Source organism: Monodelphis domestica, chromosome 3, assembly GCF_027887165.1.
Source record: "Monodelphis domestica isolate mMonDom1 chromosome 3, mMonDom1.pri, whole genome shotgun sequence".
Classification (NCBI taxonomy): Eukaryota; Metazoa; Chordata; class Mammalia; order Didelphimorphia; family Didelphidae; genus Monodelphis; species Monodelphis domestica.
In genome coordinates, this window is record NC_077229.1 from 232,756,254 (window position 1) to 232,828,342 (window position 72,089).

Here is a 72,089-nt window from a genome sequence, read left to right on the forward strand (position 1 = left end):
GGCAATAAAAATAATGATCAGTAAAGGTACATGGAAAACCAAATCAAAAACTAATTGGAAATTAAACAATATGATACTCCAAAATCGTTTAGTTAGAGAAGAAATCATAGAAAAAATTAATAATTTTATCGAGGAAAATGACAATGGTGAGACATCCTTTCAAACCTTTTGGGATGCAGCCAAAGCGATAATCAGAGGTAAATTCATATCCCTGAGTGCATATATCAACAAACTAGGGAGAGCAGAGATCAATCAATTGGATATACAAATAAAAAAACTCTAAAGCGATAAAATTAAAAACCCCCAGCAGAAAACCAAACTAGAAATCCTAAAAATTAAGGGAGAAATTAATAAAATCGAAAGTGATAGAACTATTCATTTAATAAATAAAACAAGAAGCTGTTACTTTGAAAAAACAAACAAAATAGACAAAGTACTGGTCAATCTAATTTAAAAAAGGAAGGAAGAAAAGCAAATTAACAGCATCAAAAATGAAAAGGGGGACAGCACCTCCAATGAAGAGGAAATCAAGGCAATCATTAGAAATTACTTTGCCAAATTATATGGCAATAAATACACCAACTTAGGTGATATGGATGAATATATACAAAAATACAAATTGCCTAGACTGACAGAAGAGAAAATAGAATTCTTAAATAATCCCATATCAGAAAATGAAATCCAACAAGCCATCAAAGAACTTCCTAAGAAAAAATCCCCAGGGCCTGATGGATTCACCAGTGAATTCTATCAAACATTCAGAGAACAGTTAATCCCAATACTATACAAATTATTTGACATAATAAGCAAAGAGGGAGTTCTACCAAACTCCTTTTATGACACAAACATGGTACTGATTCCAAAACCAGGCAGGTCAAAAACAGAGAAAGAAAACTACAGACCAATCTCCCTAATGAATATAGATGCAAAAATCTTTAATAGGATACTAGCAAAAAGACTCCAGCAAGTGATCAGAAGAGTCATCCACCATGATCAAGTAGGATTTATACCAGGGATGCAGGGCTGGTTCAATATTAGGAAAGCCATCCACATAATTAACCACATCAACAAACAAACCAACAAGAATCACATGATTATGTCAATAGACGCAGAAAAAGCCTTTGATAAAATACAACACCATTCCTATTAAAAACACTAGAAAGCATAGGAATAGAAGGGTCGTTCCTAAAAATAATAAACAGTATATATCTAAAACCATCAGCTAATATCATCTGCAATGGGGATAAACTAGATGCATTCCCAATAAGATCAGGAGTGAAACAAGGATGCCCATTATCACCTCTACTATTTGACATTGTACTAGAAACACTAGCAGTAGCAATTAGAGAAGAAAAAGAAATTGAAGGCATCAAAATAGGCAAGGAGGAGACCAAGTTATCACTCTTTGCAGATGACATGATGGTCTACTTAAAGAATCCTAGAGATTCAACCAAAAAGCTAATTGAAATAATCAACAACTTTAGCAGGATACAAAATAAACCCACATAAGTCATCAGCTTTTCTATGTATCTCCAACACAACTCAGCAGCAAAAACTAGAAAGAGAAATCCCATTCAAAATCACCTTAGACAAAATAAAATACCTAGGAATCTATCTCCCGAGACAAACACAGGAACTATATGAACACAACTACAAAACACTCTCCACACAACTAAAACTAGACTTGAACAATTGGAAAAACATTAACTGCTCATGGATAGGACGAGCCAATATAATAAAAATGACCATCCTACCCAAACTTATTTATCTATTTAGTGCCATACCCATGGAACTCCCAAAATATTTCTTTACTGATTTAGAAAAAACCATAACAAAATTCATTTGGAATAACAAAAGATCAAGGATATCCAGGGAAATAATGAAAAAAAAAAGCACATATGATGGGGGCCTTGCAGTCCAAGACCTTAAACTATATTACAAAGCAGCAGTCATCAAAACAATTTGGTACTGGCTAAGAAACAGAAAGGAAGATCAGTGGAATAGACTGGGGGAAAGTGACCTCAGCAAGACAGTATACGATAAACACAAAGATCCCAGGTTTGGGGACAAAAATCCACTATTCGATAAAAACTGCTGGGAAAATTGGAAGACAGTATGGGAGAGATTAGGAATAGATCAACACCTCACACCCTACATCAAGATAAATTCAAAATGGGTGAATGACTTAAACATAAAGAAGGAAACCATAAGTAAATTGGGTAAACACAGAATAGTATAGATGTCAGACCTTTGGGAAGGGAAAGACTTTAAAACCAAGCAAGACATAGAAAGAATCACAAAATATAAAATAAATAATTTTGACTACATCAAATTAAAAAGCTTTTGTACAAACAAAACGAATGTAACTAAAATCAGAAGGGAAACAACAAATTGGGAAAAAATCTTCATAGAAACCTCTGACAAAGGTTTAATTACTCAAATTTATAAAGAGCTAAATCAATTGTACAAAAAATCAAGCCATTATCCAATTGATAAATGGGCAAGGGACATGGATAGGTAGTTCTCAGATAAAGAAATCAAAACTATTAATAAGCACATGAAGAAGTGTTCTAAATCTCTTATAATCAGAGAGATGCAAATCAAAACAACTCTGAGGTATCACCTCACACCAAGCAGACTGGCTAGCATGATAGCAAAGGAAAGTAGTGAATGCTGGAGGGGATGTGGGAAAGTAGGGACATTAATTCATTGCTGGTGGAGTTGTGAACTGATCCAACCATTCTGGAGGGCAATTTGGAACTATGCCCAAAGGGCGACAAAAGAATATCTACCCTTTGATCCAGCCATAGCACTGCTGGGTCTGTACCCCAAAGAGATAATGGACAAAAAGACTTGTACAAAAATATTCATAGCTGCGCTCTTTGTGGTGGCCAAAAACTGGAAAACGAGGGGATGCCCATCAATTGGGGAATGGCTGAGCAAATTGTGGTATATGTTGGTGATGGAATACTATTGTGCAAAAAGGAATAATAAAGTGGAGAAGTTCCATGGAGACTGGAACAACCTCCAGGAAGTGAAGCAGAGCGAGAGGAGCAGAACCAGGAGAACATTGTACACAGAGACTAATACACTGTGGTATAATCGAACGTAATGGACTTCTCCATTAGTAGCGGTGTAATGTCCCTGAACAATCTGCAGGGATCTAGGAGAAAAAACACTATTCATAAGCAAAGGATAAACTATGGGAATAGAAACACCGAGGAAAAGCAACTGCCTGACTACAGTGGTTGAGGCGACACGACAGAGGAGAGACTCTAAACGAACACTCTAATGCAAATATTAACAACATGGAAATGGGTTCGAATCAAGAACACATGTGACACCCAGTGGAATCACACATCGGCTATGGGGGTTGGGGGGAGGAAAAGAAAATGATCTTTGTCTTTAATGAATAATGCTTGGAAATGATCAAATAAAATATTATTTTTAAAAAAACAGAACCACAGTTACAATAATAAGTATAGAAAATATATTTGGAAATATTTACAATGTGGCTATGGAGAAATAGGAAGGAGAAACTGTTAAAATTTTACTATTGCCAATTCTCAGACCCTTGTTCTACCTGGGAATCTCCTAAACATTTTTCATTGATAGAATAGGTATATAGGTTAATAGCTATTGATGTTTTCTCAGTTACCTTTTTTCCAGAATTAACAAAGTCCAAGATATTTTTTCACATTGTTTCCACACCTTCCTCTCTTTCAGAAATCTGGCATATTTGACATACTCAATGTCCTCATAATTATAATGCCTCAATCATAAACCTCCTTACTATGTATTTTTGGTCCAATCTATCTGCTTTTCCCATCATTCTTCTTTTACATGCCCCTTCTCCCTCCTCTAGAAGGACATTTGGGCTTGCATGTTAGAGTCAAGTGTAATGTTTCCATTATTCTTGAAGAAAAAGACAGTTTGTTAAAATGACTCAAATTTTATGACTACACATAGTTTTCATGGGAGTGCAACTATCCCTGATATTTGGAATTGGAAAAGATTGTAATAAATGTCTGAGGCAGAATTTGAACTTGGGTCTTCCTGACTCCAAGTCCAAAATTCAGTACAATTCAGTTCAGTTCAATTGACAGTTGAGTTTTTGTTTTTCTGTTTAAATGATTGTTTACCTGCCAGTTTAGCTTAATGGAGACTGTGCTAAACTTGGAATCAAGGAGCCTTATTAGTTGTTTAACCACTATCATAGACTTCAATTTCCTCATGTATAAAATGAGAAAGTTAGACTCAGTGACCTTCCAGCTCTAAAACTATGATAGTATACACTTCCTTGGGATTCAATAGCCATCTCTAATGTGGGTAAAATATTGTCTTACTGATAATTGTGTGACAATCATACTGATATTGTCTTAAATCCTTTTGGACCTCTACCTCCCTTTGAGATACCTTAACAAAGACTGTCCTAAGAAAAGTCATGGCAGCATTAATAATATTTTCTATCCCTCCCCTTTAAGATATTAACTATTTTCTGCCTCCAAAGGGAAGGCATAAGTCTCCAGCGCTGCCCCCCCCCCAATTTCCTAGGTTTTTAAAAAATTTAAGTGCTCATCATCTCCCCAATAATAAAATAATCTGGTTGATTAGATTGTCCATTCATGGCTTGTTGTGATTGTATCAATCAAGCAATCAAGAAGCATTATTAAGTATATTGTGCATAGGAGATAGAATAGTATAAATGACAGAGTCGTAAATATAAGCCTTAAGGGAGATTACATTCAATAGGGAGACACAGCATGTTCCTCTAAATATATATGAAATAATTACCAGGTAATTTGGGGAGGAGGAACTAGAAACTAGGAGATTTGAAAAGGTCTCAAGTTCAAGGTAGCATTTAAATTGAACTTTGAAGGAAACTAGGATATTTCCTACTGCCAAGAGCTACTAATGATAACTCCTTGTTTGTATCTTCTTATCGATCTCTATTAAGACCAAATTTGCCTCATGGAATTACTTCCGGTACCTCTTCACTAAAACTCAAGTTTTGATTGGCTTGACCCTTCAACTAAAGTCTTCACTATCTGATATTTGTGGAATGATAGAGGGTCAGTCACAAGAGGAGAGATGATGTCTGGGATGGTAGCATATATGTTTGGTCAAGGGAAGGTCATCAGATCTAAAGGATGAATTTGAACTGCTGAAGTCCTGAGCTTTCATTATTACTTGCATACTTCTTACTGGATCTCAGAGGCCCTTTGCAAAAAAGCAATCCTGTGCCACTTCTGACACATCTCGAGCTACAGTTTCATAAATTATTGTCTGAAATGGTAATACACATTATCAGCAACTTAGCTCTGTGTGGAACTTGAACCACCATCACTATTCACACAAGACCTTTCCCAACCACCCTGTGGGCAAATCTCCTTGTAGACTCAAGCCCCGTTGGTGAGTTGGCAGGTGGTTTTCTGACCTGATTGCAAGGCTAACTAAACTAATTAATCACAACAGACTAATCAGAGTGACAAGGTTGAGGAGGTGACATTCTCCAAAATCTCCAATTTGTTGTTGTTGTTTTAATCCCTGTAGCAATTTATTTTCTATAGAGGGAAGTTTTCCCCAAGATGTTCCCAAAATGTAGTCAAGGTGAACCATGCTGTGAGCTTATTCAATATTTATGATTCTTTTTATTTGTATTACTAGGACTTTTTGGGGACTCCAAAAGGTCCATTAATCAAACAATGACAAAATGAGCCATTTGACAATTGGCACAGGGGCTGAATATTATCATTATTTTTTTTTCTGTTCAAGAATAAAGAACCAACTTAACTTCATCAACAGTTCCTGATTAATTGTTACAAAGTGTCATCCATAAATTTCCCTTCGATCTAATAATCCTTTCAGACGACTTAACAATATCCCCAGTGATTTGGGTTTTATTGAGGGCTGAGTTCCTGGAGACGCAGTGACACAAATAGCTCAAGTGAGCTGAGACACCTCCATGGACAGTCTTCACAGAGCTGACAGTTCTGAAATACAATTATCAGTGTGATCTGCTTAAGAATTCATCATCAGCTCCTGCCTTCTGAAGACTTAAAAAAAATACTGAGACATACAAAGAGAAAGAGGTGATAAGAAGGCATCATTTTCCTCCAGCCTCATAACTGTAAATTGAAGAAAATTATTTTCTTTGCCTGCAGCTCATTGGCATATAGGCAGCATTATATTATAATTTCATAAGCATAAATCCTTTGAATAAATTTCAGAAGAATAACTGAATTAGAAATGCAAGTAAAGTATCTAAAAAACTTAAACTGTGCTAGGCAGAGGGAGCTGACTGCAAGTAGCACTTGGCAGAAGGAAATCCATTCTCTTGCTACCCATTCCTTCCTATGTCTAGGTACCTAAAGGGCTCAAGAAATAATTTCTTTTGGGAAAAAGTGATTTTTAACCTCTGTTTTCATGACTAGGAGTGAATGAAAGAGCTCCTTCCTCCCCTCCCTACCATCGTGTTCCATGGAATTTAAGTTGTAATTCATCATAAATTAATCTTAGCGAAACAACAGGCTTGGGGCGTGTTATAATTATTGTTATTTGTTTATTTGTTATCATGTTAAGCATTATTTATTGTTATGTTAAGCATATTTGAGATCAAAAAGGTTGCTCCCAACAGTTTCCTAGCAACAAGTCAGTCAGTTCTTCATATACAAGTTGCCAAACATTCTAATTCATTAAGGGTTGAGGAAAGGAAGTGGCTTTGAGGTTAAGTTCTCCCAGTTGTTATCATTTCTTGAAGTGATTGTCTCAGAAAAAGAGCCTGGATGAGCACAAAGGTAATTGTTTGTCACTGACAGATTAGATCATTTTAAAGCTCAGGTCATTTGCCAGCAAAATCCTGCCATGGAATGAAAGTAGCAAATACCTTTACCCCAAACTCAGGAAGATTTCCTTTCCTAACCAAGGGTTACCACCCAGATACACGTTGCTTCTGTCTGGCCATTAAATTTTATGACAATCATGAAGATAAAGAAGTCATCCAAAGGTATGGAGATTAAGAGAACCTGAAGAGAAGACTTTTCCATAATCTAGGCTACCTTTCAGATATGACCTATTTGGGGGCTTTCCTCACTTTTACTTTTCTCTTTCTCCCCACAGAATAGTTCCAGTGTTGCTTTAACCTTCTCCCCAAGCTTTCTACAGAAAGATAAGATGGGTAATTTTGTGATAGTTCCCCAGCATTTGAACTTGGTTTAGTGCCCATTTTCTTTCAACTCTTATTCTGATGCTTCACTACGGTGCGGAGGCAACCTTGAAATTCTCAAACGTGGTGCCAATGGAGCTCTGACAGGTTCCACTAAGTTGGAAAGTCTTCAAGTGCAGCCCCATGTGTGGAAAGCCCTCATACCTTCACTGTCTGACAGTTGAAGTTTGGGAAATGAAGGCTTGCAGAGCAACCTTCAGAAAAGATGAGACACCCAGTGAACCCCCTCTGTGTGACTTCTCCCACTAACTTCCCTTATTAATGGAATTGTTACGACTATTGTTCTCTACCCAATACAAGAGAAATAATATAAGAGCAAATACTTACAGGGTTAACACACATATGTCCCACTTTAATCCCCCTAGATTATTACCCTAAAAAGATTACATTCACAGAATTAAAACCTAAAGATCATTACCCATTGTGCCCTCCTTTCTCTCTTAGCAGAGGTACATTCAGAGGCCCCACACCCATCTGTTGGCCAAACACACAAGCACAACATCAATCACTCCTCTGAAGCACAAGTTACTGACACACTTTACTGGTTCATTATGTTTACAATGACCAGGCAACATTGTCAAGGTGCCTTAATAAAACACAAGAAAAATATAACTTGGAAGTTGAGGAAAATTCCAATTTTGGTCTGCCTTGGATTGCCCTTTAACCCTGTACCTAGCTATGAAATGTTTTGTTACCCATCTCCTAAGTAATTGTGATTGATTGTGAAAGCTGACCAAAAGCAACAATGATTCTCCTAAGCTAGTCATCCCACAGGTCAAGGATACTAACCTCCAGATCACCCTGTCTATGTCATTCATCTCCATCATGAATATTTCTATTATAGCAACATGGTAAATGATCTCAGGATGTTGATTGATTTATTAATGTGTGACATATCCAATTATCTGTAGAAGATCATGTATGTTGAAAAATGATTATGTGCCAGGAAAGCATGTACTCACTGAAGCTATATAATAAACCCAAACTCTGTGCCAAGGCAGAACAGATGTCTGATGCCTAAGCACAGGTCTAAGTACTCAGTTGTCTCTCATCTCTTCATAATTTACCTGACTACTCCACCTAGACAGAAGGATCCTTGGCTTTGAGAGATTGCAGGCTTGGCTCTCAAAACCCATCTTCATTATCTGAGAACAAAAAATAACTGAGTTGAGCAAGGCATCATCAAACTAACCATAGGATGGTAAACTTTTTGGCCACAGCGGTTCTTAAAAACCACCCACTAGTCAATCAATCAATCAACAAGTTATTAAACATTTTATCAAACTTATTAAACATTTTATTATTTTACCTATGCATAAACAATTTATTAAACATTTACTGGGAATGAGGTAATTATTGTTCTAAAGCCTGGGGATATAAAGACAAAAATGAAATAGCCCCTGATCTCACTCATAGGATCAAAGGATCATAAGCAGAAAAGACATAAAAAACCATTAAGTTCAATCTCCTAATTGGATAAATGAGGAAACTTAGGCTCAGCAAAGTTAAATAATCTGTTCAATTTCTCACAGGCAGGATTTGAACACAAGTCTTGCGATTCTCAAGACATTCTGTCAGTTTCTAGAGCGAAGGTTCTTTGCCTCCCTGTGAAAGAAGGATACAGAATAACTATGTTGCAGATCCTCAAATATTGATGTTTAAAAAAAATCTCATTCACAACTTGTCAAAATGTATTTGCACTGATTGGCAAAATTTCTTTTCTGATATAAATGATAGGCAGCATCATTAATGAAAGGATAGAACATTTTGTCACAATTATATAACTGGGATTTATAGTGCTCTGAGCTTAGGGATCTAAACCTAAATATTTCACAGTATTTAATTTTTAGGTGCTCTCAAGCAAGGGCTATATGACAATACAACACCTAGTTGAAAGGTGAAAAAAAGTATCAGTGCTTGATTTGTCTATTTGATCCCACAAACATCTTCTCCCCACATTGGACTGACTGGCTCACACTATTGGTTTTTCACTGTTTAGATGTAGACATTCTTAAAAAGATAATTCTCAGAGGAGGGTGAAGAAGTTGGCTAGGCTTTTGGTATGGCTCAGGTCAGAGAGAAGTTTGGATAAAAACAGAAAGGAGGCTTAACAAATTTCTGAGTTCCACAAACTAGACGGGGCTGCCTCTAGGACGCCAGGCAACATCTTAATCCAAACTGTCTCCTTTTGTCTCCTTTAATGGCATGTATGAAGTCCATATGCAAAAACAAAACAAGGGGGGAAAACTGCTTTGTAGACTGGGCTGAATTAGCAGACTCTTCTAGCAGTCAAGCACAGAATTCAGGTTGTAAATCCACTGTTGATACAGGCTGTTGTGAACTGAGTGCATTTTTTCCAGCACTGGCAAGATACTCAACTGGCACCCATTTAGGGTGAGCTTTATGTAGGCATGGTATATACAGAGGGTTTGATTTGACTCTCAAATATGTACATATAAGTGAAATTAGCTTGGCAGTTGATGTATCATTTTATAAATTAGAACCAAATAGTTTTGAGTAACTTAACCTTTCCCCATTTTCACCTTGTTCTACTCGTATACCCTATTGTTTCCCCATTATTTCTCCCTGTTCCACATGCTAGCATGGTAAAAGCCAAGCAGTATCAACTTTATTAAACATATGAATGTTCCATAAAATTTGGTTTGCAAACATTCCATTTTAAGAGTTTTTTTGTAAAATAAAATAATTCTATCTTTTAGGGGGGAAAAAACAATAGCGTTTTCCTATAATGGACCATTAATTCTGGGTCTGAGAGTTTTATTGCTCTTCCAGTATTGTGAGGTTTCTTATTCAGCAGACCATAGTTTGGTTTGTCAGATTTTTGTTACCCTATTACAGCTCCAACCGCGTTTCATCAAAACCAGATTTACTCTTGCTCTAATGTGATGCATCTAGAGGATCCAATTTGCCAACCAAAGCTTCCAATTTGCTTAGAAAGTAACAAAAATAGAATAGAGAATCTGTAAAAACCTTTATATACATCTTTACCTAACTGCTTCCCAAGATAAAAGGAAAAACCAAGCGAGAAAAGGCTGAATCTTAACACAATGTATATAGACTTAAGGAAAACTTGCAACAGCCCTTAAAGAAGAAAGCATGTATCATATCAACCAGAAGCCTATTTTTCTTCCTTAGAGAACTCTATTTCATTACCTCTTTCAGTATATCTTTTAGCTGCCAATCTATGAAATCACAGGTCTGGCCCACCCTCCGCTTCACAAAAAAAAAAAAAAGTTCAGTCTATTTTAAGGGCTCTCAATCTAAGGTCCACAGATCCCAAAGGAGTTTGTGGGTAGATTTCTTTTCTTTTTCTTTTTTTTTAAACCCTTACCTTCCATGTTGGAATCAATGCTATATATTGGTTCCAAGGCAGAAGAGTAGTAAGGGCTAGGCAATGGGGATTATGTGACTTGCCCAGGGCCACACAGGTGGGAAGTGTCTGAGACCAAATTTGAACCTAGGTCTCTAGGCTGAGAGTAGATTTCAAGGATTCATGAATTTGGATAGAGAGGTGGAAAATTATATCTTTACTTTCACTACACTTGATTTCCTTTGGAATCCTATCATTTATTTTTCCCTTTTAAACATTATTTTATTTGGTCATTTTCAAACATTATTCATTGGGGAAAAAAAAGATCATTTTCTTTTCCTCCCCCCTCCCACCACCCCTCCCACCACCCCTCCCACAGCTGACACATGATTCCACTGGGTATGAATCCTATCATTTTTGTGAATCCATGGGCTTCACTAGCCTATAAATGGAATCCATTACACATAAAAAAAGATTATGAACCCCTTGTATATTTACATACATATATATATTTGTATATGTGTCCACTTGTGCTCCTACTTTTTAACTTATTTTATAAACATGATATATAGTTTCCTGGCACACCTTCTCCCCAACTTTTATTAATGCTTCCCCCTGGCCTGAAATTACTTTATTTATACTTTGTGCATACTTAGCTATATATATTTTGTCCCAGGAAACCCCATCTCCCATAGAATGTAAGTTCCTTGAAGAAAGGCAGGGGTTTTTTTTTTTGGTCTTTTGGGGGGTTTTTTTGTTCCAAAACCTATCAGACTGCCTTGCACATAGTAGGCTATTAACAACTGTTGTTTTTGTTTTTGTTTTTAAGTTGAATTAAATCTAGTTTAACTTAGTGGTTAGAATGCTCACCTTAGAAACAGCATGACTCTTCCTAAATTTAAATACAGCCTCAGGTATTTACTGTGTGACCCTGGGCAAGTCACTTAACCTTGTTTGCCTCGATTTCTTCATCTATAAAATGAGAAGGGAATGGGAAACCACTGTAGTATCTTTGCAAGAAAACCCAAAATGGGATCATGAAGAGTTGAACACAACTAAAATGACTGAACAACAACAAAAATCCAGTCTGAAGGCTATTACTCTGAATAACCTGTCAGTATCCTAAATTTTATTTTGTATTTTAGATTAATTAATGTTAATAAATGGACAAACATTATTAGGTACCACATGGTACCTGCACTGTGCTGAGCACTAGGAATACAAAGATAAAACTTGGGCCGTCCTTGTCCTCATAGAGCTTACTGGAGACATATAACACATTTATAGACAAGTAAATATACACTTTACACAAATCAAGTGATTTGGGATTCCACTGGCTATCCCCCAGGTCTGAAGTTCTCTATCTCCTATCTTCCCTGGCTTCCCACCTTCTGGGAGAAACCTTTTCCAATGCCCCGTAATGCTAGCACCTTGTTTCTCTGGTTATTTTTGGTTTATCTTTTATATATGTTGTCTATTCATAACTGTTTTCATACTGTTTCCATTTCCTTTGATTCTAAATTCCTTAAGAGGAAGAACTATTTTTCTTTTCTTTTACTTCTTTCTTTTTTTGCTGTATTTTTATTCTGTGTATCTCTAACACTTAGCACAGTTCTTGGCATATAGTAAGTAGGTAATATGATCTTGAAATTTAACATGGGGGACTAACACCTGGAAGAATCAAGAACAACTTCCTGGGAATTCCATGTGAACTGGAACAACAGAGGCAGAGTGAAAGGAACAGACAGGAGAACATTGTACACAGAGACTGATGGTACACTGTGGTACGATCGAATGTAATGGACTTCTCTACTAGCAGAAATGCAATGATCCAGGACAATTCTGAGGGACTTATTAGAAAGAACACTATCCACATCCAGAGAAAGAACTGTGGGAGCAGAAATACAGAAGAAAAACAACTGCTTGATCACATTGGTCGACGGGGATATGATTGGGGGTGTAAACTCTAAAGATCACCCTAGTGCAAATATCAATAATATGGAAATGGGTCTTGATCAATGACACATGTAAAAACCAGTGGAATTGCACATCAGCTATGGAAGGGTTAGGGTTAGGGAAGTAGAAGGAAATAGTTCAACCAGCCATTTCTGTACTGGTTCAATTTCAGTTCTGATTAATTCTATTTTATTTCAACAATGTTTTTCTTTGAAAGTTTTGGTCATGCCTAGAAAGTTCCTTTGGCTTGCCCATTTCCTTCTGATTTAGGCTTTTGCTCATGCTACCCAACTAATAATAGGAAGGTGATTGACACAGGTGTGGTCAATAGTTCAGCATCAGAAATTAATATGATTTTGTCAGTGGAAAAGACATTAAAGAAGAGGCATTCACATCTGCTTTGCCATTGCACCCTGAAGACCAAGAATTTCCCCATCTGAATTGCAGCTGACCCCTTCCATATGGGATAACTTTCTGCTACCTACATCCAAGAATTAAAGGATTTTTCCTCTTTCAACCCTGGTCTTGGGACTTTACCCCTTTGATAGCACCATTGAACAACTTGACGTCCCTCCTTCAATAGAGGAAGTCCAAAAAGCCATTCAACAAATGAGTGCAGGCAAGGCACCCAGTAAAGACAGGATCCCAACCGAGGTGTACAAGGCCTTAAATGGAAAGGCGCTCCAGGCATTCCACATAGTGCTGACCAGCATATGGGAAGAGGAAGACATGCCCCCAGAACTCAGAGATGCCTCCATCGTAGCCCTATACAAGAACAAAGGCCCACGAGCAGCCTGTGACAACTACAGAGGCATCTCACTACTCTCCACTGCCGGAAAGATCCTCGCCCGTGTTATACTCAACAGACTCCTGTCATCTGTTTCAGAGCAGAACCTGCCTGAATCACAATGTGGCTTCCAACCAGATCGCAGCACCATCGACATGGCCTTCAGGGTGAGGCAAATGCAGGAAAAATGACTTGAGCAGAACCTGAATCTCTACATTGTCTTCATAGACCTGACAAAGGTGTTTGACACAGTGAACAGGGACGCATTGTGGGTGATCCTCAGCAAGCTCGGTTGCCCAGCAAAATTCATCAAACTGATCTAGCTCTTCCATGTCGACATGACAGGGGAAGTCCTATCTGGTGGAGAGACTTCCAATCGCTTCAACATCTCCAATGGCGTGAAACAAGGCTGTGTCCTCGCTCCGGTACTATTCAACCTATTTTTCACCCAAGTATTACGACATGCTGTGATGGATCTAGACCTGGGCATCTACATCAAATACCGACTGGATGGCTCACTATTTGACCTTCGCCGCCTGACTGACAAAACAAAGACAACAGAGAGACTCATCCTGGAAGCTCTCTTTGCAGATGACTGTGCTCTCATGGCCCACCAAGAAAATCATCTCCAATCCATTGTGGACAGGTTCTCCACCGCGACAAAACTGTTTGGCCTGACTATCAGCCTCAGCAAAACAGAGGTCCTGTTCCAACCTGCACCAGGAAGGCCAACTAACTAGCAGTGCATTACAATCGACGGCATGCAGCTCTCTAACATCAACACTTTCAAGTACCTGGGCAGCACCATCGCCAAAGACGGGTCCCTAGACCATGAGATCAATGCCAGGATCCAAAAGGCCAGCCAGGCACTTGGGCAGCTGCGCTCCAAAGTCCTCCAACACAGCGGTGTAAGCACTGCGACGAAGCTCAAAGTGTACAATGCAGTGGTCCTCAGCTCGCTCCTGTACGGTTGTGAGACATGGACACTGTACCGGAAGCACATGAAACAGTGGGAGCAATTCCACCAACACTCCCTCCGGTCAATCATGAGGATCCGGTGGCAGGACCGAATCACCAACCAGGAAGTCTTCGACAGAGCCAACTCCACCAGCATCGAAGTCCTGGTCCTCAAAACCCAGCTACGATAGTCTGGACACGTCATCCGCATGGACCCACAGCGAATACCAAGACAGGTATTCTATGGTGAACTGTCAGCTGGACTCAGGAAACAAGGCCGACCAAAGAAAAGATTCAAGGATCAGCTAAAGTTCAACTTGAAGTGGGCTGGCATTACACCAAAGCAACTAGAACTCGCTGCCTCTGACAGAAGCAGCTGGCGAACCCACATTAACCATGCTGCTGTAAACCTCAAATTTCCTTAGACTTATAATTGTTGAAAATTTCACCATTGGGATATTTCATACTTGGAAAATTTCTTACTGATAGTCTATTGGAATGGGAACTCCATTGGCATGGGAGGTTCCTTCTCTTCCCTTCTTAAGATTACTTTAGGACAGAAACCCTTTGCTGAACAATGGAAAGGACTTTGACCTATGCTTGAGCATAGAACAGGAATTTCTTTGAGTCTTGATTGATTTTAGAATTGATACAATGGAGATACTCCACCCTATTCAGTCCTAATAGGATTGAGTAAGGGCTGCAGCCTAGATCAAAATTTAATTATTCCAATCTCTACCATACTCAAGTTAACAGGATTTAGAAAGGGCTGGAACAAAGGAGTAAAGATTTAATCATTTGAAAAATATGACCTTCAACAGACATGTGCAAAAGCCAGAAACCTCTGGGCGGTCCTGGGTTAAGCGAGAGCCTCCATTGACAGGGAAATTGATGAAGAGTGATTGGTAGATGTGAGGACTGAGGGGAGGCAACTTGGATGGTTTCCTTAAAGATAGGAGGGTCTGGAGACTGGGGGAGAGGATTGAGTTTTTTGGTCGGTGTGGTTCCTGGGCTCTGAGGAAGCTTGCTCTGAAGGAAGCTGAAGGTGGGGGCCTCTGAGACTGTTTCTCCATTTTGGACACGTGAGTGAAAGGGACTGATCTCTTTTCTTTGCCCCAGCTATCTAAGGGCTTGGGCCTTTTGGCCCAGCCTAAACAGAAGGGGTATTTAAGCCCTATTCCCTTCTCTCCCCTTTCTCTCTCTATATATATCTCTAATTCCTTTCTTGCTCCTATTGTAATTAAACTCCAAAAAAAGGCTGACGGCTGACTTGAGTTTTTCATTTAGGAATTACATAGCTGATTCCTTGGCAACCTTAAATTAATATATATCAGTCTTTTAAAGTGATTCCCTTGTAACACCACCTTTGAAGATGAGCGATGTCGACGTCTTGCCGCTGCGCGTGAACACCGACACCAGGCCACAACCGCACCTCCCGTAACAACTGGCGTCCCATGCCCCATGTGCCACAAACTGTGTGCCTCAGTCTTTGGACTTCAAAGCCACATGAGGGTACATCAATAGATGATAATGCACAAAGACAATCGTCATTCTCGGTCACCGAGAGACTACCACTATCAAGACATAACAATCTCTCCTTCCAGCCAGTCTAGATCTTTGTCAGAGTCATCTACTGGCCTTTACATCATTCTTCCTCCTTTCTCAAGGCCTTCCATACCTGACAGAGACCATCACCTCTGTTCTGTTCTCTTGTACTTTTAGGCTTGACCTTGTGATTGACCGGTCCCACTCTTCCTTATCCTTGAATCCCTTGATGCAGGCTTCATCAAACACTAAGCCTGGGCTACCCTTACTATGTAAATCCTCTTCAACCTCTCATATGTCAGAAAAAGTTTAATGTTTTCCATCTCCCATTAATTATTTTCCCTGTCCTCTTCAGTCTTTCCTCATCTACCAGATCCTTCCTTGTGACCTACAAATTTGGCATAGTGTCCCTGTTCCTTAAACAAATCATCATTTAACACTGCCATTCCATCAAATCAATTGTTTGTGCCCTTCCCTCAAATTATCTTCTATGACAAGTGAACGATGGAACAATATGTAACCTTGTTCAAAAAGTATCTAACTAATAATATCAAAGGAGTAGAAAAACCAGAGGGTTCAAAAAAACAGGAACAGGTAGGCATAACTGCTCACCAAAGATGCTTGACACTGTCATGGAAGAGCATAAAGTACTCTTTTTCTTTTATGCTTTGTTAGACCAATTTCCTTTCAAAAATCATGGTTCTTCATGAAAAGGTACTATAACATTCTGGGCCTTGATAATCAGCATATCTTTTGCCAACAAAAGTGTACAAAGGACCTCATCATCCTTTTTCCCTTTGGACTCTACAAAAATCTTTGGTGGACATACAACTCTATTTTCATTGCACAGAGCTATCTCACTGGCTATATGTATCAAGGATTCTTTCATGATCTGTCAAATGTGTGTAGCTCCTTATTGGAGGAAAGTCTTTAGAGATGTTTTGCTCTACATCAGGTGCTTTTTTGTAATCATAAATAATAAACACGGTGGGGATCCCTTCATCTTACAGTCAATTGTGTGACTATAAAGATATGTTGTGCTATAAACAATAGTTTGTGAAACAGACTGTTACTGTCTCATATTTTCATCAGATACCTTCCATAGATATGGAGAATATTTTCATTAAGATTTAAGAAAAATGAAAAAGTAGGCATACAAATGAGTTTGTATTTATCAAAGTTCCCCATATTTTCTTTTGGGGGTTACTTATATTCCATGGTGGTGTTTTTTCCCTCATTATTTTGGCATCTTCCCCTGCCTGCTCTATCTTGTAAAACAAACTGTCAGTGCCTTATAGATTTTATCATGTCCAGTATGCATTTCTTCAGAGTATATTTGATCTGGAATAGCTCCTCTTCTGACTTCAATCTAATTTCTATAATCTAATTGCCATTCTATTTCTTCATATAATACTTTAGAGATTGAGGCACTAAAGAGCAAATATTATCTTTTATCATTGATGATGACAATAAATGATTGTAAAAACTTTAATAAATTGGTGCCATTTTCTATTTATTGTCCTGACAATTTTGTCTACTTACATTTTGGGAATGATCTCATCATTTGTACTTCGTGTCCACTTTTACATGGACTTGTTTTTACTTCCATTGCTTTTTGATTGTTTAAGCCCTTTCTTTTCATCATCTTCCTCTTCATCATTTCACAAACATTATAGTTTGCAGCCTGAACTAATGGTACCCTTGGTTGCCAATTCTCTCTACTTGGCAAGGAAATAAAGTATTACTGGTTAAGGCAGTTTTTAGGCTCTTTTGTCCTCCTCACTGTGGCAACAACTTCATATTACTTAACCTTTTGCAGGAAATAGTAATAATTAAGGTAAATGTACTTGCTATTTACCAGTTTCCCCATTTGTAAAATGAGGATGCTAGCAACACTGATTTCAGGGTTCTTGTGAGGATCAAGTGAGATAATATGTATAAAGTGCTTTGCAAAACTTAGTCTTCTACAAATGCTAGCTATTAGTATTATTGCCATATTCCATTTCCCATTTTTCATCATCAACTCTTCATTTGAATAGACCAGCTAAAGCCTTTGCATTGTTTTACAATTTTCTCATTTTAGCCTTTGTTTTATTTTAACTTTAGCCTTTTTTACAACTGTTTGATGGTCTGGATACATAGAGAGCAACTTGCACTATTGCTCTCAAATAAGTAACTATTGTTTCCTACCAAAATGTATTCACTTTCTTTCTTTCTCCAATGATGCCTTACTTCTTTCTGGAAGAAAGTACTCAGGATATATAGGCATGACTTCTCAGTCATCATAAAACTATAGAAAAGCCATGGTGTCTTGGCTCTTCAATCTTTTAAAAATGAGGCTGTAATTATCAGTAATTATGAGATTGAACAACCTTGCTCCACTGCTGAACTGAACCTCTCTCATTTACCAGGTGCTTCTTTCAGTTGGCTTCCCTCAACATTTTTTTTAATAAGCCAGAGGACAGAGTTATTTCTACCTGCACTCAATCCAAACCCATGAAGTACTCCTAATTACTTTGAACAGATCTTAGTTTCAGCCATAACCCTTTCCAACTTGACCTTCCAACTTGGCTTCTCATGGCCACAGGAGTGGGACAAGAGACCCATCATGCCAACATATAAAACAATAGAAACTTTAGAGAAACTATCATACCACCATTCAAGCATAGATGAAATTATTATGATCCTGTTTTAATGTTCCAACAGCGAGACAAAGTTAAGACAAATGACGATAGCTCTAGATGAAGTGCATGACCTTGGAATCTTCAATGTGTATCCAAGCTCTAAGCACTCCACAGTGGCCATTGGAACAAATTGTTCTCATTTGCCCTTTCTACTGGGTAAGACATCCCTGGAGTAGACAACTCTCAACTCATTGACAGCTTTGAAGCCTATCAGTTACACTCAACCTGGTTTAGCCTGCTTGATGACCTAATTTATTAGGGTGTTGCTGTTGCACACACCATAGTTCTTGGAGCCACAAGTTGGACCTTGGTGGCAAGTGGACACCAAAAGAGGAAAGCAGCACTGAAAAGGGCCAAGCAAGCCCTCACATCAGAAGTACTAGTCTTCCCTGAGAACACCCCATATACTCCCTAATAATATAAATGCATCATGGAGGGATAGAAGGAACAGATGGACACAGAACTGTTCCCACTAAAAGATGTTTTCCATTTTTTTTTCTATCTAATCACTACACCTCTGCAGTAAGTTAAGGTGCATGGCTTATGGTCTTGGACCTCAGAAGAAATGTTTAAATCATAGATACATGTCTGGATTCAAATTTAATTCCTATTTTATGTCATAATCAATATTTTGTCAAGTTTAACTTTTTAGAGCCTACAAGCCCAGTTGTGTGTGTGTGTATATATATATATATATTTACTTCAGAACCCTATTGGCAAGGAGGGTCTGCTGTATGACATAGTACACAGAAAGCTATTCTCAAAGCCAGGAAGACCTGATTGTCTTCAAACTCAGAAAGGCCAAAGTTCAAGTTCTACTTCCAATCAATTCTTGTTATATGATTTTGGGTAAGTGGCATAACTTCTTGGTGCTCTAGACAACCCTCTAAAACTATAAATTGCAAAGAAGGTTATGACATGCACTAGTTGAGGGAATTTTCCCATCTGATAATACCCTATACCAATAAAACCACATGCCAAGTCTCTGTCCTCTATCTTATATCCTGCAGTTGCTCATGGGACACAGCTAGACTAACAATGGGTAGAGCATTGTAGATCTTAGCCTTTCTCTGCCTGCTACCTGTCTATGACCTAACATACCCTTTCCTCTTAACTGATATTGCCTCCTTTCTGATCAATCTCTTACATATAAGGATGTATCTCCTTATATGTGGCATCTTCTATTCAAGGTTACAAGGCTAGTTGAAGCAAAGATAATTTGTGGGAAATAGCAGGAGATAAAAGCTTGAAAGGTGTGCTGTAAATAAGTCTGAGATTCCAGGACAAAGACTTTGAACTTTCAATAAATGAAAACAGACAATGAAATAAATACTATTCTCTCTATTAGAATATAAACTTTCTTTGCTACAAGATTGGTGCCTCCTACTTCCAGATTCCCTCTCAAAATTAGCATCACAATTATTATTCCTAATTTGTATCATTACAATGAATAATTAATATTTGAGGGATTATAATGTACTTACACATAACACATTTGATCCTCACAAAAATCCTGTGAAGTAGTTAGTGTATTATTCTTATTCTCATTTTACAGATGAGGAAACTGGATTTCAGAGAAGTAAATTAACTCACCCAAGGTCACATTGTTGGTGAGCATTTTTAAAAACTCTTTAAAATGTTTTTTTAGGATTTTTTCCACTTAAAAAAGTCTATTTTCTCTCCCTCCTACCTGACTCTTGCTTGGAAGAATAAAAATAAAAACAAAATTCTTGTAACAAATACGCAGTCAAGCTAAACACATTCTTATATTGGTCATATAAAAATGTCATATTCCTTGAGGCCATCATATCGATAACATGTTTTCTCACTGATCCTTTGGAATCATGGTTGGTCATTGAACTGATCAGACTTTCAGAGTTGTTGGTCTTTACAATGCCTTACCAGCATTAGCGCACAGTTGGTGGAGCTGTGAACTTATCAAGGCATTCTAGAAAGCAATTTGGAACTATGCCTCAAAAGCTATTAAACTATGCCTACTCTTTGACCCAGCAATACCACTGCAAGATCTTTTTGTGTTGGCAAAGAATTGGAAACTAAAAAGGTGTCTATCAATTAAGGAATGGTTGGGAAAGTTACAGAACATGTTTGTAATGTAATACTATCATGCTAACATCAACAACAACAACATTAATATATCACTTACTATGTGTCAGGCACTGTGCTAAGTCCTTTATAATCAGTATCTCACTTAATTGTGCTATAAGAAATTATGAAGAGCTATATAAGTTGTATCACATGATTGTGATGGAATACTATTTACTGCACTGTAAGAAATGACAAATTAATTGGAAAAGGCTATGTGAAAAAGCCTAATTTTGGAAAGATCTATGTGAAATTATGAAGAGAAATAAGTAGAACCAAGAGAACATTATATACAGCAACAGGATTATTGTTTGATGAATTACTTGTTTATGTCCACCTCCAGAAAAATAATGGATGAACAGAATAGAAGTAAGACATAGTTTTATACATACATATATATTTTTGTCAAATGATGCCTTTTCTAGTAGGGGTAGGGAAGGGAGGGAGAGAGTTAACTCGGCAAGTTAATGTAATGAATAAATAACATTTTAAAAAAGAAATGATGAAGGGAATAATATCAGAAAAATCTCAGAAGATCTGTATGAACTGATGCAAAGTGAAGCAAGCAGAACCAGGAGAACAACTTTTATAAATAACAATACTATAAAGACAAACAACTTTGAAAGATGTTGGAACTCTAATCAACACAATGGAGCCAACCACAGTTCTGGAGAAGTCATTATGAAACATAACATCCAATTACAAATAGAAAATTTATGAACTCAGAATGTAGATTGGAGGGGGATGCTTTGGAATTTATTTTGGGGGTTTGGGGGTTTTACATGACTAACATAGGAATTTGTTTTGCTTATCTAAAATATTTGTAATGAGTTTTTCTTATTTTTTCAGTGGCTCAGAGAGAGGAAGAGAATTTGTAATTGAAAATAAAATAAAATTGAACTTTTTTAAATGCCTTGTCAGGCTTCTCTTATTATACATTAGAAACAATGGTCCACATAGACCAATACACCATTCCCAAGATAAGACAAAGCAAAATGAGTAAATATGAACATAAATAGGAATAATACAAACTCAAATATAATCAGTTATATGTCCAGATTTATGTAGAAGGGTCAAGAAGATTGTGGTTTTGATTGCTAACTGGAGGCAGTTGTAAAGTTCTGGCTTTCTACTTAGGAAGAGAAGAAATTACTCCCTTTGTGATTTTGTTCTAAGGACTACAGTGGAAAGATCTCAAAGTCAACTTTCCAAGGCTCCTAAAGAATACAGAGAACATGGAGCATGTACAATGTGAGAAGAGCCTTATCTCTGTCAACTTGATCAAGTCACTCATACTCAGCAGTTCCTTCAATCTATCAAGTAAAGTGAATGGACTAGCTAACTCCTCAAGACTCTTCCAGCTCTAACATTTTATTAATCTATATAGAAAAATTATAAACAGAGTCAATAGAATTTGTTTTCTTTTCAGAATGGCAAGAACCAAACAGTCCAGGACTGCTTTATGTATAGAAAGAGGACAACATAACAAAAAAGAATAAATAATTGAGATCAGACCAAAAGATGTTTAATCTAGCTTCAGCTCAACTGAGCAGCTTAATTCTGAGCAAATACATACACTGTAGCACCAGTCTTCTTTGGAAGCGATTTTGCATGATCCTGTGAAAGCTGTTGATTTTTCTCATTGGAGGTAGGCCAATTCAGCTCAGTTCACCAAGGTTCCCATTGCAAATTTAGTCTAGTGTTGTTTGCTAAAGCTACCTAAAGTGCAGCAGAGAAGCCTGCATATTTATTATTTTCCTAAATGAAACGATAAGCAGACAAGGGAGAAAATATATTTCTTTTCTTTTTTCCTTTTTCTTTCTTCCCTTTAAAAAAAAATCAGACCGATGTTGTGATTAACTTGCATTCTGCAGCCTAGTGGATGTGACAGTCAACCAAATTAATCCCATTATGCAAAATCCAGTTCACAAATGGTTTTGCATTTTTGCGAAATTATGTCAATTTTCCCATAAATTGGAGAGACTGTGTCAGTTTTCTGAACTACACATAGACACTACACAGTGCTGTATGTCTATATTCCTCTAATTCAGAAAGATACAGATTTTAACTCCATGGCACAAATTAGGATTCATAACTTTAATGCTGATGTTTCTGTTTACATGAGACTTGCATGAGAATTACCATTAGTTTTTGCATTCATTTTAAATCTTTCTTCAGCATCATACCCATCATAGGAGAGAAAGCATTAGGAGCTTGAAAGATGTTTAAATCAAAATCCTTAATTATTTTTAATATTAAAGACATGATTCATTTTTTCTTTTCTTAAATGCATTCTGAAATCCCTAGCTGGGTGCCTATAGTCTTCCCCTTCCTCTTCCCTTTCCCCTTCTCTCTCTCTCTCTCTCTCTCTCTCTCTCTCTCTCTCTCTCTCTCTCTCTCTCTCTCTCTCTCTCTCTCTTCTTAATCTCTCATTCTCTCTCTACAGGGTTTTAAATAGTTGAGATCAACAGAGAAGGGTTTTCACAACTGCCATCCCCTTGGCGAAGAGCAGCCATACTGTAGGAGGCCAAATCTGTTTGGCATTGACTGTGAGCTGTGAATTCCCTGTATCTGGACCAACTTGTCAAATTAAAACCTTTCCTGCTTTGAGTGGAAGAGCAGACGTGATGCGGAAGGTCCGTGCACTTTGGCCCTTTGTCACCAACACACTGAGCCTCTAACATCTGCTCGCTGGACTCCATATTTTCACCTTGTTCATTTAGAATGCAGCAAGTCCCCTTCATTCTGTGCTAAACATTGCTTTTTTTAAAGGTAGAAAGAAAAAGCTTCCTTGCTTTGAAGAGTGCAGGCTCTGAGGGCTAAATTACTTACTGAATTCAGAAAATCTATTTTTTAATGGTTATTCTTTCTTTGCGTAGCACTTTTTATTCCAGTAATGCTTTCTTGAACAGTGAATTGTTGACTTTTTTATGCTTTAGATTTATTAGACATGTGTCAAGTTGTCAACCTCCTACCGTTTGCATTTGTGTCCACCTTGCAAACAGCAGGGAAAAATACTTTTTTTTCCATGAACGTTCACTTCTTGGCAGTTCTGAAACAAATTTTTGAACAGTTGCTGTTCCTATTGATAGCAATAGTTTGATGTTTCAAAAAAAAGGGGGTTTTATTTTCCCCTAAATTTTTGACATGTTCTGTCATATCATATCATATCATACCCCAATGCATCAAAAACAAAAAAAGGGGGAGGGCACAAACCACCCTGTTCACATAGATCATGAGCCTTCGCTGAACACCCACCCATCTGTTCACCGTTTTCGTCCTTTTGTTCTGTCTTTAATTCTGGTATTCCTCAATAAAATGTATTCTTGGCTCTTCTAAGAAATTGCAATCCTCTCTTCTTCAAGGCTTCACAGTCTTTGGAAGAAATAACTTCAAGGAACTAGGATCCTACACACTTTCCCAATACTAAAGATTGGAATTTAGAAATATATGAAGCCAAAAGGGGGGGAAAGAGAGACAGACAAATGAGAAGAGAAAGAGACAGCGAGAGACAGAGACTGAGACCTAGCATTGGAGACAGAAAGGAGGGAGGGAGGAAGAAGGAGAGAGAGAGAGAGAGAGAGAGAGAGAGAGAGAGAGAGAGAGAGAGAGAGAGAGAGAGAGAGAGAGAGAGAGAGAGAGAGAGAGAGAGAGAGAGATTGGGGGAGAAAAATAGAGAAAAAGGATATGGAGAGAGACAGACACAGAAAGACAAAGAAAGAAAAGTGAAGGGAGGGAAGAAAATGTAGATGAAGAGAACACCAAATCTCCTCAGACTAAACAACACCTAAAATCATTGAATTTATGAGAAAAAAAAATAGCTCCAACAATGTACATCCTCTAGCAAAAATGTTGCTTTAGATTTTCTCAGGAGTATATGGGTGTCCAGGATTTTCTTGCATCCACTCCTGTGCCATGGCAGCTTGTCCTTTGTCACATTGTCTATGGGAGAGTTTCCAGAAATGGGAGGTGGACTAATTGGTTGGCATTAAAGTACTTCCTTTTCTATTCTGCCTAGCCCAGATGGTGCTTTTTATAATAAGAATCAGTGGGTTACTCTTTGACCATCCACCTCTACATGGCCCCAAGAAGAGTCATCTGGATTTCACTTCAAAGCCATTCATAGCAAAGAAGAAAAAAAATGTTGAGTCTATCAAACCAACTTAACTAGTCCACTGCCAGATTCCAATGGGTCAGCCTCCAAAGTAAGTGTCATTCAGTCAATCCTTCGTTCATTCATTCATTCTAGGCCTTTAGAAGAACAGATGGAATGAGACAGGACCTGATCTCATCAGTGCTTCAACTTGGACTTGTGTTAGCCAGAATATTAGAGAAAGGAAACAGCACATTTTGGATACAAATGGACTGAGCATGGAGGTGGACAGAGCTTGTAGGCAAAAAGAGTGTCTGTGGACCCCAGGGGAGGCTAGAGGGAAGTATGTTGCCAGCGCTCTTATGTGGTTCTACATTCATGTGCCCTACTTTTTCAGTGCCCAGATTTCAAATATTCCAGAGCAATAGGTGGTATCTTGTCTGTGTGTCAGGTCAACAAGCACCCTATTATAGGTCAAGCACCAAGCTCAATGATGAAGGCATGAAGACAAAAGGATAGTCTCTGCTCTCACAGAGCTAATGGGGAAGACTCTATACAATTAAGCTATATGGAGAATAAATTGGAGATAATCTCAGAGGAAAACATTAACACTGAGGGTCTAGGAAAGACTTTTTATAGAAGAAAGTGGTTAGGATTTGAAGGAAGACAGAAGGCAGAGATCATTCCAACTCTGGGGAACAAACGTGGAAAATGCAGTGTGAGAAAGTTAAAGAATCCAGAAGACCCTTGACGATGTATAAATTCATGTTCCTCATCATACAGGATGAGAGAGGCTTATCCATTGTGGTATAGTGGAAAGAAGTCTAGATTAGGTGGATGGGCTCATTGGATTAGGTGGTATTTGGCATCCTTTCCAAAACTGTCTTTGCTCTGCTACTGATTAATGAAATGACTATGCAGATTATTATATCTTTCTGTACCTCAGTTTATTAATCTATAAAAAGGGCTTCAACTATATGATTTCTAAAACTCCTTCCAAATTTAAAGTTATAAGACTGAATATTCACAGGTAGGTGAGAGAATATATTCTCCCTTGAAAAATATTGCTTTGCACATAAATACACTGAGATATCAATCGATGTAACATATGGTCACTTTTAGGCTCATGTCTAAGGAACAGTTTTATAAAATATAGCCACATTTGCAGTAATTCTGCCCTTGGAAGTAAAGTTATAAAATGTGTCATGCTCATTCCTCCTATTAGAGAATAAAATTCTATAACAATGGTTCGGGAACCCCTAGCTCTGGTCCAGGTAAAGTCTTTGCTAGAAATAAAGGGACACCGGGCAACCTAAGGATAAAATAGCCATGGGTATTTATGAGAAATAATGTTAAATCTGGCAAATCAACTCTTTAACAAAATTTTAAAAACAAAACAATTGGTGGAAATAAGGCAGAGATTAGATAAATACTGCCCAGATTTTGTATTTGTCTCCTCTCATCATTTCTGCTCCTAGAACAGGTACCCTGATTAAGACACACACACACACAAACACACACACACACACACACACACACACACACACACACACACACCTCTCCACTTATCCATGGACAGGTACTTCTACTGGTCTTAAAGAAGGGGATTACTGATGTCATGTCATGGCCACTGGTTCTCATGGTTGACCCATTATCGTGGGACAACAGCACCCTCTCCTTTTTTCTTGCCTTGTCCTTTTAAAGGACTGATTCAAAACTCCTGTAATCTAAGGGCTATTCTGCCATTAGTTTCTTTTCTTCTCAAACTCAGATTATCCAGGTCTTCTTGGTCAACCAATGTCTTGCCAAAAATTGTTACAAATCAATCAATTGAACAAGGATTTATTAAGTTTCCACCATAAACATAGTTTCCTTTTTCTGAACCTTGGCTACATTCCCCCATTTGTACAATAAAAGAATTGGGTCTCTTTTCTACATTTCCCATTTACCTTTACAATGACCATTGGAAGAGGCTAATGGAGAACAAGTAGATATGTTTATTTGTAGGACACTGGTACTCCTCAAAATGATGATTTCTTATAAGACTTGGACTACTTTAAAAATTTTTTTCCATGGTTTACAAATCCAAACAAAACAAGCATTTCTGTATCTAAAGAAAAAAGAAGATATTACAAAAATGAAATCATAGAAATCATAACTCCCCCATGTGTTTAACTTACTTTTCTTCATATCTAATTAGAGATTCTGTCCACGTGTCCCAACCCCTTCCTACTCTCCCTGCATTACATAGGATATCATCATAAAGGCCAACATGTTCATATAAATTAAGGTTTTCATGTTTTATCTCTGTTCACTTTCTGGAGGTAACATCCTCAATTTATTCTACTAGTATTATTTCTATGGCCTGTACAATGTTCTCCTGGTTCTACTCAGTTCGCTGTTCATTATCTTGTATATTTCCTTCCAGGTTTTTAAAAAATGTATTTCTTCATCATTTCTTATGGTGCAGTAGTATTCCAGGACTACTCTTTTTAAACTTGTGTTAAAACATATCTTTTTCTGGTTACCCTGAATACCCCACTCCTCCCTTTCATTCTGTATAATAAATAAGTTTATAAATAACCAGGATAAAGTGGCAATAGCAGGAAGTAAGATTGCAAAAGGAAATGTAGAAATCATGTATAAAACACCCCAATGATCCAAGAAGCACAATTTACAAATTGTATCATATATTAACCCAAAAATCACATCCTGGTAATATGTTTGGAATTAGGGGGAGATATCTACACTTTTCTATCAACATTTTTCACCTTATGGTACATAAATCTCAGGCAAGTTCCAGATATCCAAAGAACACCAAAAGATGCTGATAATTTTGAGATGATGTGGACATGCTAACTTTGAAGTTTCATTGACAACTTTGAGATGATTTGGAAATGGTAATGAATGAACTCCAAGATGGCACAGATAAGAGTGAGTCTGTTCCTTCCAAAAGTCTATAAAAATAAGATTTCAAACTCTGCCCCCGTTCCTTCAGCATTCCTCCATCTCCATGAGGTCCATGCGGCCGAGTGCTCCCAACTCTAATCAGTGGTTACATGAGTAGTATTCTCTGTCTCTCCCTCTCTCCATCCTTTTCTCCACACTACTTGCCTTCCTCCACCATCTCATCTTCCATCCTAATGCCTTCTGCCTTTGTACCCTTTTTGCTTCTTGTCTCTGCACTTTCTTTTACCTTTTGTCCAACATCTTCTGTGCCTTAGTACTGATTCCAAGACAGAAGTTAGAGGTAAGAGTCAGGCCATTGGGGTAAGTGATTTGACCAGGGTCACATAGCTGAGAAGTGTCTGAAGTCAAATTTGAATCCAGGATCTCCTATCTCTAGGCCTGACTCTCTACCCATTGGGCCACTTAAATGTCCATGGTACTTGCTTTTAAAATTAATATTATGGAAATAGGTCTTGATCAATGACACATGTAAAAACCAGTGGAATTGCTCATTGGCTATGGGGGGAGGAAAAGAATCTGAATTGTGTAACCATAGGAAAATATTCTAAATTAATTAAATAAAAATTTTCAAATAAAAAATAAAATTATTATTTGACTTTATATTTACTGAACCATAATAACAAGAAATGGAAAAGGCCTATTTAACAATCTGGCCATTTGTCTGGGTAGGGCAAATGAATGAATGAATGAATGAATGAATGAATGAATGAATGAAGCATTTGTTAACTATTTACTACATGCAAAGCACCATGAAGCTCTGATGATGAGAACAGAAAAGTAAGGCAGCCACTCCACTAAAGGAGTTTAGAACCATTTGGCAGTGCCAAGGACCTTGGCAAGAACTTTCAAGTCTGGGTTTTCAGTCATTGTGGCTATAGTACCTACAGAAACATTTGCCAGGCTACATCTCCCAGGAAGATGGCTGAAAACACTACCATTCCCAAGGCTCTTGGATTCAGAGTTCTAAGCTATATCCATCAGGGCCTGGGAAGAGATGGTCAAAGTGGTGGTGGTATCCCTGGATGATGATTGCAAGGGATGGGCTGGAAGTAGGACCAGTGGAATGGGGTGGGGTGGGAGGAAGTGAGGGAGGTTGTCACTACTTGGAGGGCTCTTGTGAAAAAATGGGCATTGGATTATACCTACTTGCAGTCTCTTTTATCCTGCCTATGGTTATCCCTTTGGGGGGCTTTGTACTTGCTGAGACATATGGACACTGCAACCCTGCATCTACCTTTTAATAGAAATGGTAATGCTGGAGAAGACAGTGAACATCATTATTTCCTTTCTGTGGAAAGCCAGAGATGTTCTAAAGACATCCCTCACCTTTATTGCAATCAGTCTTCTAACAGTAACCATGGGTCATTTGAAATCATACCAGTTTATTTTTCTTATTAAACCCCATTAACCTAAAATAATTATAGTAAGGTATACCTGAATTCTGTGTGTGTGCATGTGTAAAAAGAAAGAAAATAAAAGAGAGAGGGAGGAAATGAAAGGGTAAGGTGTAGGTGAAAGAAATAGGAAGGATGGAGAGACAAAGAGAGACTAATATCAACATAGAGAAGAAAGAAAGAAAGAAAGCACAAGGTGAGGGGGGGGAGAGAGAAAGAGAGAGAGAGACAGAGAGAGACAGAGAAAGACAGACAGAGACAGAGACAGAGAGAGAGAAAGACAGAGAGAGAGAGAGAGAGAAAGACAGAGAGAGAGAGAGACAGAGAGAGAGAGAGAGACAGAGAGAGACAGAGAGAGAGAGAGAGACAGAGACAGAGAGAGAGAGAGAGAGAGAGAGAGAGAGAGAGAGAGAGAGAGAGAGAGAGAGAGAGAGAGATTGGCTCCATGAGTTAATGAATGATACCTGTACCACTGCAACATTGCATTGAAGATTGATAATTAATTTGTTGTCCAACATTACCCATAAGTCTCCTTTAGTATTACTGCCTTCCTGGCTGTTACTGCCCATTGAATTCCAATGTTCAGTATTCATTTCCTCCAGTTATATTCTCTTTCAGTTTTCCACACTGAGTCTCATTTTATTTCTTGCCCATATTTCTGATCCCTTTGAATGATTTCTCTGTCCTCACTGATCTTCTCAACACCTCCCAATTTTGTATAATCTGTGAATTTAATTAACAAGCCTTTATCTTTTCTTCCAGATAATTAATGAAGATGTTAAATAAGGCCAGACTTAACACTGACCCCCTGGGGCACCATGCTAGACACCTCCCCCTAACTTGATATGTAGCTATTTATCATTATCCTTTGTTTACAGTTCTCTCACCAATTTTTAGTCAATATGACTGTGTTAATATAGAAATCAGAGTGAATTCATTTGGTGCCACTTATCATAGTGAGCTAAAATAAACATCCAAGGCATCTCAGCTCTGCCACTAACTGTAGGAGCTTGCACAACTCAATTCAGTTCAATCCTATTCAGTTCCACAAATCCAGATTCATCTAGTTCCTAACTGATGTCCATCAAGGCATTAGGTAGCAAGTACTCTCAGGGCAAATTATTGTCCCACTCTGAGCTTTGGTTTCTTCATCCCATAACTGAGGGATTCAGATTATTTGACCCTTAGATTTTTCCAGCTCTCTGCCAGTTGGCACCATCTCCTCTTTAGACAGTGTATCTTTTGAAGTCAATAGAACTTTTCCATATCTAACAGAATTGATGGAGAGTGTGAGCTGAATTATTCTATGTGCCTTGGACTTGATTTTTATCACTCCCTTGGAGATTCTATTCTATCCAAAAAGTAACCTAATTGTCTTATAGGAAGCACTTTCTTCAAACTCCTGCTGATTTTCCTCTTTAAAGTTCTATTTTCTCCTTGTGTTTATAGACTATTTTCCCTTAAGATTTGTTCTAAATGTATTGAGTATTAAATTTAGATTTACTAGGTGCCAATTAATGGAATCCTTTTATTTGCTGAAAATTAGATCCATTGCTATTTCCTAATATCATATAACCTTTTCAGTCCTGTGTGTGTCTTTATAATTATTGTATGTAGTTCAAGGAAGATGGAAGAGAATGAATTAATTTAAGAAGTTTGAATGAAGAATGTTGAAAAGGATTCGGTAAAAGTCTAGATTTCATAAAAGATAGAAAGAGGTATCAAATATACCTTAAGGTTATCATCTTGGGTGGAGGACGCTAGTGCAGCATAGTGATTGTGATGGGGAGTGAAAGAAAAGAGAATATTTAGGGAAAATGTGAGTTATTTTTGACAGTTGAAGACAATAAGGTCAGAAGAGGTCTCGAGTTATTCTAAGTAACTGGGGTTTCTGTTTTATAACTTCGATATTCTAAATTTGATCTATATTCATTTGGGAATGCCTTCTATTCTCTTCCTTCATGCCAAGTATGAGTCCTACTATTTGAAAGGGACACAAGTCATTCTCTTTTCTCTCCGATGCCCTTGATGTTTGTCTTCTGCACCCTCCTCCCCCTTGGGAATAGGCTTGGCTAGAAGATACTCCAGAATCTATCATGTGACTGTTGCAGCCTGTGGGGAGTGAAATAAAATTACCAAGTCACACATTTCCGACGAAAGAGTTGACCAGAGCAACAGTACAAGGTTGTAACCCTTTTGAGACTGCTCTGCTCTGGACAGTACCTTGTGAGAAAGATCATTTAGACAAACCATAGTAGAGAATTGCTAAGTGGCACAGTGGATAGAGTGCCAGACTATCAACTCATCTTCCCAAGTTCAAATATAGCCTCAGATACTTGCTAGCTGTGTGACTGAGCAAGTCATTAAATCCTGTTTGCCTCAGTTTCTTCATCTGTAAAATGAGCTAAAGTAGGAAATGGCAAACCATTTCAGTATCTTTGCAAAGAAAACCCTGGCATCACAAAGAGTGGGACATGACTGATCAAAACAACAGCCAAAGGAAAGAATATAGGAAAAGAAAGTAAAGGGTAAGAAATGCCATTGGGATCAGAGGGGAGAGAAACAATCAGGAAGCAGTAAGGCTTACTATGTGCACACTCATCTGAGCACTGAGAATAAGGAGAAAAAGCAAATAATCCCTGCCCTCAAGAAGCTCACAAATAACATCAATTTGACTTTCAAAAATAAGAATGTCAAGCTGAATTAAAAATGTTGTCTGTTCATAGGTTGAGAGCTAGAAGAAACCTTAAAAACCATCGAGTCCACTCCTCTCATTATATAAATTAAGTTCAGAGGCATTATATAATTGTCCAAAGTCACACATGTGATAAGTACTACAAGGAAGATCTCATCTTAGGTCCTCTAACTCTAATCTCAATGTTCTTTCCATTATGTAATTTTCTTCCCTGTGTAGGACATGAGCAATTCTTTCCCCTAGAAATGAGGAAGGAAGAATAAAGAATAGTCAGATTTGCCTGGAATATTGAATACCTAAATGGAAGTAGAATAAGCCTAGAAAGATAACTGGAGTCCGATTGTGGAGATCTTGAATGCCAGGATCAGGCATTTGTCTGTTTATCCATTTGTCTGTTAGACAGTGGGGAGCCACTGAAGGTTCTTGAGTAAGCTATAAATTCTCTCTAGGGGAATATAAATTCCTTGAGGGCAGGTAATGTTTCTGTTAGGTCTTTGTGACTCAAACTGTGCTTTGCACTTACAAGGTGTTTAATATTTATTCAATCAAATAGAGGAATGATGTGATTGATACCTCAGGAAGGGGTGTGAAGGAAATAGGAGAGAAGATAAACTGGAGGCAGAAAGACTAGTTGGGAAATAATTGCAGTAGTCTAGATGAGAATCTGAATTAAAGTTGCACAGGAATGGGGAGGAGGGACAGACTGTGGAGAGATTAGAGGTAAAATGATAGGATTCAATAACTACTTGAAAGTGGCCAATGATGGAAAGGAAAGAGAGGTTCATTCATAAGTTTTAAACCTAAAAGAAAATTTCGAAGATGGTGGTATTGATCAAGAGGCTGCCTATAACAGAACCTCCACATAAGCAAAATGTAATTCAGTTATCTTTTCCCCAACAAACAAGTTCTCAAAAACCTTAGGAGAAAAAAAAAACAGGAAAAAAAATAGAAAAAGGTGAGTTCAAATCTTAGCTCTGCAACTTTATTTTCTATATGACCTTAGACAAATCATTTTACCTTTGGAGGGGTCTCAGAGTCTCTATATGTAAAATTAGGGGATTGGATTATTTGGGAAGGAAGGAAGGAAGGAAGGAAGGAAGGAAGGAAGGAAGAAAGGAAGGAAGGAAGGAAGAAAGGAAGGAAGGAAGGAAGGAAGGAAGGAAGGAAGGAAGGAAGGAAGGAAGGAAGGAAGGAAGGAAGGAAGGAAGGAAGGAAGGAAGGAAGGAAGGAAGGAAGGAAAAAAATTGCAAATTCTGCCAAAATGACTAGGAGAGGCAACAGCAGTCATTTCCCTACGGGAACACCTGAATAAAGGAAGGTTCATTCTTAGAGCAAGAATCAAACTTACTTCATACAGATGGAACATAGAAGGAGAAAAAAAATACAAAATAGTCTGTTGAGATGAAGGAAGAAGGGTATTTTCATTTTAAAAATTGGATCACTTTAGTATTAATAAAGTGTAATGATTGTCATCCTCACTCAAATCCTACCCAAAAGTCTCTGAGGGAGGTTATTCTCCCTTTTTATGAAGGTTTTATTTAAGAGATTAAAATTAGTACCAAACAGGTAATGTTCATGGGTGTCCATAGCTTGTTCATAGAACCTAGTTTAAATTACTTGCAGCAATATTTGAAAAACAAGTCAGACATATCTCAGACTCAAGAGATATGCTTGAAACCAGGAAAAATTGATTTTTTTCATATTCCCTGCCAGATATTGCTCTGCTACACGGTTATATGCAGATAGAGGACACTTTGCTGCTTATCACACCAATGATAGATCCCATACTGTCTTTAAAGGAATAAATCATTAATTTAAATCGTGTGTTTTTCTGTTTATAGCCCAGATGTTATTTTTTTAACCAGTTCTCTGCCACTTGGAAGAAATAAAAGAATTCTTGGCTATATGGGCCAAAATAACTATAAATTCTCTCTCTCTCTTTTTTAAAGCAATGTTTCTGTTGATGGGCCAATGTAAAAAAACACACAGGACTAAAAGAGCCAAATGCAGAGAAATGCTTTCTTCCTTTTGCAGTAAGATGGTAGATTTAGGAGTTTATAAAGTAAGAAATAAGATTTCAGGAAGTGCTAAAGAATCTTCTGGAGGACAGGAGGAGGTGATATAGCACAGAAGAAAGAACACTGATCCCTAAAGCCAAAAAGACTGAGGGTCACACCTCACCCACCTCTGACCCTTATTATCTTATTCTCTTATTCTCTCCATGACTATATTAGTCACTTAATCTTTCCGAGCCACAGTTTATTTGCTTATCTATAAAAAGAAGTGATTAGAATGAATGAATGGCTTCTGGAATCCCTTCTAGTTTTACTCCCAAGATTCTATGACATTTTCATCTTTGTGTCCCAATCCCTGGCACATGCTAATTGCTTAATAACCTACTAATAGCTAGTAACCAATGAGTTACTAGATATTTTTTAGAGTTCTAAAAGCAAATCTTCCTTGAAACTAAAATACTATAATTCCTGGACTAGTGTCAGACAATTATGGCTATTCCTCTGAGTGATATACACTCATGCCAGTCCTTGACAGCTTCCTCTTTTTCTCCCCTTTTCCTTTTTATTTATATTTCTAAAGGTCTGTGATCAATGAAACAATAAAGACGGAAAGGGGTGGGAGAAAGAGAGAGAGAGATAGAATTTGGCCTATTTTCAGTCCAAAAGAGGAGAAATCAAAAGATCAAATGTGTGTTTGTTGCACACAGGCTGAGCAAAGGTAGCTGAGGAGGAGGTTTAGTGAATGGGGTGAGGTGATCTCCTTCTCCTAGCTGCTATGGTTTAGTAGAAAAGGGCAGCCTGTTCCCCTAGTTGTCATTAGACAGGTCAGAAAATGATGAAAACTCCAGCCTGGGGTGGGAGCTACACGAGGGAGGTTTACAAGGGTTTCCCCTCCACAGAGATGGGTACACTCGTTCTTCCAGGTCTCTGCCAGGGCATAGCAATCCTTCTGACCTCATCAGAGGCTGATTGTAATTGATCTCTGTCAGCTTCTTCTGGTGGCCTCGTTAGAGCTCACAGAGATCCTTTTGCTTTTAAGGCACATGCCATTCTCTTTTTGCTCCCCTTGGGTCCATAGATGGAGTCCTGTGGGTTGTTCTGGTGGCATCTTTCTGAAGGTGGTCTGGGGTCCTCCGGTTATCTCCTTTTGCTATTCTCTAGCACAATACGATGTTCATCTTGTCTTCACTCAGATAGAACCACAGCTTTCCTGTGATGGTTCATATCCTTTGGTGACCTCAGACACCTTTGAGTTGTGGAATGTGAAGTAGCTGCATCAGAGGTCATACTCTTAGAAACAAACAAGAGAGAGGAGTTTCTTCCTCTTAGAAAGAAGCAAGAGAGCAAGAAACAAGGACCATGGGGAAGAGGATGCTGCTGTCTTTGCTGCCACTGTCAAATTTCAACTCACCTGCTAGATCTTTTAATATATACCACCATATATTTTCAACAACCTTCAAGTGTTCCCTGTTGTCCACACAATCAATCCCAAACTTTTCAGCTTAGCATTCAAGGTCCTTCAAGATTTGTTCCCCCTATTCTTTACAGCCTCGTCTTCTGCTACTCTTCTACAGATACTCTCTACCTCAGTCAAGCTGAACATTTCCTAAATATAACCTGGCTTCCCTACCTCTCTGTCTCACCAGTGCTTTTTGTGGAATGAATGAAAATTTTAAAAATAAATCTTCACTGATATTTTTTGTTTTTACATCACCTACAACTCCCCTTGTAGCCTTTCTCCCTCCCCCTCCTTAGAGAACCATTCCCCATAACAAAGAATTTTTTGAAAAGAAAATAAGTTAAACAAAACCAATCAGTATATCTAAAAGGTTTGCAATGTTCCATGCCTAGAGAGATACCCACATCTGCAAATGAGGGAAATGGGATATTTTCCCATGTCTCTTCTTTGGGGCCAACCTTACTCATTATAATTTCGCAATATTCAATTTTGATTTACATGTGGTTGTTTTTTTTTTTATTTACATTGTTGTGGGCACTGTGTGTGCTATTTTCCTAGTTCTGCTTACTTTACTTTGTAGCAATTCATATAAATGTGAATGCATAATTGAATTTTTTTTAATTCTGACCCTTTAACCTAAAATTTGACCCAGTGATTCATATTTATCAATCAAAATCTTGTCTGCCCTCAAAGCCTAGATCATATACCACCTCCACGATACCTTCCTTCATCTTTCCAACTATATATGCTCTTTCTATTCTCTTACCATCACCTGCAAATGACTTAGGGTCTCTGTCATGGCACTTACCATATTTTGCCTTTTGGGATAGATGTTGTTGACTTCTAATTCTCCTACTAGGACAGCTGGTGGCATAGGGCAGTGATAATGAGCCTTTTAGAGACTAAGTGGCCAAACTGCAACCATCACACTGCATGTGAGCCACCCCACCTTACCCCAGACAGGGGAGGGAAGAAGAGTTCCCACTGGGCTGCTGGGCAGAGGGGCAGGTGACATGAGAAATGTCCTTAGGCATGGTGGAGAGGGGAAGGGGAGCTGCCCCTTCTGGCATGCTGTCATAGGTTCACCAACACAGGCATAGGGGATAGAGTACTAAGCCTAGATTCAGAAAGACTCATCTTTCTGCATTGAAATCTGGTCTCAAACGCATAATAATAAACGTATGACTCTGGGCAAGTCACTTAACCCTATTTACTTCAGTTCCAGATGACATACATTATAAAATCAACTGAAGAAGTAAATGGCAAACTACTCCAGTATTTTTGGCAAAAATAAAACCTAAATAAGGTCAAGAGTCAGGCATGACTGAAATGACTGAACAACAACAAAAGATCTTCCTACTAGATTATAAACTCTTTGGGGACAGAGGCTGTGTCTTCCTTATCTATGTATTCTTATAGAATCTAGCACGTTGAATTTTACATAACAGGCACTAAATAAACAAATTTTAACCTAGGGCTCAGTTTCCTCATCAGTAAAATCACATGAGGTCAGGAAGAAGAGATCCTTAAGGTCCCTTGTTGCTTTTAATCCTATATTCCTATGTGTGGAGAGTATAGATAAGTACAAGAAAGGATCTCTCCCTTCCAGGAATATATAATTGGGAAGATATAAAGGGCAGCAATTTTATGGCTGGCACAAAAGTAAAGCAAAAGTTGCCAGTCTCTTCGAGTTTTTCTAAGTGAAGTTCACAAGTTGATTTGAATGAATCACAGTTGACTTGTTGGGAGCTGAAAATTCAAAGGGATTTCTCTCACCCAAACTTTTAAAAGTAGTCTGTATTCAAGGAGTAGAAGACTCAAGTAGAATCAAGAAGAGCAAAATATCCACATAATCCCTAAAGGTTTCTCTAAAGGACTGGATGTCAGAGTCTGACTCACAAAATAACTAAAATAGCCCTTGGGCATATGAGCTTAAAGAATTGAGATTCTTCACCATCCGTGGAAGAGGATACTTAGCCACTGGTCAGCTGGCAGCAGCAGAGGACTCACAGAAAGCATCTCAATGGAAACATTAGACAACCACTCCACAGAAGACCTGCAGATAGCCATGAGAAGAGTCCATTAATGAACAAAACCAGTTTGTGGCTCCCATTCTGATGATTTCACCAAAGGAGTAGATGACATATATTCTACAGCATTATTAATAAGGAAGGGTTTTCAGCAAAAAGACAGTCTTGGGACTTGCCCTAAGGACAGATGTCCCCCTGTAAATGCTTTCTCCAGTGCACATTCCTGATCATGCTCTTTCCTCTCCCATCATTGGTATGGAAATCTATACACCTGTAAATTTCCTTTGGTGTATGAGGGTCAATTCCCTGGGCACATTCACCTCACTTTGCTGTTCATTAAATGCCATTTTTTAGGAAGCAGTGTATCCCCTGGCTAGTCCAAAAGTAAGAACCAGTTAGGGGTTGTGAGTTGAGATTCTGAGTAGATGCTGACCTAACGTAAACCTAAGATAACTTTCAAGAGGCCAAGAGAAGCCTGACCTATGTACTCAGATAACTATAGTATGTCTATATATAGTAGACAGCATATGAGTGACACCAATTATAAGTATGGTTTGAGATGATTTCTAGGCTATGGTTTGACATATATGAGTGGAGACTTTTGGCTAGTGATGCGGTGAAGGTTGCTAAGAATGTACTTGACTGAAGTTTTACTAATCTAACCAATAGATCTTTAAATAGAAAAGGAAGTGGTAAGGGAGAAAATGCCTACATATATTCACAAAGCTGGATAGATACCAGAGAGAGTAGCATCCGTGTAGGAAGAATAGCTTAAAAGATTCACAGCACACAAAATCCAAGAAAGGAGGTAGCAGTAAAACCCACAGTCTCATAGGAACATACACAAATGTACAAAGTGTGGGCAATGAATGAGGTGAACTAGAAATCCTAAAGTGAAAAAGGCAAATTTGACTAATAGATATGTATTACTGACACTTAGTGGGATGAAGCTCATGCCTGGAATGTGTCTCTAAAAGAATATGCCTAATTCAAAAAGAACAGGTTAGATAAAAAGGGTGGGGGAGGATAAAGAAGTATTGTGTATTAAGAAGATATATTCAAGGGAAGGAGATCCACGAACCAGAGCAGAGAAGCATGGTGGAAAGCATTTGAGCAAAGATCAATGGAGGGAAAAGCAGAAGCAATATTGTCATTGGAGATGACAGGCCATTGGGACAGAAAGAGGAAATAGATGAGGAGTTTGGGGGACAGATCACGAGTCTGGCGCAAAGGCGTGATATAGTAGTGATAGGGGACTTCAATTATTCAGGCATGTGCTGGAGCTCTCTCTCTCTGCCCAAAGCAGAGCTGCTAATCATTTCCTGGCTTGCTTTAATGATAATTTCATCCTTCAAAAGGTGGAGGAAGCAATGAGGGGAACCGCTATTCTGATCCCGTCTCTCACCAAAAAAAGGAGGTATTCGTTGCTGAGGCAGAAATGATGGGCACCTTGGGGGGAAGTGACTATTCCATCTTAAGGATTCATGATAGAGAAGGAGTAGCAAGGCAGGCATAGTGAGACATGTACCCTAGGTTTTAGGAGAACAGATTTCAAAGGGTTCAATGAAATGCTAGCTAAGTTCTTTCTCATAGACTAAATGAGACTTCCTCTACAGAGGAAGACAGTCCAGGAGATACAGAAAGACTTCAAGAAAGAAATTCTACAGAAATAAACATACACACACACACACACACACACACACACACACACACACACACACACACATTCTCTTGAGGGAGAAAAATCAAAATGACCTAAAAATACCAATGTGAATAGACAGGGAACTGATTTACTAGCCTAGATTTTTAAAAGACATGTGAAGAAAGGAAGGACAGAAAAAGGAGGATGAAGAGGAAAGCAAGCCTTGTCCTACAAGATTCGTATCAAGATTGAGTGCTAAAGCTCAGAACAAGCTAGGGCTGGCAAGGAAAGCTACAGATGACAAAAATGTTGTTAGGGTTTGGTTTGGTTTGGGTTGGGTTTTTTTTAAGCTATTTTGGAGGGGAAAGGAAGATCAAAGAAGGGAAGGGACCACTGTTTGGAGTGGATGGGACAGTGATGATGGATGACAGAGATGGGATAGCTGCTCAATTCTCATTTCGCCTCTGTTTTCTGTGCCAAGGAGAATGATCTATGGACTGGACAGAAGAGAACAAAAATGGCTAATAGGGAGTTGGAAATGCAAGGGGAATAGTGAGATAGTGAGAGAGCACCTCACTGACCTTGATGAATTCAAGTTATCAGACCTGAGTGAACTGTATATCCTATCAGAACTAAAAAACTGAGCCACTGGCAATGATCTCTGAAACATTGTGGAGAATGGGGGAGGTCCTTCAGGATTAAAGAAAAGCAAATTTCATGGTTCTTTTTATCCCACAACAGAAAGAAGTACACTAAAGGATGAATAGGTTTTTTACTTCAATTCAGCAAATTCTAGATTGTTTTATTAAAGGGCTTGTTAGTAAATACCTAGAAAAGGAAGTTTAGAGCCCAAAAGGGCATCATAGCTTTACTAAAAACAGATAAGAAACTCATTTTCCCTTTTCTTTCTTCCTTCCTTTCTTTCTTTCTTGCTTGCTTTCTTCCTCTCTTCCTTTCTTTCTTTAGAGGAGAGTAGTTCAATGTCAACTTGGAAGAAAGTCTCTAGGAGAGTGGCTGGGTGATCTGTGCTATAGAACTTTTATTACATATAATATATAATATTTTATTATATTTCTTTTGCTGTTGAGACATTTCAGTCATGTCTGACTTTTCATGACCCCATTTTGGGGGTTTTCTTGGCACAGATGTAGGAGTGGTTTGCTATTTCCTTCTCCAGTTCATTTTACAGATGAGGAATTGAGACAGACTTTCTGACTTCAGGCAACTCTATCCACTGGACCACTTAGCTGCTCTCTGCTTGGAACATAGTGGTTACTTAATAATTATATATAATTAAAGGAGATAGTTCCATGTTACTTTTCCTTGGTCAGACTACTTCTAGAATGCCATGGTCAGTTCTAAGTTCCATATTTAGGACAACATAGAAAAATTCTCTAAAGAAGGCAACCAAGATGCTGAAGGATCTCCAGAACAAGCCATATGTTCATTAGTCAAGGCAACTGTGACTATTTGGCCAGAGAAAAGAATTAGGATGGGGTGGGGGGGGGGGGGAAGGCTGAGTGTTAGAGAGAGAAGGGCAAGGAGGAAGAGAAAAGAATAAGCATTATGTACCATCTGCTATGTAAAGCTCTGTGCAAAATGTTATGCAAATACTATCTTATTTGATCTTCACAACAATCCTTCAAAGTAGATGCTGCTATTCTCATTTTACAGTTGAGGAAACTGAGGTTAAGTGACTTACCCAGCATCACAGAGCTAGTGTTGGGGTACAAATTTGAATTCAGATCTTCCAGTGTCCAGTCCCAGGGCTCTGTATGATGGGTCCTAGCTGCCCTAAACTAAACATAACAATTGTCTTTAAGCATTTGAAAAGTTTGCTTTAATTAGAGAAATTAGACCTGATCTGTTTGACCCAAGAAAGCAGACCTCTGAGCAATGGATCTAAATTGTAGAAAGGCACATTTAAGCCTGACTTAAGGAAGAACTTTCCAACTGTTCAAATTTCCCAAAGTGTTATGGGTTGCCTCAACTTAGAGATAAGCTTAGCAGCCCAGAACTTGAATGAGAAAAATAGAGAGCAAGGAAAGAAACTAATGGAAAGAGCAGTGGAAGGAGGGGTTCAGGGTTCTTATCCCAATTCTGTTCTACATGATTTGGGGGGCTGCAGACAATAAAGTGGTAGAGAAATATGTATTATCTTCTTAAACTTCATCATCATTATTACTTTGTGATTCATAAAATTATTTACTCCCAAGAAGCTTACAAGAAAGGAAATATGACTATTATGAAGCCCATATTACAGAGGAGAAAACTAAGGCTAAAATGGATATTTATATTCCATTGGTTTAATAATTATAATTGAAAGTTTTATAAGACTTCATAAGGATTACAATGCACTTTATGGGGACCTCATCTTGTTTGATTGTTACAATGACCTTGAGAGAAACATTACAGTCATTATCTTCAGTTTACAAAGGAGGAACCAGGCTAAAATTGGTGTTTGTATTCCATAGATTTAAATAATAGTAACTGAAAGTTATATAGGATTTTAAGGCTTATAATGAACCTTATAAGGACCTTGTATCATTTGATTAGTCACAGTAACCTTGAGAGAGATACTATGGTTATTACCTTCATTTTACAGATAAAGAAACTGAGACTTAAGTGACTCATCCACAGTCATACAGTCAGAAATCATCAAAAAAAGGGCTTCAGACCAGGATTTCTATAGGCATTCTGTCCCTTCTGCCTCATTGGCTTTTTTAGGTTGAATTATAAACATTATATAATGTTTGATCTTCTGAACCTCCCTTATTCTATAGACTGACCAACCCCCCTCCAAAAAAAAAACAACAAATATTGAAAAATAGCTTCTCTTAAAAATGGGTAAATGTTATATTTAGTGCTTCAGTGGGGGGGACATACAAAGGAAAATAGATTTTGAAAAGTAGACAAATGAGAAACTGATTTTTCCAGCCATAGGTTTGCAGCTGATTCAGCATTCTAGGAAATAGAAAGGCGTTACAGTCCTTTGGAGGGGCAAGTAGGTGGCACAGTGGATATAGTCAGGATGACTCATCTTCCTGAGTTCCAATCTGACATCAGACACTTACTAGCTGAGTGATCCTGGGCAAGTCACACAACCCCTTTTTGCCTCAATTTCCTCATCTGTAAAATAAACTGGAAAAGGAAATGGCAAACTGTCCCTGGATCTTTGCCAAGAAAATCCAAATGTGGTCATGAAGTCAGACAAAACTGGAAACAACTGAAGAACAAAAGGCCCTTTTGAAGCAAGGCTGCCCTGTGTCTGAAATAGATGGGCTTAGAGCCCTTGCTTTCTAAGCACTCTTGTGGAACACTTTCAACCTGGTTCTTGGGAGAGGAAAGGAAGGATGTGATGGGGATCATCATGGTGCTTTGGTCTTTGTGTAAAGAGATGAAGTAGGAAACCTCTCCAGATAGACTTCTTTCATGATCTTTCCTTATCCTTCCTCACATTCTGCCTCACACCATGTTATCCTTCCTTAGTCCTTTGCCACATTTACTTTTCATCTGCAGCCCTGCCTGCTTTCAGCTAGAACTTGAGATGCCCCTCTCAGGATAAGCTCATCCCTTCTAAATTCTCTACCACGCCAATGCCTCATGCCTTGACTGACACCATTTCCCTCAGTCTCCTCTCCCCTTGGAACAGAAGGCTGGAAGGTGGAACATCACACTCCTTCCAGTTCCTTCCTTTATAGAGGGCAGAAACTGAACTCATCTGCCTCCACTTTACTCCTGCTGCCCTGCCTAGTTTCAGCTGCACTAAAGGAGCTGCCCTTCTCAGATGCCCCTTGGTGTCCTCTCTCCACTGCATTTCCTTCCTCCTTTGGGGTATTGTTTCCCTTTAGATGATAAGCTCCTTGAGGGCAGGGACTGTCTTTCCTTTTATTAATGGCATCCCTGGCATATAGTAGGTACTTCAAAAATGTTTATTGGATTGGATTGGATCCCATTTCATCTTATACTTATTTGTGCAAACACATCTCACTTAAGGTAGAGAGAAGCTTAAGGAGAAACTAAGGTATTATGTATTAATCAAATTAACAACAAAATAAGCCCTTCTGTATGTTATGTGTATGATGATAATGATAGTCATGTTAACCACAGTCTTACTTAAGTGGTACAAAGTGGTTCCAAAAGCACTGATTTCGCCTTCCCATAGTCAATTTTGGCATCTTTCTTCCTTGAAATGCACCTCAGCATTTGTTTACCTCCTGGATTCAGAAGCATGAAGTCCCGAGACCACAAAACGTAAAAAACTGTGAGCTCTTTGAGGGCAGCTTTCTGTGTTCAATTCAACTGAACTAGCCTTTATTTTTTATAATTTGTGTGCCCAGAAATTTTTATTATTTTTATTATAGGAGCTGGAGACTTGAGCACACACAAAAAAAGAATTCAATCCCTGCCCTCGAGGTGTTTATATTCCACTGGACAAAAAAAAAAAAGAATTCAATCCCTGCCCTCGAGGTGTTTATATTCCACTGGACAAAACCAACAGATACATCAAAAAGGAAATTCAAAATATGCACAAAAGGGAAGTAGACTTGGAGTAGTCGCTAAAGCTCTCAACACCTCAGTTTCCTCTGCAATGTGGTAAGATGGAAAGAGAACTGGAGTCCCAAATCGTGAGTGAATCTCTAATCTGCCACTTACTACCCATAATTGTGAAATAGGGTGGGGGAGTGAGGAAAAATGGGTTTAGACAGCCTCTAAGGCCCCTTCTATCCAGCTCTAAATCCAGGATGCCAAATACCAAGCAGGGAACTAATAAGTGGAGAAGCCAAGACAGTTCTCATGGGGCAGATATCTCAAGCACTTTGTTCATATTAAGTTCCTAATAGATTTGTTGATTTGAACTTTTCATAATCAACTTTTTTTTTTACCATATTGTCTTTTTCTACCCCAAACCTTTCCTCTCCCCTTCTTCAGGTACAAAGTGGGCTGGAGACATCCTAATTTAATTCACCGCACTGCAGAAAGGTTCATAGGGCATTTTTATACCTTGAAGGTGAACCTATACAAAGCTTAGATTGTTATGCCCTCTGAAATTTCTTCTGTTTCACAATTCAAAGAGAGACTTCAGAGAAATATGGCCCTACATGAAAGAAGAGTCTTAGTAAATATTTCCCTCAAAATTTTCATTCGTAATGTATCGGTAGCTTTTCAGTTCATTATAGTGTTCTTAGTCAGTCTTCATAAAAATGCTATGCATCTTTATTAAAAATGGAAGTTCACATCATTTTATGTGCCCATAAAGATGGGTGGTGGGAGCTTTGATTAATTTCTCTACATACAGTGAACTTTACAGCAAATTGGACAGTGTAATTCAATTCCTATTTCTGTGGACTTTTTTTGTTGGTAGAAAATTGATATCATTCATATGTAATCATATTGCCTTTGCAAGAGATATTTAAGAAATAATATCCTGAGGTAATGATCGTATGGCTTAATTATTAATACCATACTTTCAGGCGAGACAGTGTGCATTCCTTTCCTCAAGCTTCACTCCTATCAAAAAATGTTTCTTCAGCCTAAACTATTCAGTGTGCCACCAATGTATATGAGAATGTGTATGTGTATGTGTATAAAGGAAGGAAGGAAAAGGAAAAAAACATTTCTTAAGTGCCTATGTACTGGGTATGGTGTTAAGTACATTATTATCTCATTATCTCCAACAAATATCTCGTTTGATCCTCGTAGTAAACTTGAGAGGTGAGTGCTTTTTTTATTCATCCCCATTTGGCAGTTGAGGAAATCAAGCCATCCAGGCCCAGGGTTCTATCCACAACCCACTCTTTGGAGAGGGAGTAAGGGTACATAAGAACTATCATCTTTGGCTCCCTCTTTTCTTGACAATTAAGGTTCCATTTAGGGTAACCATTGGTTTTAAGAAGTATAACAACCTGACTAAAAATCTACTCTAGAAGGAAACTTGGCAAGTAAGGTTTAACATTCAGAATGGCTTTAAAAAAGAAAAATTAAGTCCAAATGTCAACCCAATCAATTGAGTCATTTTCCAATTATACAAATACAAACCAAATAAGAAGTTTGCAAGCTTTGGATCCTTTTCTAGATTCATTGAACTAAATCAGCCTCATCAAATCCTCCATCCAAGTGGCAGAAATGCTTTGGCTTCTTCTTGAGTCTCTCTTGGACCTACTCCCAAATCATTCCTATGACAATCTACTTTTTAGAAATGTATCTTTTTACAAGAAACCAATGCTCCCAGGAATTTCCTCCCAGTGTTCCTGTGTCCCCTCGACTCTTCCACTTTTCTAAAGAGACAACTTCTGAAAGTCAAATCACAGAGCCTGAGTTCGAGTCATGGATCTTTCATTTTCAACCTATGTGAATTTGGGCAAATCACATTTCCTTTCTGGATTTCAGTTCTTTACCTGTAAAGTGAGGGGTTCTCCCAGAGGACCCCTCAGATTCCCTTCTAGAGACTCACTTTTAGCACTCTCTTCTCTGCTCTTCTCCTAGGATATACCTATCTTGTTTGCCATGGTTATCCAGTGAAAATAAGTGAGACTTGAGGACTGATGAGATGTATTTGGCAGTGGCTCAGGAAAGAAGTTCTTCCAGATGCACACCTTGTATGCTTGGCATCCCTGAAAGGAGATCTGCATTCTCAAGACCTACTACATTGCTTGTCTTGGGCCCAGAACAAGTGATGGAGCTGGACCCTCTCCCAGATGGGCAGAAGTTTATCCATCATTCTGGAAGAGGCTGATATCCATGTCACTTCCCTTCCTATCTCCCCCTCCCTGCTTCCCCCCAACACACACACTCATTGGCATAACTACTTTGGGAAGACACAGCTCCTGGAACTAATAGAAGAAGAAGGGGAGTGAGTGGAACCTACAATTCTATTGTGGGGGGGGGGGAATGGCAATTGAGAGCCAGAAAAGTAGTGTCACTCTAGGGAGATGTCAGTGACAATTATGGTTGGCTGCGAAGCTTATGTGTCTCAGCACCCACGAAGCCAAATTTTAGATGAATAGACCCCTTAGTATTGATGTTTTCAGCACATCTGGCTCCCTTGGTCTTTGGCTCACAGACAGTCAAGAATGTATTTCAGTAACTAGAAAAATTCATGAATAAAAGATAGCTTTTGGAGGGGGGGAAGGATAGATTGATGAAGTACATGATTGTGTGTCCAATATATTTATACTACTGTTTTATGGACTGTGGTCTTGGGACTTTATGCGTCTGATTCCAGGAGGTAGTCAAATGCCTGGGTCCAGCTCACGCAAGAAAGAAGCCTAAATTGATCTTGGGAAAGGGAGATGGAAGAGGTGATTTGGGGATCTCTTTCTAGTATATTGTCCATTTAAGGGAGTCTACAATTAACTTCCCCCAAGTGCTCTCTCTCTCTCTCTCTCTCTCTCTCTCTCTCTCTCTCTCTCTCTCTCTCTCTCTCTCTCTCTTTCTCTCTCATACACACACACACACACACACACACACACACACAAGCACACACAGAGTTCCATTGTTTTAGTTAGAACATAAAGTGCTGTTCAACCCAGACACTTACTAGCAGTGTGACCTTGAGCAAATCACAGCCTATTTGCCTCAGTTTCCTCATCTGTGAAATGGAGATCATAACAGCATCATAATAGCCCTTACCATCCAGAGTAGTTGTGAGGACCAAATGAGAAAATATTTGTAAAGGGCTTAGCAAAATGCCTGGCACATAGAAAGTGTCACATAAATATTGGCTATTATTATTGGCAGTTTTTTGGGCTGCTACACTGGCAGCTACATGTGAAACAAGTACTAGGCTAAACCAGATTCCAACTCAACAGAGGAAAAAGGCAAATATTCTCCACATAGGCCCATTGCTCAGATTAAACTAGTGTATCTGCTGGCTGCCAGGTCAGATTTGTTGGGTAGAGGAGAAATGGACACAGTGGGTAGGAATATCCCGCAAAAGACAGCAGCTTACAACATGCCTCCTCCCTTTCAACAACCCACCAACATATAAGCCTGCTTCATTTTCACTAAAGCTATCTTCAGTTTTGCCAACCATAAATTACTTAAAACCTTAATGCCTCAATATCAGAGCTGTTGAGTGACTTTCCCAAAGTCAAACAGCCAGTATTCAAAGTGGAATCTGAACTTGGGCATTCCTACGTCCATGTCTAGCACTCTACCATCCCACACTACCCTTTTCTCACCAAATATAAAAGACTTTGGGATTATCCATCCCCTCTGGAATTATCACATCCCGCTTCCCTCCCATCACTCGTAGAACATATCCCTGAAAGTTAGGTTGTGCTTCTCCGGAGAGAGATGTTCTTCTTTCAGACATTCCAATAGGCAGCCACATGAAACTCTAAAGGTAACAGAGTCATCAACTTATTCTTTAAGACTTCTCTGTTATTTTAAACATAGTAAATTAGTCCCTTTTCTCCCCTACCTTAGCCCTCCTCCTTCCAGAATTAGCCTCAATGACAAGAAAACCTTGGTTTCATGGCCACAAGCCACCTCTAGGCTATGTGAAGAAGAGATGAAAAATATTTCCTGCTGTTACTTTCTGATCTGATCTGAAAAAAGAAAACAGAGCAAAAGTCCTGGGCTTTGGAAGGAACTGTGGAATAAGCCCTCATCCTGGCTTTATTTTTTGTCTTTGAGGAATCAGGCTTAAAGGAAAAACTCTTTTTTTCTGATTCCCTGTGGTGATGTGGCTTCTAAGAGTGTGTGTGTGTGTGTGTGTGTGTGTGTGTGTGTGTGTGTGCACGTGCATGTATGTATTTACAACATGGATTTTCTGTAATACTTCCACCATATACAAAGATGCGGCTGCCATCAGTAGGATACTTTGATTTGTTTTTTCAATGATGGGGGAAAGTTTGTACTGGTCCACCCATAATCAGGGCTCTCTTGCCTAGCAACCTTAGAACAAATAACCATAATAGTTACACCTGGAGATTACCTGGAATGTAATCTGTGGTCAGAGAACACAGGGAAGATAAAAACACAATGATGCCAGAATATAGGCATACCAAGCAAGGAGCACCAGAAAGCCAAATGTGTGGCTTTTGTGTTTCATCCAAAATTTTTTCTTTCTCTTCAGTTTATGAGGCTTAATGTAGATCTGACTCACTGACAGTCAATCAGGAATTTTTTTGTTCCCTTCCCTATAAGACAAGACTAGAAACAAAGGGTTTCTTTCATTATTTGTTTCTATTTTGATAGTGAATATGATTTGGGTATTAAGGTCACAGAATCATAGCTCCAGAGATAAAAGGTATCTTAGAGGTCATCTAGTCCAAACTCTTCATCTTATAGATGAGGAAAATGAGATCCATGGAGGTTTATTGACTAAAGTCACACAGATAATACTCATTAAAGCTGGGATTTGGATCCAGACCCTTCAATTCTGGAATTGGCCTTCATTCCATTGTACCACATCATTTTGGATTTTGCCAAAATGTATTTTTTCTTAATTACTGCCTTATGTCAGTTTGGTCCATGTTTCCATGAATTTATCTAGCAGTGGCAAGAAATTAAATTCTGGACCCCCAAACAAAACTTTCTGAAAGCAATCGCTTATCTTTTATTAATTAAAATATAAATAACTTTCCATTAAAAACTCCTCCTCCCCTTCATTTCTGGACCTCCTCCCACCAAAACATACATACCAGAGTAGCGTAGGAAGTATTTATGGCCATGTCTAGAGCCCTTTGTTTAACTGAAAATCTTTCCCATGATTCCTTTATATCAGCATCCAAAAACATTTCTTTTTTATTGCTTTTTGTTTTTGCATCATAGTCATTTGCCCTGCAACTTCTGCCTCTGCTGAACCCTTCCTTTAAGAAAGGAAAACATTTAATAACAGCCAACCAACTCAACAATTATGTCTGACAGCATGGACTATCATTATCACCCATTATTTCTGGAGGAAGGGAGGCAGCATAGGTCATCTTTTTAGAGCTAGGTAGCATCTCAAAAGCCATCTAGTCCAAAATGCTCATTTTATAGATTAGGAAACTGAGGTTTAGGGAAGTTAAGTGACTTGTTCAAGGTCAAACAGGGAGTATCAGAAGCAGGAATTGAAAACATGTCCTTTAATTTGGCAGGCCATGAGTCATCTTGCCATTATATTTTCTTATCAATTTTCTAGAACTAATAGTGTTATTTTTACATTATTATAGTCAATGTACATATCTCATTCTACTTACTTCAGTTTGCATCGTTTCATACAAGTCTTCTCAGGTTTCTCTGAATTCCTCATATTTGTCCCTTCTTATAATGCAATAATATTCCATAATAGTCAAAAGACCAAGATGTGTTCATCCATTCTGCAACTGATGGGTACCCATTCAAAAGGCATTTCTTTAGGATCTTTCTTTCCAAGGTTCCTTATAAAACCATTTGACAAACTAGAATTTTATACATATGTAACAAAAAATTGAGGAGATTTGGTGTTAGTTCTTGGCCTACAAGAGCTCCCAAAATGATATAACAGTGGGAAATATTCACAAAAACTAAAAAAGCAATGAGCAAACATTTTAAAACAAGTAGATAAATAATATATTAATAATTTTACCTTAAATTTCACAAAAGTTGCTATTTTTCAAAGTTCTCTCATGTGTTTTCAGAGTATAGGTTGCACTTATTCCCAGACTTGACATACACAAAACCTGAGAAAGTTTTGTAAGAGAATGAAGTGATGAAGAGAAAAATAGCAATAATCATTTTTAAATGTATCATTTCAGTTGAAAGAAACAAAAATTGAGATAGTAAAAAAAATACAGCAATTTTACTTAAGTATTTTAGTGTGTACCTTTTTTTCCCCCTTTCAGAAATATCTCATCTAAGAACTCTAGTCTATAATCAGTACATTATCAGCACATGGTGGGTACTTATTACCTGTTATATTGATTTATCATCCCATTTAGTCCACATGTCAATCCTGTTAACCAAACAGGAAAGGTATTATCATTCCTATTCTCCAAATAAGGAAACTCCCAATTTCCTAGTTTACTCGAGGCCATAGAGATTGTTAAGAGCAAAGAGACATCTAACTCTACAACCATGGCAATATGTGCATACTTTGAGTTGGAGAGATGTGGCATTGCATTTTATCCCAGAGTCATTTTGAAGAACATGACCATCGGCATTCCAACTTATGGAAAGCTACCTAATGGTGATGAGAGTCCTGTGTTATGAGCACACATGTCTAAAAAACTGAACCTCCCTCAAAACCAATACATCCATTAAAAAAAATATATATATATATATATATCTCACTTTTTTATGAGCATCGCTGCAATAGATGAGACAACTCAGGCTTTCTTACCAAATAGAAGACATTTTCTCACTCTTCTTTTCAAAACAAAACACGCAGCCCCTCCATGACAACAAAATCAAGAGGAAGTTAGATATGTCTGACTGCTCAAGTCCAAGGAAATGACTTAGGAATGGAGGGAAAATGGAGAGGAATCCTTCCTGTGCTCAAAGCATCCTTTCTTGGAAACAGCAGGTCACCTCACTTAACCAGAAGAGGAAATAAAAGTGTTGGAAAGGTCTTTGGGATTCCTGTTGTTTCCAAGGCTGTTTTGAAAGTCCAGTTGTAAATTGGCTATAAACACTTGCCAAATGCAAGGGGAGTGGTTTCTACTTTGGTTTTTGTGTTTATTGTTTCTACACTGGAAACAGAATTGAATTCATAACAGCAGCAAAACAAAGACAGCTCTGAGTTATATTGTAATTCACCATGGGAGATTTATGAATATTATTTTCCTGTAAAATCCAGCATTTTTCTCTTTACTACTTGCAACCTGTAAGTGGCATAAAGCTGTATACCTGGTAGGATTTCCTATCTCTATGAGTCAAATACTGGTGTTGGAAGAGCATTATGTGCACATGCGGTTATACAGTATGCATAAATTGTGCCTTTATGTTTAACTTGTCTAATCAGCTCACCATATCAAAACTTAATAAGTAGCTGCTTCTCATTTAAAGGTCTAGTAAAACTGCAATTACTATGGCTGTAAGATGCCTTTGTTTCGAAAAGTGCATTAAATAGTTTTATAGATATGGTTAGGGGCACTTGTGTAGTTGTTTTTATGAAAGTGAATGAGTTCATTAATAATGGGCGTCAGAGACAGAAATACAAGTTGAGAAAACCACTTGGGTCTTTGAATCCTAGACCTGGACATAATTTCTCTTAAATCTGGACACCAGCTTCCTTCTGACCAGGATAGGGGTGGCCGCAATCCAAACGCTTCTCTAGTCCAGAATAATATACAAAGCATATCTTTGGAGGAAATGTTTTTGCCCTCGCAAGGAAAGGGAAAATCACGGCTAGAAAGGCAGGTGGAGTGTTTTGTTGGAAAATAAATAAATAAGGGAGAGGAAGCTTTTATGGCCCCAGAAAGTAATGAGCAGAGCGTCATACTGTGCATGCTTGGGGACTGGCATTTCTCTTCAAACCCGATCAATGAAAACAAGGTCACCAAGAGGGATGCTCTGAAGTGAGGTGGTGTCTCCATTTCTCCTAAATGACTTTAGAAAGTGGTTTGAGGTCCCAATTAAGATTCAACCTCCTCTCACACCCTCTGTTTGAGGCTCATGGATGGTGGTCCTATTTCAAACATTTAGACCAAAGACAAAGGAAATAGCTTGCTCGGAATACAGATAAAGAAGAAGCACATTTCCAAAGAACTGATATTAACCTTCCCTCTATCTATGGAGGCACTGTTGGCCAAACCTGTACATTTTTTTCAAAAATGTATTTTCTGGAGAAAAAAAAAAGAGAAATCTCAAATTTACTGTAAATGCAGACCAGGGAGGAAATAGCAGATGGGCAATGTTTAAGTTACAAACCTAAGGGAAGCTTTTTCATACAAAACTCTTAAACTGCAGCTCTTAAAATAAAGAAAGATTTTCTGTTTTCCATAGTGACTCACTAAACCTTTATTTAGACAGTTGGTAAAAACACCACATCACATATTTCACATGTTTTGTTTTGTTTTTTTTTCACTGCTGCAGTTTAAAATGGTATCTGGGTTTTTTTCCCCCCTTCTAGAGGGAAGCAAGAATATACAGTAAGGCATTTTGCCTTTCTTTATTTTTTTTTAAATGAAACCTAAATGTATTTTGGAATGGTTAATATTCCCTTTCAGACCCACAGCATAGCACCCTCTGGTGCACATATTAAGGAGAAGGATTAGAACTATTATGGGGGTTTTGTTCATTTGCTGTTCAACATTTCCCAGAGATGAATTTTAATGCCCATTCAAAAATACAACAAAAACATAATGATCTGAAATCCATCATCTTACCATTCAAGCACTTTTTTGTGTGTAGTTCTTGCTAGGTTTCTAGTAAGTTTTATTACAGCAAAGGAAAACATTTTTCCTGTGTGAGCCAGTATTATTCATGTGTGACAGCACATGTAATGTGAGAAAGATTCCATGAGATCCCATACATATCAAGTACCAGGAGCGATGATGGCTAGCCATCTTGTCCTAGGAGGTCTGGGGAAAAGAAATCTCCCTATAGCAAGATATCCTTTAAATGGCAGAAAAACTGGCAGATCTTTCAATACAGGAGGAGAAGAGCACAGAAGACATGAGCCTGACCTCATAGGAGTACAAATGTCAGACCCAGAAAGAACCCAAAGTCTAGGAAACAGCTTCTGTTGCTGTAACTTGGTAGGTATCATGATGTTCCTTCTATGATCTCTGCAAAAAAAAAATGCATTTTTCTCCTAAAATAGATGTAGCAGGCTAATAATGGAAGCTTTCTGGGACACCTCAAGGTGTTAGAGTTGCCTTGGCCTTGGAGAACATCTAAACTATCTCCCTCATATTCAGATGAGGAAACTGAGTTCTTAATAAACCTACTGGATTGTCTAAGAGTTCTTCATGCAACAAATATCTATTATGTGCCAATTACTTGTAAAGCACATTTGGTGCTTGCCAAAGAAGACTTGATAATCAGTTTCCTCTTGCTAAAGAGCTGCCATTCTATCCAGTTTGGAAATAAAATGGGACCAGGATTTCAGGAGCATTTTTCTATTCTGGACAGAACAAACTTGAAAATAAATTTTTACTTAGGGTTTGGTGAGGATGGTTGGAACAATAAAAGCAAAGGAATTCACATGTACCCCTCATCAAAGGAAGAATGAAAACCAAGAAAAAAAATGACTAGGGTGCAGGTTAGCAAAAGCAAACGATTTACTATGTTCCAGGGAGCAGCTAGGTGGCATGGTGGAGAGAGCATCTAACCTAGAGGCAGGAGGACTTGTGTTCAAATCCAGTCTCAGACACTTACTAGCTATGTGACCCTGGGCAAGTCACTTAACCTGATTAGGCTCAGTTTCCTCATCTATAAAATGAGCTGGAGAAGGAAATGGTAAGCCATTCCAGTATCTTTGCCAAGAAAACTCCCAATTGGGTCAGGAAGAGTCAGATACAATTGAAACATCCAAACAACAACAATAAATGCTCCAACCACAGTACTAAGAAAACCCTTTACAAATATCTCATTTGATCCTCAAAACAACTCTGGGAAGTACGTGCTATTATTATCTCCAGTTTACAGTTGAGAAAACATAAGGAGGCAGAGGTTAAGTGATTTATCAAGGGTCACACAGCTAGTAAGTATTTGAGGCCAGATTTGAATTCTGAGATTCATGACTCCAGTCCCACCGCTCAATCCACTGTACCATAGGCTGCCACAACATCAGTAACATCTCATCATCCCCAAGGGATGAAATAAGCAAAAACTTCCCGAAAGATCAGCAAAGGAAGTCCATGGTGTGAATTAGGTCTTCTACAGGGTGGACCTTGTCCATATGACTCAGCATTCAGTTATATAGGAAAAACTATGGGAAAGTCTCCTCAGAATTGGGAAAACAAGATTACTACCAGCAGCAGCAGCAACACAAATTTCTATCAGGCTCTTTGTCACCTTCAGTTCAATATGGCGGTTTGAGTTGCTAAGCGCTTCAATGATATGGGCTGGGACTTCTTTTTATTTTTTTTTTAGTGTTTTTTAAAGGAGAGGTGGAACATCATTTCTTCTCCATTTCACTTTTGGGAGAGCCCCTCAGTATATAACATGTAAACTACTTTCTTTGCAGGGAGCCAAGGGAAGACTTTTCCTCTCTAAGTCATACTACATATTTGGTCTTATTACTACTATGTGTTCAAAACCCAGGAATAAAATGAAACAATCTATTACACCAGCACCATTTTTAGCCCCTTCTTTTTCAAAATACAATTGAGACTCCCTCCCTGAATTCGGCACAAAATGCCCACAAACAATAGATTCTGAGATACTCTTGTGCACAGCAATTGCCTGAGTGCCTTTCTGAAAATGAAAGGTTTTCAAGAGAAAAGAGAAGAATAGAAAGAAGAATGAACTAATAATAATAGCTAATATTTTCATAGTGCTTTAAGGTCTGCAAAGTGAATTACATACATTATTGCATTTGATTCTCACAACAACTCTATGAAGTCAGTGCCATTTTTGTTGTTTTTGAATCATGTCAGTTGAGGCAGACTTTTTGTGACCCCATTTGGGGTTTTCTTGGCAAAGATCTGGGAGTGGTTTGTTATTTCCTTCTCCAGATATTTTTACAGATAAGGAAACTAAGGTAATCGGGGTTAAATGAGATTTATCCTGGTCACACAGCTAACAAGTGTCAGAGACCAGATTTGAACCCTGGGAGATGAGTGTTCCTTATTCCAAACCCTGTGCTATCCACTGTACCACCTAGCCACCCTAGGTGCTATTATTATCCTCACTTTTACAGATGAAGAAACAAAAATCGAGGGAGGGCAATGATTTGCCCACAGCCTCATAACTAGTTAATACATGAGGCAAGATTTGAATTCAAGTCTTTCATCTAAATCCAGTACTATATTCATGCACCACCTGAGGTCAGTTCAGTTCAATTCAACAAGAATTCATAGATAATGAGCCAGATTTCTTGTATCCAGGGATATAAAGACAAAGAAACAAAACAAGTCCTGGCCTCAAGAACTTCTACAAGCTACTAGATCAATAAGACAATGTCACAAAGTGGCAATTTCAGATTCTTAAAGATTAAATATTTCCACAAATAAATAAACTTTAGCCCAATGGCAGGATATTAAATCTGGGAATTCAGATGTAGAGAAGGAAAGAAAAGTGAGGTAAGCAACGTTGGGACATGTCATATTGTCCCTTGGTTGAAAGGCAAAGAATTTCACTGATAGAATATACTCTGGTCTCAGCAACACATGGAAAGCATATGGACTAATGGGCAGCCACATGACTTAGTGAATAGAGAGCCAAGGCTGGGGACAAGAAATCCTGGGTTCAAGAGTAGCCTCAGAGACTTCCTGGCTGTGTGACTCTGGGCAAGTCACTTAACCCTAATTGCCTAGCCCTTACCACACTTCTGCTTTGGACCAATACTTAGTGTTCATTCTAAGACAGAAGATAAGGGCTAAAAAATTATAATAATGAGTGCCATGTTGTACTTGGAATTAGGAAGACCTGAATTCAAATACCATACTGAAACATGTTAGTTGAGTAAATGCTTAACATCTGTGAGCCTTAGTTTCCTCATCTGTAAAATGAGTGTATAATGCTTATAGTAGTTGGCTCTCAGGTTTGTTGTGAATGAATGAATGAATGAATGAATGAATGAATGAATGAATGAATGAAAACCCATACATTCAGTGACTACTGTGTCAGATAATGTGATTTATTTATTAAGCACTGGAAATATAAATGGGGAAATGTATATAAAACTAAATATGTAAAGATAATAAATGATTGTGTCCAAGAGAAGGCTCCAGGCAATGTTCCTTTGACCCAAACTCAGTACAAGTATAGATTTGTGGAAGGCGCATCCAGTTGTTCCCAGCTAGAGAAATAACTTTGCCCAGGATAAAAAGACAAATTCAAGGGAGGAGACAGAGGATCCAGAAATTGGAGCAGGGCAGGGGGGTCCAAGGAATATCTTAGAATAATACAAGTTTATTTACCCATTAGCAGGCAACTCTTACCTCTTCGCCCAACATTTTTTCTCTCCTTTTTCGGTTCATTCATTTAAAAGTGTTTAGCTATCGATGTTATCGATTTTTCCCAGGGCTGTCATCCCTTTGCTTTAATGAGATACCTACTTCAGCATACTTCCCCCCAATCCCCCCCACTTATTTTTTTTTCCTCTATGATGAGAACTGTAGGAGGTTATTCATGGCCGTTATCATCTCAGCTCTAATGGATCAGAAACTGGCTGGGTTAGGTCTATGCTCAGCTCTGAAGTGTTTGTAGGGCCAGAGACTCTAGAACCAGATCCTCAGGGCTGTGGTCCCTTCCAGGCTGCCATCTCCCTCTGTGACTCACAAGCAGACACCCCAATCTCTTCAACTAGAACTGTCACTGAGAAGCTTGAAAGGGGCTTTCTCTGGTCGGGTGCCTGGTTCAGGATACTCTGGGGCAATCCACTTTGTGGGAGAATGTATACACCAGGCATCCAGAGAATGAGAAGAGTTCATGCTTCCCTGAAAAAGGAGTAAGCCATTTTTTTTCTTCTTTTTTTTTCAATTACATGAAGAAACAATTTTTGACAATCGTTTCAGGACATTTTGTGATTAGATTCTCTTCTTCCCCGTCTGTCCCCCCTCCCCGAGGCAGTGAATAATCTGATATAGGTTATACCAGTGCTTTCATGCAATACATATTTCCATATTCCCCCATGCCATGACAGAAGACACATATCACACATACGATAAGGAAAAAAACTCATGAAAGAAATAAAGTGAAAGATCCAGCCATCTTATTTTAATAAATAGGTAGTTGGGTTTTTTGTTTTTGTTTTTAACTATCAGCATCAACCTTTGTGTTTTAGTAGGGGGAGAAATTGAAGTCAGTTAAATCTTCAATGAGGGTTTCATTAAAGGACTTTGAACAATTAAATCTTTTCAAGATGTCACTTCTTATTTTTGTATGGAGAGAAAACTGGTTTTGTTGTATATACTGTAGGGCTGTCAAATGGGAAAGTTGGTCATTTTCCTTATTCCGCTATTTTCTTTTGTTTGTTTTTTAAACCCTTACCTTCCACCATAGAATCAATGTTTTGTATTGGTTCCAAGACAGAAGAGTGGTAAGGGCTAGGCAATAGGGGTTAAGTGACTTGTCCAGGGTCACACAGCTAGGAAGTGTCTGAAGCCAGATTTGAACCCAGGTTCTCATCTCTAGGACTGGCTCTCAGACCACTGAGCCACCCAGCTGACCCCCACTATTTTCAATAAATCTATAAATTTATATATATATATATATATATATATATATGTTCATATATATATATATATAAATCTATAAATAGCCATTAGAGAACAACACCCTGAGTCTGTGCCTTTGCCTATGTTGTAGCACTAATCTGCACCACTCTAAAATAAATAGGAACTTGTCCCTTTCTTTAAGGGTGGTGGAAACGAATTCCAAGTAGTTTCTAAAGTACAGGGTCGGGGGTCAGGAATTAAAGTGCTTTAGTTTTGTTCTCTTAGCGTGTGATACTTGAATTCAATGAGCCTCAGTACCATGCCTCTTCCTCCACCTCTCCTAGCAGTCTTTGCCTCACAGCAGGCCATTCAGGAACATCTAGATTCTTATGTGGTCAAGCTGGAAGAATACTCATTCTAGGATCAAAGGATGGGGGTTCAAGTGATGTCTCTGATGTCTCCTATCTGTTTGACCTCGGAGGTCATCTTAACCTTCCTTGGCCTCAACTTTTTTCAACTATAAAATGAGGAAGCTGGACTAGATGGCCTGTGGGGTTCCTTCTAGGTTTATAGCTATGGACCATTGAATGGGAGAGAGTGGAAAGAGTGCTGGACCTGGAGTTAGAAAGACCTGAGTTGAAATCCAGCCTCAGCCACCTTCTAGCTGGGTGGTTCTAGGCAAATCACTTAACCTCTGATTGCCTGACAAAAGAATCCACTGGAGAATGTAAACATTAAAATTAATCACAAATAATTTAAAATATATTTTAAAAGATTGATTAATGATCACTAGAAATAAAAGAATAAAAAGATAACAAAATAAAACCACGTGCCCAAGGCTAATCAGCCTGTTCAAAACCCCCACTTACCACCACAGTCATGACCCAGGAAAGCAAAAAGAGGCCAAGACCAGGAACCTCACTCAATATATCCCCCGTCTACAGGAAGTAGGTAATAACAGGAAGTCAGTGGGCTCCTGGGAAATTCAGTGTTTAGGGTAACCAATTTCCAATTACACAAGAAGGAAATGGCAAGCCACTCCAGTATCCTTGCCAAGAAAACCCTACAATGGGTCATGAAGAGTCAGACCCAACTGAACAGGAGCACGAATAGAAGGTAACAGAAGCCAGTCCCAAGGCTTTGGGACAGAAGATATGGTTGGCATCCTGGGATTCCTCGCTTTTTTTTTTCATTCTCTCATTTTTCTCTCTTCTTCTTCCCTTCCAAAAAAAGTATTCACGAATTATGCCTTCATTTTTAGACTTTATTTTTCTCATATATTGGCAAAGTACATGGCTATCATTCAGTTAGCTCAAAAAGTAAAAAAGAATGAGAATAGCATGATGTCTCAGGGATGGATAATTCAGGAGTGGTGTCTGCCCAGGGGTGATTAAAGGGAGCACCCCAAACCTTTGCCTACCTCCAAAAATTGTGGCCCTCCCACCATCATCGGTGGTCATTCAATTCAATAAAAAGTGTATTCATCACCTACTGTGTGCCCAAGTACTATATCAAGACTAGGAATGCAAAGAAAAAATGCCTTCAAAATGTCCCTGCCTGCCTTTAAGAAGTTTGCATTCTATTGGCCAAAAGTATGCATGAATAATTCCATAAAAATAATTAAAAATAATTCAATAAAATGCATTTAATAAAAAATAGCAGCAGTGAGAATGGGGGCAGGGGAGAAGGCACAGGTCTAACTGGAAGGCTAGTTTAACAGCAGACAGGCCAATGGGTGAATGGGGCAGAGATACTGAGGGACGGCGCTTGCCTAGGTGGGTCAGGATAGCCACAATAGCCAAGGAGATTCTCCTCAATCCCTGTCCGCTTAATAAACATGTCATACTGTAGCTTGACTGGGCTAGGAGCTATTGGTTTTCCATTGTTCTCCGGAATCGGCAGGAAAGTTCTTCATGTGCTGTGTCAGAGAGATCCTCTTTATTTCCTCTCTCCCCCACGAGCAAGAGGGGTGAAAGCGATGCTATTAGGAGAGGCTCTGTGGAAGGGGGACCCGGGCCTTTCTGCCCCACACAGCGCTGCAGAGAGGCTGCTCTGTGCTGAGGAAAGAGCTTTTGTCACTCACTGGAAGCCTGTCACCCTACGCTGTGACTCTGCGGCGGCCCGCATGACAGGTCAGGCCTAATGAGAAGAATGACAGTGTGGATGCTGCAGGGAGAGAGGCGCGCAGAAGCAGCTTTTGTTTCCTTTAGGGAAATCCTTTCATGCTAAGGGTTTCTGCACTTTCATGCAGCTGTTACACAAAACTGAAGGTAGGGAGATTAGAGCTCCAAATGCCAGAGCTCGGCGAGGATCTTCGGCATCTTCCAGCAGGCCCAGAAGGTACGAAGCTGAGAGCCGCGTGGGTGCCAGGGGAGGCTAAACGGCCAGGGTCGGCGTACCCCGCACCTTTCCACAGGCCTGGGTCTTGGCCAGCCTCCCCTGACTGGTGCTCCCGGAGGGCAGAGGGGCAGCGTTGGCTGAATGGAGGATGGCGCCCACCTCTACCTCCTCTGCGGATTCGGAGAGGCCCCTGAAACCAGTCCTGGCAGTGGCCAGAATATTGGGGGCATTTCTACAAAGACAGCTTCATCCTGGCCCATCCTGGTCACCCCTCTCAGGGGGACGTGGGTCATTCCCCGCTCCAGACTATTTCAGAGCACAGAGTCTATCTTTATTTGTTTTACATCTGCTCACTTTCTTTCAAAAGAATGCCCAGGGCACAAATGTCTAGTTATACACTGGCATGATAATAATGTTGACTAATCTGATTCAGGGTCATTTTATTTAGTTCGATGAGGTGGGGAAAAGGATTACTCTTTCTGAAGGGGGTTGGCTGTAAAAATTTGATGTGGGGGGAGGATCGAACCTACAAAGGAAAGGAGGAAGGAAAAAAATGGATTCCTTTTCCTTGCTGCAGAAATACCTACTTATCATTTATTCCTCTAGCAATTCTCCTCACTACCACCACTACCATCACCAAGTGGCATTCATCTTCTCCCTACCTCCGTAATCTGTCCATCGACTTTTTAGAAAATTAAAACACATGCATTATGGCGGACCGATGACACACGTGCCGGAGGGAACTGCTCCCCTCCCCCTCTTCAGGCACACCTGAGAACACTTCTCCCATCACCCTCCCCTCTTCCCAGCAGCCCAATGGGAGCACTTCCTCCCTCCCCAGACATGGGTAAGGGGGAAGCTCCCATGTGGTGTGAGGATCCAGTTTGGACACTCAGTCTCTAAAAAGTTCACCATCACTGGGCTAGGCAAAGGGTGTTAAGAGACTTTCCCAAGGTCATACAGCTAAGAGGTGATCACATTTGAACCCAGGACCTCCCATTTCTAGGTCTGACTTTCAATCCTCTGAGTCACCCGGCAACCTAGTCTTTCTCTCAAAACTCTCTAAAGACTTCCTAGTTGCCAAATGCAAGGTCTTTCCTCTTACAGTTTTGCTGCATTTGACAACGTCCATTGCTTTCTCTAGCTTGAAATTTTCAAGTCACATCAAATCAACAAGTATTTATTAAATACCTATTATTTGCCAAGAAAATCCCAAATGGTGTCACAAAAAGTAAAAAACGAATGAAACAACTGAATAGCAGCAATGAAAATTATGTGCCAGGCATTGTACTTAGGGGGAAAAATCATTCCTGTCCATAAGGAGCTCCCATCCTAATGGGAGAGATAACATGCAAACAATTATGTACATGTAAGATCTATGCGTTGTAAGTGGAGGATAACCTCAGAGGGAAGGCACAAGAATGAAGGGGGGACTAAAAGGTCTGTAGCTAAAGGCCAGAATGGAGCTAAGACCTGGGGGAAAAGTAGAGATGAAGAGGAAGAGAGGTCTATGCATGGGGGACCACCATGGGAAGGCACAGAGATGACGTGTCATGTACAAGGAATATCAAGAAGGCAAATATTACTAGATTGTTCATTGCAGGTGAGACAAGAGGGAAAAGCTACACTCAGGAGGCATCTGTAATAACAGTTAGAGAGATGGCTTCAGTCAGGCAGGTCTGAGTTCACATCCTGCCTCTGACATGTACTAGCTATGTGACCCTGGATAAGTCACTTGAACTCTCAGCAGCCCCAGGCAAGACTTCTTTAAGACTACAAATTACAAAGCAGGTGCCAGTTCACAGAGGGAGGGGGAGGACCTGATTGGGAGCTTCCAATACTGATGAAATCATGAATCTAGTATAAATATATATATATATATATGTATATATATATATATATAGTTGTACATCTGTGAATATATATCCTAAGCATCATAATTTAATATATAATTAACACAGGCAGTTTTTAAAAATTAAAAACGCTTATTGTCTATCTTAGTAGGGGCTAGGCAATGGGGTTTAAGTGACTTGTCCAGGGTCTCATGGCTAGGAAGTGTCTGAGGATAGATTTGAACCTACGTCTTCTTGACTCCAGATCTAGTGCTCTATCCACTGTGCTGCCTAGCTACCCCTATAAGTAATCATTTCAGCTACATAGCACAGTATATGTATGAGTACCAAATAGATGATATTCACATTAAAATTGTAGAACAAAGACAAATAAACAACAGCAAACATGATAATATTTTATTAGATATTATAATATATTCACTCATAATATGTATGCACAATAATAGGCATAATATATAATTTCTACTCTCTATATAATAATATTTTCTATATTATGCATAATATATTAAAATATAATATTAGTTTGTTAGGCAAAGAAACATATGCAATATATACAGCATATAACAGACTTGCATATAATACCCAAATACATAAAGAAATCTATTATATGAACATTATCTCAGAGCTAGTAATCATAATATGGCCTTGAGAATATCACAAATATCTAATTTTATGCTCACAAACACCCTAGGAAGAAGGTATTATCTCCATTTTATAGATAAGGAAACTGAGGCGGACATAGGTTAAGTGACTTGCCCAGAGTCACACGGCTCTCACATGTCTGAGGTGGGATTTGATCTAAGGGCTTTCTGATGCTAGGTCTATTGCTCTATCCACTGAGCCATCTCACTAACATATCCTTGCATGCTAGAATATATTGCAAATAAGGTTAACACAATCAGAAATACATGATGTAGGTCATTTACAATAATATATGTAGAAATGAAGTACAAAGCACACTCATATGCACTCCAATAATGGGTTTCCACTGGCTACTGTGAATTTTAAAACTACTCCACCCTACTCAGACCATACTTTAGAAGATTTGATTTAGCTATTTCCTGATTTGTAACAATGGAGATACTTGGTCTAACAGAATCAGGTCTTGGGTACTCTACATTTCTCCACCCTACTTAGTTTAACAAGGTCAGGAATGTCTGCACCCATACTCAAGGATTAAGTATCAAAGAAGATGGCCTTCAACAGATATGTGCAGAAACAGCTGACAGACTCCTAGGCTGTCCTAAGTCAAGCTAATCTATCATTGGTACAGATGAGATGCAGAAAAGCGACATAAAACCATCTATATAAGGCACGTCACTTCCTCTCTTCGCTCTCTTTCCCCAGAGAAGTGACTCTGGCTGGCAGCGTGGTGGCAGCTATTTGTCTGGGTTTTGGCAGTAAGTTTGCCCTTGAGCTTCTTCAGGTTCAGGCATCTTGGTTGAGCCTTCTTGGAGTTCAGGCTGATTCCTTCCTCCTTTACTCTCCAAAACCTTACCTTCCTAGAGCCTCTGGTCTTCCTCCTGGCATAAGCTATGTGGGAGAAATCCTACACCCTTTCTTTCTCCTTTCTTCTAAATTTCTTTCCACTATATCAATTAAATCACCATAAATTTCCAGCTGACTTGGGTATTTTTTTTTAATATTTGGGATATCCATGGTGACCAAATAATTAATATAGTTTAGGTCACAATGCTAAAATTATCCTTTACACTACATGGGTAGCCACAGTAAAAGTAGGCTTGGTTGCTGGTCTAAGTGTCCAACATTTTTACCTCCTCAGCTTGGGGATAATGACCTAGACTTTATTCAGCCACCCTAGACCTCTTGGTCTGCAATCCCAATCCTGAGCTTACGAATGGCCCAGACAGATTATTTCTGCCTGCAAACCCTAAGGATTCTCCCCCTTCCCTAGGGATCTCTGAAAGTGCAGTAAAAATGGGCTAATTCCCATTTTGATCCTTTTTGCCCCCTCTGTCCCACCTAGACAAAGATTCCTCTGGGGCCAGGACAGATCTGATTGAATTTCCTGAACTCTTGAGGACCACAGATTTAAGTTTCTTCCTCCCTTGAATCACAGACCACTGAACCTTTTTCTGTCTGGTTGGCTTTTCATGACAAGTATTCTTCATCCTTGAGGCCTTTTGGCTGACTGTCCTTGTTTCTCTTCCTCCTTCTCACCAAGGAATCACAAGAACTCCCCAAAAGGCAGTAGGTAGTTGAGAAATGTGGTCGTGGTAGGACCCTTCACCATTTTCTGGAGCTATTTTTGCAGGCCAGCAAATTGTCTTATCTTTCAACTCTTTAATATTGGGTGGCATTGTATGGGTCCTCTATCTTGTGTGTCCACCACACATTATGTTAAGAGAACTTGATAATTTTGCTGAAAATCATAGCTTTACCTATTTCTGTAAAACCTTTGCAGGAGGCCTATCTAGGCATAAGCCTGCTTTGGCCAATCTTTCAGCAAAGAGATGCATGACTGAGCTCTTTATTTTTTCCATCTTTTGAGACTCCAAAACACAAATGGTTAATGTGGCTTTAGCCCAAACATTAGGAGATGTTTATGGCATGATACCTTTAGCAACATTCTAGGTAGTATGAAATGCATGCCCTAGAAATATAAGGCATCGACTGCCCAGAGCCTTCTGCTCAAGACTCGGGGAACTCAACATCTTCAGCTACATGCTATAGAATTGCTCAGGCTATGGATTGCCCTGGTAGCGAATACAATATGGCCCTAGACACCTTCACGATGGACAAGGCCAATACTTCCTCTAATAGTGTGATCTCAAAGTTACTGCACATCCTAGAAGGGAAGCCATGCTATTGCACAAAGAAGCACTTCTCCCACAAAACCTTAAGAACCGTAGACATTTTCTAGTTGGAAAAATGTGTGCATATCTGGTAAAATGTTCTATCATCACTAGAATAGACATATAAGCTCCACTCATCCACGTTGCCAGTACTTATCCTTTCCAAGTAAGATAAGTTGAGAGCCACACAACCAATTGCCTCATTTAAAACCTAAAGAGGAGGCAGGTGGCTCTGGGGATACAGCACTGAACCTGATCTTCCTGAGATGTGTTCAAATTCAGCCTCAGACACTTCCTAGTTGTGTGATCCTAGGCAAGTCATTTATCTTCTGTTTGTTTTAATGCACAGAAAGATATTGTAAACTACTCTAGTATCTTTGCCTAGATAACCGGATGAACAGCACTGGCACAAAGAGCAAAACATGACTGTACAATTGAACAACAAAAGGCCTAAAGAATCTTTACTAGCTCAAGTGTTTGCTCTTGACCCAAACATCCAAAGACTTTGTGGCTAACCTTGAGGTGGCTTTCTCCAATAGATGACTCCACGTTCTCTCCTTTCACTACTCTCTTCTTAACTCTTTACAAACTAGCTCAACTTTTATTACACTAAAATTCCTCTCTGCAAAGTTCCCAACAATCTCTTAATTACCAAATCCAGTGGCCTTTTCTCCATTCTCACAGATCTCTCCACAGACTTTGACATTGTTGATCAGGACCTTCTCCTTGATGCACTGCATTTGGGGGATAATTTGCTCTCCTGGTTCTCCTCCTGCCCATTTGACCACTTCTTCTTGGTCACCTCTGCTGGATCTCATCCAGATCAGGCCCTCTAACAGTAGGTGTCCCACCTGGACCCTTTTCTCTTCTCCCTCTCTACATTATTTCACATGGTGATCTCATCAGCTCCCGCGGATTTGATTATCTTATCTACAGTAATGATTTTTAAATCTCCCTATGCCACTGCAGACTCTCTGCTGACCTCCAATCTCACCTTTCCAACTGCCTTTCAGGCATCTCGAACTGGACTTCAGTAAAAATCTTAAACTCCACATGTCTAAAACTGAATTAATTATCATTCCCCCTAGCCAACCCCTCCACACACATCCTTTTCTTATTACTGTAGAAGCAACATCACCCTACTAGTTTCTCAAAAGTTCAAAATCTAGTTACTGTCTCTCCTCTCCCATATCTAAACTTTTGCTAAAGCCTGTCAATTCTGACTTTGCAAAATCTCTCCAATATGCCCCATTCTCTCTTCTGACACTGCCACCACTCTGATATTAGTCCCCATCACCTCATCCTGGTCTACTGAAATGGTCTGCTGGTGGATATGCCTGACTCAAGTCTATTCTCACTCCAATCCATCCTCCATGCAGTCATCAAAATTATTTTCCTAAAATGTAGGTCCATGTCACACACTTACTCAATAAACTTCAGTGGCTCCCTATTACCTTCAAGATCAAATACAAAATCCTGTTTCATAACTTAGCCACTTTCTACCTTTCCAGTTTGTTTTAACACTTTATCCCTTCCCTCCCTCCCCTCCACCCACACCCCTCCCTCCCCTCCACCCACACTATGTATAATTCAGGTTAGTGCTTTGGTCTCCTTATTGTTTCATGAACAAGCCACTCCTTCTGGACATTTTCTTTGGATGTCTTCTGTCATTGTCTCAGTGCCTTCCAAGGAACAAAGCTTGAATCTCTGAGCTTTTCCTTTGCTTCCTTATTTTATATGACTTTTTTAAACCCTTCGTCTCACAATTGTACCTGTCTAAAGGTAACTGAAGCAGAGAACTGAATCAATGCCACAAAGTCCACAAACACTGATGGTCCATTCTCTGCTACAAGTCCCAGGCTCTCTCATCTGTACAACCAAATAGCATAGGACCATCTCATTACATGCCACAAATGTCTTCACTCCTTCTCTGGATAGGACTGAAGCGTTAGACTAATATGGTGCACAAGGCAAGACTCCGGCATCCTCATTCATTTTCCCTTCCTGTAGTGACATGTTATACCCATACACTGTTATCCATCTCCTGCAAGCAGCAGCCTACATTGTGCCTGGTTAAAAAAAGATCAGTAGATCATAGCCAATCCACCCATGAAATTGAGCTTTATACGCATAGTTTTGCCACTTTGACTGATATAGTCTTTTCAAAATCAAGAACTCTAATTTGCATGTGGGATGATGATTCTCATTGTCAGAAAGTCCTCTATTGGCAAATGCAACACACTTCTGGCAGCTCTTGCTCTCTTGTCCCAGATCTCTTCCTAGGAATGTGCTGGTAAATGTTTATCAGCTCACCAGGGACTCCAAGAAGCTTCAGCATGTGCAATGGCCATACCCCAATGAAACCATCTTGGCAGATAGGCTAAACCAGATTGAGGCTAACCATCAAGCTTCAAGTCCAGTGATGAGTTAAGAGCTGTCTACCCCAAGCATGTGAAGACCTTCCCAAGGTGGAAGGTGTGGACAAGAAACAGCCACAAAAGTGAAAGAAGTAGGAGCTGTGGACAGTGGTCAGACGTCAAAGACATCATTCATTTTCTATATATAATGGTCATTCCTATATCCTGGGCTGTTGCCAGTTGTCTTGACTCTTTGTTTGGCCACTGGGCTTTGATGACTCTGGAAAGGAGAATGATGCTTATGACTTTGTGCAACTCTGCCTCACGTAAATGCAATTCACACGTAAGTCAAGATATCACCCTGCTCCGCTTCAAAACTGAAGGGCAAACAACAACATCAACAATTGGATCTCAGGGAAAAAAGTACATCACACATTTTAAAGTTTAATCTGCATTATTAACAAATTAATAATACCTTAGGATCCACTCTTGTAGTGAAAATACCACAACTATTTCTTCCTCAAATAATCCTTCTATTTTCCAAATCCTGGAGAGTCAACTGAGTTGAACTTCTTTGGCTCTACTTCCATGATGGGAGTTTTGATTCCTATCCATCACTATTTGATTGCTTCTTCCTGTACAGGAGACACGGATTATTGGGGTATAGAGTTCTTGAGCCACAGTTCCTGGTCCACAGAACTTAGTCAATGCTTTGAATAGACTGGAGTTGTTCCCAATCAGTACTGTCAGTGTGAACATGCCAAAGCAATGGCATTGGCCTTCTTGAAGACATTTCTTAGGCAACCTCAAGATCATACTGATATAGATCAGATGTAGATAATCCTTATCACCCAGCCCACAGAGGTCTTGTCCTTGCATAGACTTTGGAGACATCTTTTGCCAATATTATTCAAAAAACGACTGGAATAATTGTCCCCTGAGGTTCACTGCAAAGTATCCAAAAATAGATCCTAGACAAGCTCTCAAAATATAGAAACTGGGATACCCATACTCACCCATGACTACACCTGTCCAAAAAATAACCCCAAACTATCTTTATGTTTAAGATGCTCAGTTTAAGGGGTCAGTACTCACTCAAAAACATAGTTCACAAGTCCCTACTAGTGTTTACCAACCACTCAGAGGGTGCATTATTTCAAAACAAAGACTTTTGTCAAGCAATTTAGAGTGAAGAGAAAAGATACCCCTAAACAGAGGTGGGGTATGACCTCCTGTAGGTTATCACGTCAGCCATGGAGGAGAGCACAAATGCAGAAAGTACTTATGAACAAGGAACATTCAAGGAGAAAATGTGCATAAAAAGACACTTGCTGTATAAATCTATTTGGCCAGGGCATGTTATGGAGAGCAAACACACAGAGGACACTTGTGGCCAGGGCAACTCATGGCTCCAGTGATGCAAGGTCTGCCAATAGCCTCTTTGATCACCGCTAGTGCACATCCCATCTCTGTGCTGGACATAGTCTCCATTCTTCAGAGCATCCTTGCAAGTCTCATGGTGATTGGGATCTTCTTTGCTAGCATCTTCTGATATTCAGCTCTTCATCGGAATCTACTGGGCTTTTGGTTCCCAGTTCTCAAGTCACATCTGCTAATGATGCAATGACTAGAAAGCATCTCTCTTATAATAGCATTCTTATAGTTTACCAATTCATGGCTGAGGCCATAAGCTACTGCACTTAGCTAGGGACAATTCACAAAAGTACTCCCAAGACCAGATTGCCTATTATTTTAACCACCTATGCCTGATGCTGGCTAGAAATTTGTGTCTCTGACAACTATCTGATTTAGGGTTACAAATCCTTCCTAATTCCCAGGAAGCCCAGGTCAGGGACTCTGCCAAAAAAGCAACCAAACTAACCACAGGAATCGTGTGTGGCTTAGGGCTAGGATAGGAGTTAGAGTCAAAAGGGACCCCAGAGGTCACATAATCACACGCTTTCATTTTAAGGTGAGAAAACTCAGGACAAGAGAAATTAAGGGATTTGTTTGAGAAAGTCACACAAGTGATATGTGAAGCCTACATTCCTTCCCAGCTCCTGCCGGATTGGCAAGTAGATGAAGATGAGCAAGAACTAAGCTAAGAGGGGAGGTCCCAGGTATTGCTCTGTGCCTCCCCGGTCCCCATTTCTGCATTTGTGACACCCATCTGCCAGGAACAAAGCTCTTGATTTTGGTACAATATTCTGACAAGCCAAAACCAAACTGTCTCTCTTCAAAAATCTATGCACAGGACTTCCGGTTAAGATGGCGGCTTAGAGAAAGCTAAAGCTCAGATCTCCGGAAAACCCTTCCCGACCGATCTCAAACTATAAGCTCCTAAGGCGCCGAAATTCAAAACGATCAACAGCACAGACCCTGGGAACCCTCCTCCTGGACCTGGACCCGGTTCAAAAGGTACGGCTCCCCTTAAAAGCCAGAACCCGAGATCCCTCGGACCTCAGGGGTAGGAGCGCAGAGTCCAAGGCTCCCGGAAGCCGCAGCCCGGCGGGCTCAGAGGGCAGAACCCTCAGGGCCTTCTACAGTCCCGGTGAAAGTTACTGCCTGGGGCTTCCGCTGCAGAGAGCTGGTCGAAACAACAGCAACCCTCAGGGCGGGCAAGACAGCCTCACGGGCTGGATCCTGCTATCCAAGTCTCAGTGAAAGTCCTTGCCCGGAGCTTGGGGAAGCTGCAGCCCATCCCCCGCAGGCTGACGAAACAGCCTCACGGCCAGCGATTCTGAAGGCAACTTCCGGAAAGCGAGCGGGGGGGGGGGGGGGGGGGGGGGGGGGGGGGGGGGGGGGGGGGAGTGTGGCCTCGTGGTCCGACCCTTCCATTCCAGTTCCAGTGAGGCATATTCAGTTTAACCCAGGGAAAGCTCATAGAACCATCTGCCCAGGACTGCCTCTGAACACCAGACAGAGGCAAGAAAAACTAATCCTCCACATTCAGAAATGGCAAACTCCACAGAACCACAGAAGCCCCAAAATACCAAGAAAAATAAGAAGAAAGGGGCGACTTTGGACACATTCTATGGAGCCAAAATACAAAATACAGAGCAGACAGAAGATAATATAAAAGAAAATGCTCCAAAACCTTCCAAAGGAAATGGAAACTCTCCACAAACCTATGAAGAATTTGAATCAGAAATGACCAAAAAGATGGAAGCCTTCTGGGAGGAAAAGTTGGAAATAATGCAAAAGAAATTCACGCATCTACAAAACCAGTTTGACCAAACTGTAAAAGAAAACCAGGCTTTAAAGGCCAGAATCAGGCAGCTGGAAGACAACGATCGTGTAAAAGAGCAAGAATCAATAAAGCAAAGCCAAAATACCAAGAAATTAGAAGAGAACATAAAATATCTCACCGACAAGGTGATAGATCTGGAAAATAGGGGGAGAAGGGATAATTTAAGAATAATTGGACTCCCAGAAAAGCCAGAAATAAACACCAAACTGGACATGGTGATACAAGATATAATCAAAGAAAATTGCCCAGAGATTCTAGAACAAGGGGGCAATACAGCCACTGACAGAGCTCACAGAACACCTTCTACACTAAACCCCCAAAAGACAACTCCCAGGAATGTAATTGCCAAATTCCAAAGCTATCAAACAAAAGAAAAAATCCTACAGGAAGCCAGAAAAAGACAATTTAGATATAAAGGAATGCCAATCAGGGTCACCCAAGACCTTGCAAGTTCTACTCTGAATGATCGTAAGGCATGGAACATGATCTTCAGAAAGGCAAGAGAGCTGGGTCTCCAACCAAGAATCAGCTACCCAGCAAAACTGACTATATACTTCCAAGGGAAAGTATGGGCATTCAACAAAATAGAAGACTTCCAACTTTTTGCAAAGAAAAGACCAGAGCTCTGTGGAAAGTTTGATACCGAAAATCAAAGAGCAAGGAATACCTGAAAAGGTAAATATTAAGGAAAGGGGAAAATGTTATCTTCTTCTTTAACTCAAACTCTCTTCTATAAGGACTACATTTATATCAACCTATGTATACTAACATGTGGGGAAAATGTAATGTATAAATAGGGGGTAAAGAAAGACCAAATAGAATAATCATTCTCACACAAAGATTCACATGGGAAGGGGAGGGGAAGAAAACTCCTATAAGAAGGAGAGGAAGAGAGGGGGGGGGGGGTTACTTAAACCTCAATCTCAGGGAAATCAGCTCTGAGAGGGAAAAACATCCAGATCCATTGGGATCTTGAATTCTATCTTACCCAACAAGGGTAAGGAGAAGGGGAAACCAAGGGGGGGAGGGGGAGAGGGAGAACAAAAAGGGAGGGAAAGAGAGGGGGGAGGGGGAGGGAACAAAAAGGGAGGGACTAAAAAGGGAAACATCAAGGGAGGGGACAAGGGGGACTGTTTCAAAGTAAATCACTGGACTAAAAGGTAGAGCCGAAGAAGAAAAGGTTAGAATTAGGGAAGGCAATCAAAATGCCAGGGAGTCCACAAATGACAATCATAACTTTGAACGTGAATGGGATGAACTCACCCATAAAACGTAGACGAATAGCAGAATGGATTAGAATCCAAAACCCTACCATATGTTGTCTTCAAGAAACACACATGAGGCGGGTTGACACCCACAAGGTCAGAATTAAAGGATGGAGTAAGACCTTCTGGGCTTCAACTGATAGAAAGAAGGCAGGAGTGGTAATCATGATATCTGATAAAGCCAATGCAAAAATAGACCTGATCAAAAGGGATAGGGAAGGTAATTATATTTTGTTAAAAGGGACTATAGACAATGAGGAAATATCATTAATCAATATGTATGCACCAAATAATATAGCACCCAAATTTCTAATGGAGAAACTAGGAGAATTGAAGGAAGAAATAGACAATAAAACCATACTAGTGGGAGACTTAAACCAACCATTATCAAATTTAGATAAATCAAATCAAAAAATAAATAAGAAAGAGGTAAAAGAAGTGAATGAAATCTTAGAAAAATTAGAATTAATAGACATATGGAGAAAAATAAATAGGGATAAAAAGGAATACACCTTCTTCTCAGCACCACATGGCACATTCACAAAAATTGACCATACATTAGGTCACAGAAACATAGCACACAAATGCAGAAAAGCAGAAATAATGAATGCAGCCTTCTCAGATCACAAGGCAATAAAAATAATGATTAGTAATGGTACATGGAAAACCAAATCTAAAACCAATTGGAAATTAAACAATATGATACTCCAAAACCGTTTAGTTAAAGAAGAAATCATAGAAACAATTAATAATTTCATCAAGGAAAATGACAATGGCGAAACATCCTTTCAAACCTTTTGGGATGCAGCCAAAGCGGTAATCAGAGGTAAATTCATATCCCTGAATGCTTATATTAACAAAGAAGGGAGAGCAGAGATCAATCAATTGGAAATGCAAATGAAAAAACTGGAAAGCGATCAAATTAAAAACCCCCAGCAGAAAACCAAATTAGAAATCCTAAAAATTAAGGGAGAAATTAATAAAATCGAAAGTGATAGAACTATTGATTTAATAAATGAGACAAGAAGCTGGTACTTTGAAAAAACAAACAAAATAGACAAGGTACTGGTCAATCTAGTTAAA

General features: G+C 39.2%; 1 long non-coding RNA gene across 1 annotated transcript; it reads left to right on the forward strand.

Annotated features, from left to right (window-relative positions):
• The first annotated feature begins 6,686 nt into the window (after window positions 1–6,686).
• On the forward strand, window positions 6,687–46,073 carry LOC103102598 (uncharacterized). Its single transcript, XR_464914.2, has 3 exons — window positions 6,687–6,797; window positions 43,251–43,514; window positions 45,373–46,073. It is a non-coding gene; the product is annotated as an uncharacterized LOC103102598 (long non-coding RNA).
• The last annotated feature ends 26,016 nt before the right edge of the window (window positions 46,074–72,089 follow it).